The sequence below is a fragment of the Podarcis raffonei genome, chromosome 8 (assembly GCF_027172205.1).
Source record: "Podarcis raffonei isolate rPodRaf1 chromosome 8, rPodRaf1.pri, whole genome shotgun sequence".
NCBI lineage: Eukaryota > Metazoa > Chordata > Lepidosauria > Squamata > Lacertidae > Podarcis > Podarcis raffonei.
This window is the reverse complement of record NC_070609.1, coordinates 3,219,571-3,280,518: the sequence shown is the minus strand read 5'-3', so window position 1 is coordinate 3,280,518 and position 60,948 is coordinate 3,219,571. Positions and strand designations below refer to the sequence as shown.

Here is a 60,948-nt window from a genome sequence, read left to right as displayed (position 1 = left end):
CCCATGTTGGCAGGGAGAGCTGGTCTTGAACCCTTCCTGCTTCCCAGGAGCTCCTTTGGCTTAGCAGCCATTTGGTCCGCTCAGGACGGCGGGGGTGGGGTGGAATCTGCCCTCCCGGCCACCAACAAAAAACAGAATAATGGGAGACCAAGGCAAATTCCAGGAAAAGCAGCCGGAAGCTCAGTGAAGCATGCAGCGTGCTCCGGAGTTGCACAACCCCCCGGCGCGCTCCTGTGCCCTCTTATTTAAAAGAGGAGCACGCACCAGGCACAAGAGGGCTGGGGGCTGATGGGAGTTGTAGTCCAACACATCTGGGTGGCACCACGTGGGCTGGGCCACGGTCCTCCCTCGCCAGAGCAGCCTCGGGTCCCCAGGTGTTGATGCACTACAACTCCCATCATCCTTAGCTAGCAGGGCCAATTGGCCAGGGATGATGGGAGTTGTAGTCCAATAAGACATGGCGACCCAAAGTCGAGAAAGGCTGGGTTAGAGTGCCGGAATGGGAGCTGGGAGAGATCAGGGTGCAAAAAGCTCACCCTGGGTGTGATCCTGGGGGTGGCATTCACTCTGCCCCTCTCAGCCCTAACCTACCCCGCAGGGTTGTTGTTAAGAAGCAGGGAGATTCGAAGGATGTGCGCCACCTTGGAAGTTGCGCTGATGGGAGTTGTAGTCCAACACATCTGGGCGGCACCACCTGGGCTGGGCCACTCCTCCTCCCTCGCCAGAGCAGCCTCGGGTCCCCAGGTGTTGATGGACTACAACTCCCATCATCCTTAGCTAGCAGGGCCACTTGACCGCTTGGGGGAAATGGTGAGAAATTTCAATGCAACAAAGAAGTAAATGACCCGGGACAGCTACGGAGCCTGTTCCTTTGCCCAACGACGCACCCAAGGTCAAGAGGAGTCGCTGGCTCTTGGGGACAAATGTGGTGCTGGCGAGGCCACGATGGCAGGTTCGATCCCCGTATGGGACAGCTGCATATTCTTGCATTGTAGGGGTTGGACTAGATAAATGGTTCCCAACCTTTTTTTTTTTTGCCATGCCCCCCAACATCTCTAAAATCCTGATGCCCCCCCCTATGACATATAATTCTTATTATTCAAAAAGTGAGCTCCTATTCACCTGAAGCCTAAAAAGCACATTAACTGTTAATACCTCATTCTCGAATTGCCCCCCTTAAAAATCAAATTGACCCCCCACGTTGGGAACCACGGGACTAGAGGATACCCAAATCGGTCCCTTCCAAATCGACGATTCTGCTAATCCGGATTACCTGTGCGAGAAACAAAGAAGGGGCGGGGCTTGGCTACGGCCCCGCCCACACAGGGAGGATCCCCTCCCTACTTAAATCCACCTCGCGCTCCCACGCGGCTTTTGGATACCTTCTTCGAGGAGATCCGCGCGCCGGCGCTGGAAGTGGGTTCGTCTTGTTGCCTTTCCCCTTCCCTGCCCCCCCCAGGTCCTGTCCCCCTCCTACCCCCCACCTCCCGCCTTCAGGGGAGGCCAGAGAGCCGCTTTAAGCGCACTTTACGCGGAGACTGGAGACTGGGGAAGGGGCGCGCAGAAGCCGCGGGCGCCTCGGGGTCGGTGCGCAGCGCGCAGCGCGCAATCTTTGAAGCGCCCCGGGGCTTAAGGAGGGGTTTCCTCGTTTCTCCCCCTCTCTTCTTGTTTCAACTTTTTTGTATGTCTTAAAATCATCTCCGATTGTTAGCATAGACTCGTCCAGTCGTCTTTCGCAGAGGTCCTTGGGGGTCCCCAAATTCTGCCGCTTTTCATCGCCAAGATACCCCGTTCTTTGCCAGGACACCCCAGCAAGACCCCTTTCGACCTTGTGCCCTTTGCCCAAATGCGCTCCTCTTGCTGAAGCTTACTAAACCTGTTCCATTGTAAAGGTAAATTGGCACCTCCTTATATACATTAAGTGTATGCCAGTGTCTTCACTGCATATGTTTAGGTGCCGGAAGAAAACATTTCTCTTCAACCGGGTATTTGGTTGATAAACTTTTGATGGCTTTGGAAATGTGTTTGTGGAGATAGTGGTTTGGTTTTATGGCGTATTTTGTTTGCTCGTTTTGTATTTTTCTGTTGTGAAGCACCCTGGGATACTCAGATGAAGGGAGATATACTACTACTAGTAGTATTAGTACAGTGGTACCTCAGGTTACATATGCTTCAGGTTAAGAACTTTGCTTCAGGATGAGAACAGAAATCGTGCTCCGGCGGCGCAGCAGCAGCAGGAGGCCCCATTAGTTAAAGTGGTGCTTCAGGTTAAGAACAGTTTCAGGTGAAGAACGAATTAAGTTCTTAACCAGAGGTACCACTGTACTAGTATGAGATGAGCGCTGCAACCCCAGAGTTGCTTATGACTGGACCTAATGGTCAGGGATCCCTTTACCTTTTTACCTCGGGTTAAGAACTTAATTCGTTCTGGAGGTCCGTTTTCAACCTGAAACTGTTCTTAACCTGAAGCACCACTTTAGCTAATGGGGCCTCCTGCTGCCGCCATGCGATTTCTGTTCTCATCCTGAAGCAAAGTTCTTAACCCGAGGTACTATTTCTGGGTTAGCGGAGTCTGTAACCTGAAGCGTCTGTAACCCAAGGTACCACTGTACTATTATTGGAACTATTAGTATTAGTAGTATTACTAATACTACTACTGGTGGTAGTAATGCGAAGCATCCTCCTGCCTCTTCAGACCCCCCCCCCCCCGCATCTGGGTAGTAAGCAGTGAATTTACTCCCCAAGGTTTGATTTGGAGCCCAGGGAGGGAGCAAAGGTCACCCAGGGAGCTTCACGGCTTAGTGGGGGATTTGAATCCGTGACTCTTCCCTGGTCAGAGTCCATTTCTTCCTCCTCCATCCTTGAGCCATTGATTGGCTTAGCCTGGGGGGGTGTGCACTGTGGTTCTTGCGGCGCAGTGAGACTTGCACCTTGATTGCCGGCTGGAAAATGGGTTTAAGAGCGGCCCTTTTTCGGAGCCCAAGATGCTGCTGCTCCCTGTTGCCTTCTTGCTGACGCTTGAGTTTCCATTCCACCCGGTTAGTCAGTGGGGCTGACTTCTGAGAACTGGAGGAAACGGGGAACTCCTCTGTGGCTAAAACTTGCCCAAGAGGCAGGGCGGTCTTGAGTTCAAAAACATCTTCACTGGAAAATGGCAGGAGTCAGGAGAAATTGTGCATCATCTGGACTGTTCTGTGGAGGCAGAAGAGCGTGGATCAGGCCAGTGGGCCATCTAGGCCAGTATCCTGTTCTCACAGCAACCAGTCAGGTGCCCCAAAGGGCTGCCTGAGAGCAGGATACGAACACAGGTTCACTTTCTGACAGTAAGAGCTGTTCGACAGTGGAGCAGCCTCCCTCGCGGAGTAGTGGGCTCTCCTTCCTTGAAGGCATTTAAGCAGAGGTTGGGTGGCCATCTGTGAGGGACGCTGTATCTGAGATTCCTGCATGGCAGGGGGTTGGACTGGATGACCTTTGGAGGTCCCTTCCAACCCTACACTTCAATGATTCTCTCCTCCTGTGGTTTCCAGAAACTGGTGTTCAGGATGCTGTGGTGGAATGGAGGAGATGGGCTGGTTTCCTGTTCAGGGTGGGGTTGACCTCCCTCTGAAAGGTTCAGAGTTGGGGGGGGCTGGATCTATCTTGGCCTCTGGAGTAGTAGTGGTGTTGTTGTTGTCTAGTCGTGTCCGACTCTTCGTGACCCCCTGGACCAGAGCACGCCAGGCACTCCTGTCTTCGAGAACACTGTCCCACCATCTCGTCCTCTCTCGCCCCCTTCTCCTTGTGCCCTCCATCTTTCCCAACATCAGGGTCTTTTCCAGGGAGTCTTCTCTTCTCATGAGGTGGCCAAAGTCTTGGAGCCTCAGCTTCAGGATTTGTCCTTCCAGGGAGCACTCAGGGCTGATTTCCTTAAGAATGGATTGGTTTGATCTTCTTGCAGTCCATGGGACTCTCAATAGTCTCCTCCAGCACCAGAATTAGTTGTTGTTGTTGTTGTAGTAGTAGTAGTAATTTATTTATTTATACCCTGCCCATCTGGCTGGGTTTCTCCAGCCACTCTGGGCGGCTTGCAACAAAATATTAAAAATGCAACAAAACATCAAACATTAAAAACATTAAGTTGTTTCTTTCCTTGACATCTGCTGGGAGGGCGTTGCACAGGGCGGGCGCCACTACCGAGAAGGCCCTCTGCCTGCTTCCCTGTAACCTCACTTCTCGCAGGGAGGGAACCGCCAAAAGGCCCTCAGAGCTGGACCTCAGTGTCCGGGCTGGACAATGGGCGTGGAGATGCTCCTTCAGGTATTCTGGGCCAAGGATGGTCTGTTCACGGTGATCCATGCATTGGCAGCCTTGATTATTACAACATGCTCTTTTCAGGGCTATCCTTGGGCCTGGTCTGGAGGCTCCATCTGGTGCAAAATGCCACCCCTGGGCGACTGAAGGGGAGAAAGTATTGCCAGCACATAATTCCGGTGCTCAAAAGTTTGCACTGGGCCACGGCTCTTGTTTTATTCAGCAGCACTTTTATCTATTGCTCTAATCAGGGCTGGATTTAGGTTTGATGAGGCCCTCAGCTCCTGAAGGTAATGGGGCCCTTTATATGTCCAGCTGTCCTTTGTCAACAACAAATTGTCACTGTGTAGAAAATTGTTTTCTGTGTAGAATATATGTTATATGGCAGGTGTGTCCAACAGGTAGATCGCGATCTACTGGTAGATCGTGGGGTGTCCGTGGTAGATTGCAGTAGATCATTGGACCCGCCACAAAAAAGCTCAACAACTTTGACTTTCTAAAAAACTCTGAACAACTTTTACCTCCCCCAAAAGAGCTCAACAACTTTTGTAGATCACTGCCAGTTTTTTTATAGTTGGAGTAGATCTCAGTCTCTTGAAAGTTGGACTTGTCTGCTATATGGTAATTTATGGACGTAATAGGAGCCTATACAACACAAAACACTCTTGCTGTATGTAGGTTTTATTTTATTTGTTTTTTTAATTATTTGTTTTTTTCCCTTTAAATTTTTTTGGGGCCCCCAAGAGAGTGGGGCCTTAAGCTATAGCTTGTTTAACTTATATGTAAACCCGGCACTGGCTCTAATGATTAATTGGATCAATGCGGTACCCCTGTCCAGAAACCCATCTCCCAGGGCCCAACACCTTCCTTCCTTCCTTCCTTCCTTCCTTCCTTCCTTCCTTCCTTCCTTCCTTCCTTCCTTCCTTCCTTTATATACCACCGTTATCTTCCAAGCATCTCAAGATGTACATGGTTTGCCTCCTCCCCATTTCACCCTCCCAGCAACCCTGTGAGGTAGGTGACTGGCCCATGGCCACCCAGGGAGTGGGGATTTGAACCCTGCTCTCTCAGGTCCAACACTCTTAAAACCCTTCATGCCCCACTGGCTGTTTTCATTGGCCTTCCTCAGCTGGGTGCCCTCTGCCTGTTTCGGACGTCCGGTCCCTTGGCTGGCGCAGGGTGGAGTAGCCCCGTCCTTGAATGCTGAGTCTGGGTGTTTTTCGGGCATGCAAATATTGATCCGTTCTTTCTCCTCCTCTGCCACAGGGTCCTTGGGTGACCTTTGTCCTTTCCCCTGCTTGCCAGAGCTGATGCTCAAAATGTCCTGCTCTCACGAGAAGACCACGAGAAGCCTCTTCGTCTGCCTGGCTCTCGTCACGCTGGGCGACACCCGACTTTCCTTCCGGAGAAAAGGTAGGCATCGAGCCAGTCGCTGGGTGAGCAATCTTGGCGGTTCCTAGGTAGTCTGTGTGGTTTTTATCCTCTGGCATCAAAGCAGATGGCTGTGATGGGATCTTTGTCTAGACAGAGCAAGGTTTCCCCAGCTTGGGTCCCCAACTGTTTTGGACTACAACTCCCACCATCCCTCATTACCCAGTGGTCAGGGATGATGGGATTTGTAGTCCAAAAACAGACAGACCCAAGCTTTGGGAAACACTGGGATTCCAGACTTTTTCAGATCCCATTCCGTAAACTCATCCTCCTAAACCTGCCTATAAAAAAGCGTTATTCTGAATAGCGGTTTGCCTAACCCACTAAGGAAGCAGATAACACGGTAAAATTCAAAGCAGTAGCAGTTAATTGCACATTGATTCAAGGGTTACTGTACATCTGGGGTGGGTGAAGTCTTTTGCATTTCTGGTAGGCAGTTATACATAAATATGTTATGCTATGAATTTCCTTCATCCTTATGTTTTTGTCAGTAATAAATGTGCAGATATTTTCATGCAATGTTCTCTGCTGTATGTTGTGTTTTTAGCTACAATATTAGGGGTGGACATTCAAAAAGGCTAGAGCATTCAGGGAGATGATATATAATGAACTGAAAAAAATGTTTAAGATAACTTTTGTAAAAAAACAACAACCCAGAAGCCTTTTTAATAGACATTGCAGGAGAAGAAATACCAAAAGACTGTTTATGTATGCAACGACAGCTGCAAGAATGCTTTTTGGCCAAAGATGGAAGGAAGAGGAAAAGTCAGCCAAGGAAGAGTGAAAATGATGGACTACGCAGAAATGGCAAAAATGACTGGGAAGATCAGACAGCAAGATGATAGTAAATTTAAAGAAGAATGGTATAAGTGTTAGGATATTTCCGTTCCACCTTAAAAGGGAGCAGGATGTTTGTATAACAGCCTGCGTAAGTTCCTGTCTCACAGGATGTTTATGTTGTAAGTTCGTTTCGTTTTTGGCTGTTTTGCCTGAGCAGTCGGAGCAGACGGTCATGCCTTCTTTGTTCTGACCAACGCTGAATAAAACTGTAAATATGCATGTCCTGCTCTCATGCTTGTGCAACTTTTGCTGTGTGAATTCTGCTGTTATAGTGTGCACTAAGCCTGAGGCTTAGTGTCGCTGAATTGCTGATATTGCCTGACTACGGGAGGTTGATGGATCGTCCGGCACCGAGCTTGGGGGCTCAGATGGACTTTATCTCCCTGGCAGTATCCCAACAACAGGTTTCGGGCCCAGATTCACGGCACTTGCAGAAGAGTAAGACAGCGACAGACTGCAAAAAGGTATGTGCTGGAAAAGCGAAAGCAGAGGCTTTTCTGAATGCCGGCAAGAGCCTTTGATGTCCGGCAAAACTAATTGGCCTGGGAGCCGAGCCAGAGGCATCGTGATTTATGAGCTGCCGAGATAAGAAGTCTTAGAAGGCAATAAAGGCTAACGGCTCACGTAAAAAGCTGGAATGGAGTTTTTCCAAGCTTCAGAGGCCACTGAGTGCCCAAAGTTAAATCAGCACAACTATCAGACCTGGGCAAAATGGTGTGAGAGTTTGCAGCGTCAGTTTGGAGTCTGGCATACTGTATCTCAAGCCACTCCAGTTCCTCGGACAGAGATATGGCAGGCCCAGGATTCGAGGGCCGTGGATATCATAGTTTTATCCGTCTCTCTGGAGGAAATAAAGACGCTTGCTGGAAATCTCACGGCACGTGACATGTGGGATGCTTTGAAAAAGGCCCACCAGCCAATAATCCCAGCCCAGTGTTTGAATGCATTGGAGGTCCTGGCTGTTTCCCAGAATGCTAGTGAATGCAGGGATGCTGAGGGCACCGGTTGCAAGCTGCAGGGGGAGCAGACTATAACGTCATCCCAGGCAGCATTCCAGCCTCCAGGGGGAGCCAAGGAGTCGGCAGCTGAGAGCTCTGTTTCTCATGAGAACCAAGGTCAGAGCCTTTGCAGAGGCCGGAAGACCAGATGTAAACAGAGCAAGATGCTTGCAGGTGGCCAGGAGCGGGGGGGCAAGTTGCAAAAGCCCACGCCAGTGGAAAACGAGGCTATGTTTGCTGGCACAGCTCCACCAAAGGCTAAAGGCACGTCTGATGGCCAGGAGCAGGGGGGCAAGTTGCAAAAGCCCTCGCCAGTGGAAAACAAGGCTATGTTTGCTGGCACAGCTTCACCAAAGGCTAAAGGCAAGCTGCAAAAGCCCATGCCGGTGGGAAACAAGGCCAAGGCCAGGTTTGTAATTGACTCAGGTTGCACACGCCATCTCAGCAAAGACCGCCATCTGTTTATCTCCTTCACACCTCAAGATGGAGAGGTCCAGCTGGCTGATGGAAGGACTTTGCAAGCTACAGGAGTTGGGACTGTGAAACTTGAAAGTTTGCATACTACCATCAGAGATGTACTTTTTGTTCCAGGAGCTGCGGACAATTTGATTAGTGTACCACAGCTGACTGGGCGTGGTTTTGAGGTTTCCTTCAAGAGGACTGTCTGTGTCATCAGAAAAGGCAAAGAGGACATGTGGCATGCAAAGTTGATGGATGGTTTGTTCTGTCTAACTTATGATGACAATGCTGTTATATCTAATGCTGATACTTGTTGTGTTGCACAAACTAACAAGGTTCTTCATGCAGGATGCATTCATGATGCACATTGAAGATTTTGTCACCTCTCTTGGCAAGCGCTAGCCAAGATGCCTGGGTTGGTTGAAGGTTTGGACATCAAACCTTGCAAATTTCACATGAAATGTGTATCTTGTGCAGAGAACAAGGTGAAGGTTGCTCCAAAAGGCAAGGAGTCTAGCAGGCAGGCTTCCAAACCCTACCAGCTAGTTCACGCAGACCTGGTAGGTCCTCTAGCGCCCTCTTTGGGAAGAGCAAGGTACTTCATGGTTCTAATTGATTCTTTTTCCAGGTACATTCATGTGTTTATGCTCGAGCAGAAATCGCAAGCATTTCCTAAGTTCAAGGCATTCTGTGCTTGGTTGGAGAATGCTCACGGTAAACGTATTGGTTGTCTGTTTACTGATCGAGGCGGGGAATTCACTTCTCAGCAGTTTGAAGCTTTCCTGACTGAGAAGGGAATCCAGCATGACTTGTCAACGCCTAGATCGCCATGGATGAATGGGCTTGTGGAGAGAGCAAATCAAACGTTGCTGCAAGGGATAAAAACCTTGTTGCATGATGCCAATCTCCCTGAGAAGTTTTGGGGGGAGGCTTTGGCAAATTTTGTTTATACTTTTAACAGGAGACTGTCATCACCTATTGGCTGCACTCCCTATGAGAAAATGTTTGGTAAGCAACCTAATGTCAAACACATGAGAATCTTTGGTTCTGACATGTGGGTACACACCCCACAAAGCAACAAGCTTGGGAAGCGTGGGGCACATGGTTTGTTCATGGGGTACGAAAAAGGTGCATACAGGGTATGGATGACTAACTCTAAATCCATAAAGTTCACAAGGAGTGTTGAGTACAATCCTAAGTGGGGGGAAAATGTGGGAATTTTCCAGAGTTACCCAGAGGAGGATGAAGGTGATGTGAAGAAAGCAGATCATGCTGAGAAAGCTGAGGAAACTGAGGATGAGGATGATGATGATGATGATGATCAGAGTTCGGATTCCAGTTCAGTGGGCGGCGCTGCTGCTGCTGTCAGTGACAGTGATGACACAGCAGACTACAAGAGCGCAAAGGCCTCAGTCAGAACATCTGATGAGTCTGACAATGAACTGGAAGAACCACTGTTCACCATTGGTCGTTTTTCTCCTAAAAAGGAGGAGATGAGTCCAGAAGACTTGCGTCTGGTTCGCAGGTCTGAAAGGGCGACCAAAGGCAAACCTCCAAAGAGATTTGCTGATGAGTTTGCTAAGATGGCAACTGCTGTTCTTAGTAGCTCAGAGAAGGTGTGGGAACCTTCAAGCTTCAAAGAGGTCCAGGAGTTAACCTCTAAAGATGCTGAGCCTTGGCTTAATGCCATGAAGGCTGAAGTTGATTCCTTAAACAGGAACCAGACTTGGGAACTGGTACCGGTAGTCCCAGGGATGAGACTGGTTGGCAGCAAATGGGTCTTCAAGGCCAAGACAGACCAGAATGGCAAGGTTGTCAGACACAAAGCCAGATTGGTTGCCAGAGGTTTTTCACAGGTACCAGGGCAGGATTACCACGAGACCTACTCACCCACGGTCAAATATGAGAGCATTCGGCTGATGCTCAAGATCGCTGCGGAGGAGAAACTGCATGTTTCCCATCATGACATTAATACAGCTTTTTTGTACGGGATTTTGGGGGAGGAGCTGTACATGCTTCCACCTGACGGGATGCAGATACAGAAGGGAATGGTCTGTAAACTGCGGAAATCCTTATATGGTCTCAAGCAGAGTGCCAGGTGTTGGAACACAAAACTCACTGAGACGTTGCTTTCTCTAGGTTTTCACCAGGGCAAAGCTGATCCGTGTGTGTTTGTCAAGGAGGAGGGGCAAAACAAACTGTATTGTTTATGTTTTGTTGATGATCTTCTGATGTTTTGGAAGAATCAGGCTTTTTACCAAAGCACCCTAGCTCAGCTGAAGGAGCACTTTGACATGAAGGATCTTGGTGAGGTATCCAACTATCTTTCTCTGCAGGTGGAGAGGGACCAAGCAGGTAATTTTCTGGTACACCAAACACAGAAAATTGCTGATGTATTAACCAGGTTGAATTTGGTTGATGCAAACCCAGCAGACACACCGATGGTGACAGGTTACCAGGTAGATAGTACTGCTGAAGCGTTTTCTGACACAACGCTGTACAGATGCATTCTAGGCAAGTTGAATTTCATTGCTAGATGTTCAAGACCTGACATTGCTGTAAGCACTAACCTGCTGAGCAGACATGCTAACAATCCTACTGTTCAGGATTGGAAGGCTCTGAAGCGCATAGCCCGGTATTTGAAAGGGACTATGCACTACAGGCTGAGGTTCACCAGTCAGAAGACTGGAGGTCTTGAAATCTTTGCAGATGCAAGTTTTGGAAGTGACACCACAGATGGTACCAGCACTTCTGGAGTATGCTACATGTACAACCACTGCCTGTTTGACTGGTTGTGCAAAAAGCAGACGACAGTTAGCCTAAGTTCCTGTGAAGCAGAACTCAATGCTCTGTCATTTTCACTCATGGATTGTGAATGGTTGATGCAACTGTTTAAGGACATTGGGGTTTCTGTGAAATGTCCTATACAAGTGTATCAAGACAATAGATCTTGTTTGGCTTTGCTGAACTCGGAGAGTTGCAAGCAAAGGACCAAGTACTTGCAGATTAAGCTACATCGTGCAAGAGAGTGTATTCAGAAAGGACTCATTCAGGTGTCCTACATGCCAGGAAATGAAATTCCTGCTGATCTGTTGTCTAAGGTTGTTAACAGAGAACAACTGAAGGTTTACGCACAAAGGTTGCAATTGGGTTGAACCACAGGTACTACAGGTTACACGGAAAGGGGGAGGATGTTAGGATATTTCCGTTCCACCTTAAAAGGGAGCAGGATGTTTGTATAACAGCCTGCGTAAGTTCCTGTCTCACAGGATGTTTATGTTGTAAGTTCGTTTCGTTTTTGGCTGTTTTGCCTGAGCAGTCGGAGCAGACGGTCATGCCTTCTTTGTTCTGACCAACGCTGAATAAAACTGTAAATATGCATGTCCTGCTCTCATGCTTGTGCAACTTTTGCTGTGTGAATTCTGCTGTTATAGTGTGCACTAAGCCTGAGGCTTAGTGTCGCTGAATTGCTGATATTGCCTGACTACGGGAGGTTGATGGATCGTCCGGCACCGAGCTTGGGGGCTCAGATGGACTTCATCTCCCTGGCAGTATCCCAACAACAAGTTCATAGAGTACATTAAGGAACAATGTAAAGAATTAAAGAGGTTGGCGACGCTCATTGTCACTAGCCATTGGGCATGCTGGCTGCAGTGACTATCCTGTGCCCCTAAGCTGGTCTGCTGCCCTCTGGAAGATGCTGCCCCACCAAGATGGACAGGCCTGAATGTCGGATGGTCGCCTGTCATGTATGCTTTGGCTGAGGTTCCTGCATTGCTGCGGGTTGGACTGGATGACCCTCGGGGTCCCTTCCGACTCTACAGTTCTGCAATTCTGTGTGCAGAGGAGGGCGACTGAGACGATCAAGGAAACCGAGTCTGATGAGGAATGGTTGAGGAAGCCGGGTCTGTTTCAGCCTGGAGAAGACTGAGAGGCGACCTAGGCATCCAGTGAATGTTGGAAGATTTAGGGCAGATAAAGTGCCGTATTTTTCGCTCCATAAGACACACCTGACCATAAGACGCACCTAGTTTTTAGAGGAGGAAAACAAGGAAAAAAAATATTCTGAATGAAACAGTGGATTTATGATTTTTGTGGTTCATGCTGTGGCCACAGACATGTGATCTGATGGTGAATTTGGGGTGACCCAATGCAAAAATCCTGAGGATCCGTGGGCTTTTACCTCCCCCTCCCAGGCAGCCTCCTTTATCTCTAGCGTCCCTTATCTCCCTCCCGATCGCTTGCTGATCAGCTGCTTCCTTTCAACCCTCCCTTCCCTCTTGTTTGCCTTAATGTCTTTTCCTTAGCTAGAGCAGTTTTTTCCTCCTCCTTTTCTTCTAATTTCTCTCCTTATTGCTTTCGTCTTCCTATTTCCCCCCTTCGCAAGTTTGCTGTCTTTACCTCCCCCCTCCCAGGCAGCCTCCTTTATCTCTAGTGTCCCTTATCCCTCTCCCCTATCAGCAAACTATCAGCGGCTTTGTTCCAACACCCCCTTCCCTCTTCCAAAAATAAAAGCATGATCTGCTTTTCACCCCTGGGCAATTCGGCTCCAGGGACCACGCATTCACTCCATAAGACGGACAGACATTTCCCCTTGCTTTTTAGGAAGAAAAAAGTGTGTCTTATGGAGCGAAAAATACGGTACTTCTTCACATTGTTAAACTATGGAACTCTCACCCACAGGAGGCAATGATGATCACCAATCTAGCTTTTAAAAGGGGGTTAGGCCATTTAGGGCTTTCAAGGTCAGCACCAACACTTTGAATTGTGCTCAGAATCATAGAATCCTAGAGTTGGAAGAGACCACAAGGGCCATCGAGTCCAACCCCCTGCCAAGCAGGAAACACCATCAGAGCACTCCTGACATATGGTTGTCAAGCCTCTGCTTAAAGACCTCCAAAGAAGGAGACTCCACCACACTCCTTGGCAGCAAATTCCACTGTCGACAGCTCTTACTGTCAGGAAGTTCTTCCTAATGTTTAGGTGGAATCTTCTTTCTTGTAGTTTGGATCCATTGCTCCCTGTCCGCTTCTCTGGAGCAGCAGAAAACAACCTTTCTCCCTCCTCTATGTGACATCCTTTTATATATTTGAACATGGCTATCATATCACCCCTTAGCCTCCTCTTCTCCAGGCAAGAGGAGAGCCAACATAACTGGGAGCCAGTTCTCTCAGGACTGGTGTTATGTGGTCTTGGCGGCCGCCCCCAGTCACCAGTCTAGCTGCCACATTCTGGATTAGTTGTAGTTTCCGGGTCACCTTCAAAGGTAGCCCCACATAGAGCGCATTGCAGTAGTCCAAGCGGGAGATAACTAGATAACATTGTTGCAGATGGCTTCCCTGGGGAAACCCCTGGCCCCCTCCCCCCTCTTAGGAACGGGACTCAGGTGGAAACTGAGGTCTTTCCTCGTTGCACGTCTTGGAGCTCAAAACCTCAAGCGGCCAGTCCTGGGGGTGGTTGGAGCGGAGTCGCCAGTCGGAAGCCGTCAAATGAGGCCATTCGTCATCTGCATTCCCAGGACTACATGGCCTTGCCTCATGCCAGCACAACGGCTGCCAGAAACGTTCGCAGAATGGGGTTGTTGCAAGTTTCTTGAAAAACAGGTGTGTTGCAAGCTGAATCTGGAGACTGCTTTGGTCACAGGAGTTGGGTCGTAGACTTCCTGTGAGCAACAGCGCTGAGGCTGAAGTGCAAAACCGGGAAGAGATTCGGCGAAGGCGGCGCCTCCTTTTTTTATCCTGAATTTGTGGATTCCCTGTTTTGCAATGTGTCTGTCTGCATGTTGCCACATCGAGCCATTACGCGGAATGAGGAAGAGCAGCAAGCTCTGACGTATCGTTGTGCTACGTAATTCTTTATTTTGTCGCTCTGTGCTCCAGCTTCTGTGACCTGCTGGGCATTGCCCACTCTCTCTGCCAATTGTTTTTCTCTCCTCCCCCCCCCCCCGTAAAGGTTTTTTTTTATTTCATTGTTAAAGGTAAAGGGACCCCTGACCATTAGGTCCAGTTGTGGACGACTCTGGGGTTGCGGTGCTCATCTCGCTTTATTGGCCGAGGGAGCCGGGGTACAGCTTCCGGGTCATGTGGCCAGCATGACTAAGCTGCTTCTGGAGAACCAGAGCAGCGCACGAAAACGCCGTTTACCTTCCTGCCAGAGCGGTACCTATTCACTTGCATTTCATGCTTTTGAACTGCTAGGTTGGCAGGAGCAGGGACCGAGCAACGGGAGCTCACCCTGTCGCGGGGATTTGAACCGCCGACCTTCTGATCAGAAAGCCCTAGGCTCTGTGGTTTAACCCACAGCGCCACCCGTGTCCTCCCAGGTCATAGTCAGTCCATCACTACAACCATTACACCACCCTGGCTCTCAATACGATACTGGAAACATTGCAGGGGTTGGACTTGTTTTATACACATTGTTAAATGTGTATAAAACAGGGAACAATTATAGGAGCAGAGGAAAACGGAAAGTTGAGAAACAAGACTATAGAATGAGGCACGTAGAATGAGTAAAGCAGTTGCACATGGCATGGCTTAAAATAACACACAAAAAAACTCCCGTGTAAATAATATCATCATTATCTGATTATCAAGTCTACTTCCAGATTTGCCAAGCGTGTGACAAGGGAAGTTTTGAAAATGATGATTTCGTTGTATAGGAGGGTCTGCCAAGTCGTTTAAAAAGCGTCTGGAGGTTCTAGTCCCTGTTGAAATCTCAAATGATGGCTCATTTTCTCCAGCGTGGCTACATTCCAGAATGTAGTACCCAAGCATCTGGTGCAAGATTTTGGGCTGTTTTCCACCGAATAGCAATTACTATCTCTTGAGCTGCCAAGATCATATATAATGCTCTGCCAATTGTGATCTTTGCAATGATGAGTGTTTGATATATTTTGGCTCGATCGGCAGAGCGTGAGATCATTGTGGGTTTGAACCTCACTTTGGATGAAAGATTTCTGCCTTGCGGGGGGTTGGACTGGATGACCCTCGGTGTCCCTTCCAACTCTACAATTCCACAGTGGTTAATAATAATAATAATAATAATAATAATAATAATAATAATAATTTATTTGTATCCTGCCCTCCCTGGCCAAGAGCTGCTAACATCATAAAAACAACGCAATATGCATAAAAACAGACATCAGTTGGTTAAAATACATCTTTAAATTAATTCAGACGAGTTAAAAACTGGGCAGGTGGTAATTATCAGGTTGGAGTTGAGAGTGGTTAATAATTGCCATGACCAACTGTTTCCACTGAGCATACAAGGACCGGTGAGTGAGTTGGGGGCCTCCTTTGGGCTTGTTTTATACAAAGGAAAGTACTTAAGTCAAACTGCATCCTGCCCAAAGGCTTAGCGGAACAGCTCCATCTTGCAGGCCCTGCGGAAAGATGTCAGATCCCGCAGGGCTCTAGTCTCTTGTGGCAGAGTGTTCCACCAGGCCAGGGCCACGACCGAAAAGGTTAGAGTCTTGGACTTGGGCCTGGGAGAGACCAGGGTTCGAATCCCTCCTCAGCCATGAATTTCACCTTGGACTGCCCCTCAGCCTGAATTATAGGGAGATATGATCTTCCCAGCATCTTAAAAAGCAGAAACATCACCTTGCCAACAAAGGTCCGTATAGTTCAAGCTCTGGTTTTCCCAGTAGTGATGTATGGAAGTGAGAGCTGGACCATCAAGAAGGCTGATCGCCGAAGAATGGATGCTTTTGAATTCTGGTGCTGGAGGAGACTCTTGAGAGTCCCATGGACTGCAAGAAGATCCAACCTCTCCATTCTGAAGGAAATCAGCCCTGAGCGCTCACTGGAAGGACAGATCCTGAAGCTGAGGCTCCAAGACTTTGGCCACCTCAGGAGAAGAGAAGACTCCCTGGAAAAGACCCTGATGCTGGGAAAGATGGAGGGCACAAGGAGAAGGGGACGACAGAGGACGAGATAGTGGGACAGTGTTCTCGAAGCGACCAGCATGAGTTTGACCAAACTGCGGGAGGCAGTGGAAGACAGGAGTGCCTGGCGTGCTCTTGTCCAGGGGGTCACGAAGAGTCGGACACGACTAAACGACTAAACAACAATGATCTTCCCAGTAGCCTGGACCTAATCTATATGTGGCAGTGGCTCCCAAAGTGGGGGGGGGGCAGTAGTGTTACTCAGGGGGACATTGAGAGGTAAGGGGGGTGGGGGGTGGGATCCTGGAGGGGTACACAACTTTCAGGCTTTGAAAAGCTGCTATCATTGGATCAAGTTCATCTATTTTGTTGAATTCGTTAAACTAAGTGGTTTTAATTGACTTTTTGCATAAAATGGGCAGAAATTGGTATTGTTCTGAATTTTATTGTGTGATTATCTTCCTTAGTGAGTTCTGCTAACTGCTAGTCTTTGTAGATTTAGGGTGAGGGGTGATAGGGATGAGTTTATAGAACCAAGGCGGGGGAAAGTCTGGGAAGCACTGGACTAGGGTTTTATAGGTCATAACCAGCATTTTGAAATTGTCATAGAAGTTACAGAATCATAGTGTTGTTAGGGGACCCCAAGGGTCATCTAGCCCAACCCCCTTCAATGCAGGAATCTCCCCCCCAGTGTAGGACTCGAACCCACAACTCTGAGATTAAGAGCCTCATACTCTACCGACTGAGTTGTCCCAGCTTGTCTGGATGATTCTCTCGGCTTCTTAGATGCCTTAAGCAAGCTATTTTGAATAATAATAATAATAATTTATTATACCCTGCCCATCTGGCTGAGCTTATCCAGCCACTCTGGGCTGCTTTCAACAGAATATTAAAATACAATAGTCTATTAAACATTAAAAGCTTCCCTGAACAGGGCTGACTTCAGGTGTCTTCTAAAAGTCTGGTAGTTGTTGTTCTCTTTGACATCTGGTGGGAGGGAGTTCCACACGGCGGGTGCCACTACCGAAAAGGCCCTCTGCCTGGTTCCCTGTAACCTCACTTCTTGCAGTGAGGGAACCGCCACAAGGCCCTTGGCGCTGGACCTCAGTGGTCCAGGCTGAGTGATGGAGGTGGAGACGCTCTTTTAGGTATACTGGGCCTTTGAGGCCCTTTAGGACTTTCAAGGTCAGCACCAACACTTTGAATTGTGCTTGGAAACGTACTTTGATATCCTTTTAGAGCCTGTTGCAAGGTTTCTGTTTCTGATGGCTCAGGAACTGGGCCACCAAACACACTTGGGGATTTTGGGTTCGCCCATTTCCTTTGCGCTTCTTTACATCCCTCCCCTCTGATTTTCCCTCTGACCTCAGGGTGTAGACCACCAGAGCCGCCCGCTCACAGTGCCTACCGATGCCAGGCCCCCCTGTGCCAGGAGCCTCTTCCAGGCTCAGACCTGTTCGGACCCGAAACGGTGCTGGAATTCTACTGCCTGCCTGGATACGTCACGACCAGCCTGCCAGCCCTTGCCTTCTGCCGAGGAGGGCAGTGGAATATGCTGAGAGACCTCGCTTGCATGCCCCCAGGAAGTAAGTGTTGTGACCCCCCCTCTCTCTCTGCCCCCTACCCAGAATAAAAATGCAAAGAGAAGAATAATTTGTGTATCCGGTTTGCCAAATCAGAGATGACCCAACTGCATGAACAGCCCCTTGAGGCTTCGACTGACTCTCCTGCAAAGGAAGATTGTGGCATCTTGTTCTTTTTTTAAAGAAAAAAGTTTAGTCCAGAGTTTCCCAAACCTTGGGTCCCCAGTTGTTTTTGGACTACAGTTCCCATCATCCTTGGGGATTTTGGGTTCGCCCATTTCCTTTGCGCTTCTTTACATCCCTCCCCTCTGATTTCCCCTCTGACCCCAGCGTGGTGTAGTGGTTAAGAGCGGTAGTCTCGTAATCTGGGGAACCGGGTTCGCGTCTCCGCTCCTCCACATGCAGCTGCTTGGGCCAGTCACACTTCTCTGAAGTCTCTCAGCCCCACTCACCTCACAGAGTGTTTGTTGTGGGGGAGGAAGGGAAAGGAGAATGTTAGCCGCTTTGAGACTCCTTAAAGGGAGTGAAAGGCGGGATATCAAATCCAAACTCCTCCTCTTCTTCCTTGATCACTGGTTCTGTTAGCTAGGAATGATGGGAGTTGTAGTCCAAAAAGAACAGCTGGAGACCCAAGGTTTGGGGAACCCTGGTTTAGAGAAGAGGCGAGGAAGAGTGGACAGGATGGGAGTTTATAAAATGATGCGTGGTGTTTGAGAAAGAGGGGAGGAGATAACACCCAGTAGGCACCCAGTGAAGTTGATCGTTGGAAAATTCAGGGCAGACAAAAGCAAGTCTTTCTTCGTCCAGCACCTAGTTAAACTGCGGAACTCACTGCTGCAGGATTCGTGGAGGAGGAGAGGGCTATTGATGGCTCCTAACCAGAATGGTCCGTATAGTTAAAGCTCTGGTTTTCCCAGTAGTGATGTATGGAAGTGAGAGCTGGCCCATCAAGAAGGCTGATCGCCGAAGAATGGATGCTTTTGAATTCTGGTGCTGGAGGAGACTCTTGAGAGTCCCATGGACTGCAAAAAGATCAAACCTCTCCATTCTGAAGGAAATCAGCCCTGAGTGCTCACTGGAAGGACAGATTGTGAAGCTGAGGCTCCAAGACTTTGGCCACCTCAGGAGAAGAGAAGACTCCCTGGAAAAGACCCTGATGCTGGGAAAGATGGAGGGCACAAGGAGAAGGGGACGACAGAGGACGAGATGGTGGGACAGTGTTCTCGAAGCTACCAGCATGAGTTTGACCAAACTGCGGGAGGCAGTGGAAGACAGGAGTGCCTGGCGTGCTCTGGTCCAGGGGGTCACGAAGAGGCGGACACGACTAAACGACTAAACAACAACAACAACAGCCAGAATGGCTGTGCTTCTGCATCCTAATTGCTGGAAACTCCAGGAAGGAAGAGGGCTCTTGTGCTGGATTCTTGCTCGTGTTTCCCACTGGGACATCTCCTTTTTTTAAAAAAATGCTTTTTATTGGTGTTTCATTTAATACAAACAAACAAAATACAGTAAAATTCAGCAATCATTTACCCACATTTCCCCCCCCACACTCTGCTGAGCATTGACTTCCTTCCCTCCCTTCAACAGGTTTTCTTATGTCAGTTACTTTTCCACAGTTCCTTATTTTATCCAGTCCTATCTACATCGTAAGATTTATTTCAGTCCTACCAGAGTCTTCAAATTTCTACAGTTATTATTTATGTACTCCATAAATTTACTCCAATCTTTTTGGAATTTTGCTTCTTCCTGATTCTGGATTCTACAGGTCAGTTTTGCTAGTTCTGCATAATCTTCGTCTGCCACTCCTCTATTGTTGGTAATTCTGGTACTTTCCAATTTTGGGCTAACAAGTTCTGGCAGCAGTTGTAGCATACATAAGTAACTTTTGATCTGCTTTTTCTATTTCCTTTCCCATCAGACCTAGCAAGAAAGCTTCCGGCTTTTTTGGGAAAGTGTATTTAAATATCTTTTTCAATTCATTATAAATCTGTTCCCAAGACTGTTTCGTTTTCTCACATGTCCACCCCAATCGGGCATTTCCTTGGCCACTGCAAGAATAGCATGCTGGACTTGGTGGGCCGCTGGCTTAACCCAGCAGGCTGTTCTCATCATAGCTGTCAACTTACAGATTTGAAAATAAGGGACCAGCAGCCTCGGAAATAAGGGATCAGCAGCCAAAATAAGGGATTTTCCAAGGGGCACAGGTATGCTCGACTTCTGAGCCCCTCCCAGCCAAAGGCAGAAAGCCCAGCCAGCAGCCAAACGAAGCCTCAAGCGGTGGTTCCCACAGCGCAGCAACCCGGCAAAGGGGATGCAGCAAGGAAAACCACCGTCACCTCTCCGCTGGGAAGCGCTGAGCAAAGGCGAGTCCCCAGGCAATGCGGCCGATTTGATGGGCACAGGGCATGCAAGCTCCACCCCCAGTCATTCTTAGACTCCTTATTGGGTGAGCAATACAGTTGGAGCCTCCCTCCTCCCTGGCCGGCAGGGAGGGAGGGAGAGGAGCTGCTTCCTTTGAAACCCGGGAAATTTAAGGGACATCATCAATAAGGGACAGCAGCGGGACACGGCGCTGGGATAAGGGACTTTCCCACCAAATAAGGGACGGTTGACAGCTATGGTTCTCAGGCAATATTTCAAGTGCTGCGCGATCCATGGTGCCGTGCGCACTCCTAGCATTGCACCCCACACCCTCCGATGTTGCAAGGGGGGGCTCTCCTTGTGTTGCACAGTCAGTGTGTCATGGCCCAATCCTGAGCGTCATTCATGCAAGATGCAAAATTCGGATTCCCTGGGCTCAGAATTCAAGCCTCTCCACCGGTTTGGTTGCCACCTTGTGGACATAACCGCAACAACAGTTCACTCTGTCACCCACCGTTTTGCAGGCAGCTGCCAGTAGCTGCCAAGGAGAAGAAGAATCTGACTTTGCAGATGATTGTTGGGCTCAGGGATGATGAGGCAACTTGCAGTCCAGCGACATTTGCAGGGCACCAGATTGGCTTTTCCTGCAGCCACCGAAAAGGAGCGTTCAAATTTCAATCCCGGGGATATGAATTCAGACTCATTCTGATTCGCATTTATTTGGGTCCAGTTTATTTGAGAGGCTTGTCTGCTACGCAGAGTTGCTTAGGATTGGGTTGGGGGCCTTAGCGAGCCAACTTTCAAGTATGCAAGCTTTTGAGTCCAACAGAGATCTTGGCCTATTGACAACAGTGGGTAACGGTTGTGCTGCTATAGCGATGGTAGCTGCTGACCTTGTGTGTTATCATCCTGCCAGGGCACTCAGGGTGGTCTAAGACAGGGGTCAGCAAACTTTTTCAGCAGGGGGCCGGTCCACTGTCCCTCAGACCTTGTGGGGGGCCGGACTATATTTTGAAAATAAAAAAAAAGAACGAATTCCTATGCCCAACAAATAACCCAGAGATGCATTTTAAATAAATGCACACATTCTACTCATGTAAAAACATGCTGATTCCCGGACTGTCCGTGGGCCGGATTTAGAAGACAATTGGGCCGGATCCGACCCCCAGGCCTTAGTTTGCCTACCCATGGCCTAAGATTTAAGATATTCTAGCAGTGAAATGAATCTCAGTGTTTGGGTGGCAGAATGCTTGCAGGCTTCTCAAACACACCGCCCCTGTTCGGATGGGCAGCTGGCCTGGATGGGCCAGTTTGGGTCATTCCTGCCACCACAGACATTTTTGACACCTCTTGCCCTAACCTTGATTGACCCACCAAGAAGCATCTTGACTTTTTCTTCCATCTGTGTAGGTCTTCCCTCCCTGTTTAATTTTGGGCACTGATACCCGCAGTCCTTAACCAACGATTTCCCACCTTCCTAAGGGTCTCCATTAAATCTCTTCTTCCTCTCCACGCAACCCTTACAGCTCCACGTCCCGACGCCTTCCTCTCCGTGGCCTCCGTCCCCATGGTGCTGGCTGCCGCCGTGATCTTTTCCGCCATCCTGGTGACGGTTGTGGCTTGTGTCCTCCTGAAGTCGAGACTCCACTTCTGCCGCTGCCTCAGGTGAGCCTGGGCAAACTCCAAGAGTGGATCCTGTTTGTAGTCTGCTACCTTCCACTGTTGAAGTGTATTTATTATACAGTATGTTTACTGTATTAGGGATGCGGGTGGTGCGGTGGGTTAAACCACAGAGCCTAGGACTTGCCGATCAGAAGGTCGGCGGTTCGAATCCCTGCGACGGGGTGAGCTCCTGTTGCTCCGTCCCTGCTCCTGCCAACCTAGCAATTCAAAAGCATGTCGAAGTGCAAGTAGATAAATAGGTACTGCTCCGGCGGGAAGGTAAACGGCGTTTCCGTGCGCTGCTCTGGTTCGCCAGAAGTGGCTTAGTCATGCTGGTCACATGACCCAGAAGCTGTACGCCGGCTCCCTCGGCAATAAAGCGAGATAAGCGCCGCAACCCCAGAGTCGGTCACGACTGGACCTAATGGTCAGGGGTCCCTTTACATTTATGTTTGCTGTATTACGTGTTATAAGAAAAAACAACTGCTCCCTTTCTCTTACGGGGTATCCAAGGCCCGTATAGAGTCCTCAAGTGGGTTCCCTATCGGTAGGAGAAAATAACAAGAGGCCAACCAGAGAATATTGAGAAGCAAAGCAGCTAGTAAGCCTGATCTTTATTCAACTGTTGCAACAGGGTTCCCACTCACCACATGCAGGAGGGAGGAGGAACCCAGAACATCGGTGTGTAAGATCTTATGTAGACTTTTGAAATTGCCCACCCTGTAGCCCAAGACCACCCCCCAAAACATCATACATACATCACAGAAGGCGGCAGTCTACAGCAGAAAACCTGTCTCCCAGGATACTGACAATGGTCACTGATTGCTTTACCTGGGCAGCCTGGCCATTCTTTTGTGATGGTTAATAGTTTAGTTCCTGAACTCAGATCACAGGCTCACCCTATTCATACACAAATATGCCCTTAAGGCAGGATTTGCAAGCAAAAAGACAATGGGAAGACTTTCCCCATTTGCCTCCCTTCTTGCAGAGGAATATCTGATGTCATTGGGAGAGTCAAAATGGCTTCAGGATTGCTCTCCCCTATGATTTCAGACACATGGCTCATATATTTAGATATGTGTGCATTTATGAATACAGTGGTACCTCAGGTTACATACACTTCAGGTTACAAACTCCACTAACCCAGAAATATTACCTCAGGTTAAGAACTTTGCTTCAGGATGAGAACAGAAATTGCGCAGCAGCAGCTGGAGGCCCCATTAGCTAAAGTGGTGCTTCAGGTTAAGAACAGTTTCAGGTTAAGAACGGACCTCCGGAACAAATTAAGTTCTTAACCTGAGGTACCACTGTATTTGACACCTTAAAAATCTTATAACATACTCTATACTTTTTTTTTTAATGAATAGCTGTATAGAGATATTTTTAAAAAACGAATAGATTGGTCCTCCTTACACACCCTTCCCCCCTTTTGCAAGCTGCGAGGGGGGGTCACACTTTGCTTGGGCTTGTACAGAGCTTTGGTTTCAAAGACCCTCACGGTGCTGTTTCTCCCCCCCACCCCAGTTCCTACGAACCCCTGGACGACCCGTTGGAGCAAGTGGAAGAGCTCGACGTGCCCGGACTGGACTGCAGCGGAGGCCCCCTCCCCTCATACGAAGAGGCTGTCTACGGTCACACGGGGTGCCCCTCGCCACCGGCGGCGCAGGGCCCGACCCCTCTGGTCCTTTCCCAGGAAGCCTGGGCCCCCCCAGATCTCTGCAGCCTTGGAGAGGAGCCACCTTCGTACGAGGACTCCTTGGTGGCAGCTTCTGCCGAATCGGGACCCGCCCCAGGAAGAGAGTCATCCTCCCGGCTCCCCACATCGCTCTTGCCCCCAGGTGCTGGAAAGAAGGACGGTCCTTAGCCCACGTTGCAGCGCTTTTGTTGATCCGCCTTGGAGCCACAATTTCCTTCCTTCCTTTCCCCTCCACCCTTTTCCAAGTGGCTCCCTGTACAATCTTGGAGGGGGGGCAAGAATTACGGGGGTGCCCTAAGGAAGCCCTGCCCCTCCCTGATCAAACGCTGCTATTGGAGGGCAGTGGTGGGCGGAGTGATGCATCCGCCAATGAGGGACTGACTTAATACCCCCGGCCAATCGTCCTGCGGCAGTGGAGCCATATTGCAGATTCAATGGGCTGGTTGGTTTTCCGTGTCAGGACACAAGTAGGAATTCTGTCCTGAGAATTTTGGTTGTTGTTTTTCTTAATTTACGTTTTAATTTTATTTTAAAGCCTTTTTCTTAATTCATTTTATTTCCCAAAGCAAAACGTGAGTGTGTGGATATGGGTGAAACTCATAATTCCTTCTCTCCTAAGCCTTCCTTGCCTGCTGAGCTCAGAAATCTCGCAGCTTGGAGGCTGCACTGGGTGCCTCCAGGGGACCAGTTTGGATCTGCCGCTGACTGCTCCCTTGCCCCAGTAACGGATGGAAGTCTTGGCCCAAATGGACCGGGGGAACTGTTCATATATTGACTCCCTCCGCTGAATTTGGTTCTGCAGGAACAGACTCGTGACTTTGCTGAAGAGGCCAGCCTGAAAGCAGTATTGACATTTGCAAGAACTCTGGGTTAATCGCCCCACGTTGTCTCAATGTACACTCTCCGATATACTTTTGAATGCTCTTTGTCATGTTCAGAGATTTATTTTTAAAAAAACAATTAAAACTTCGTTCATTCTACACTTGTGGATTATTTTTTACATCTGTGTGGACTTTTTGGAAAAAAAATCTGGACCGGGATGAGTTTTGGGGGTGTAGAAAGTCCCCCCTAATGTACCGATTACAAATTGTGTCTGAATGGCCGGTTATCTAGATGTCGACCCCGTGTGCAGCAGCCGGGAAAAAGGCAAATTCCATGTGAGGGATCATTAGGAAAGGAAGTGAAAAATAAAACCGCTGGTGTCCTAATGCCATTGTACAAATCTAGGGTGCAGCCTCATTTGGAATACTGCAGACAGTTCTGGTCGCCTCAACTCAAAAGGGATATCGCAGAGTTGGAAAAGTTTTTGGGAAAAGGCAGTCAAAGTGATCGAGGGGCTGGAGCGACACTCCTGTGAAGAAAAGGTTGCAGTGTTGGGGGCTTTCTAGTTTAGAGAAAAGGCGAGGAAGAGGCGATGTTTATAAAATACTGTATTTCAAGGAGAAAGCGGAGAGAAGCTTTTCTCCCTCTCTCATAACACACACATATGAAAAGTAACTTCTTCAGTTTTATTTTCCTTTCCTAATGATGGAATAGGGACGCGGGTGGCGCTGTGGGTTAAACCACAGAGCCTAGGACTTGCTGATCAGAAGGTCGGTGGTTCGAATCCCTGTGACGGGGTGAGCTCCCGGTGCTCGGTCCCTGCTCCTGCCAACCTAGCAGTTCAAAAGCACGTCAAAGTGCAAGTAGATCAATAGGTACCGCTCCGGCGGGAAGGTAAACGGCGTTTCCGTGCGCTGCTCTGGTTCGCCAGAAGCGGCTTAGTCATGCTGGCCACATGACCCGGAAGCTGTACGCCGGCTCCCTCGGCCAATAAAGCGAGATGAGCGCCGCAACCCCAGAGTCGGCCACGACTGGACCTAATGGTCAGGGGTCCCTTTGCCTTTACTAATGATGGAATTTTCCTTTTTCACAGTCGCCGCACACAGAGTTGGCGACTTCACTGAGCTCTCCGCTGTGACCCCAAGGTCTCGTTCCCGCCCCACCACTTCCAGTTCAGACTCCATAAGGGTATATGTCAAATTAACATTATTGTATTTTTGCTCCAACGGGCATCACTTTGCCCTCGCTTATGTTGAATTGCCTTGGCCATTTTGCTGCCCATTGGCTTGGTTTGGAGAGGTCCTTTTGGAGCTCTTCACAATCTCGTTCCGTTCCGATAATTTAGTGCCGTCAGCAAAGCTGGTCACCTCACACTGCTCCACTCGAAATCGTCTATGAACAAGTTTCAAAGCACATGCCCCAATCCTGGTTCTTGGGGGAGGCTCAACCCTAACCCTAACCCAGCCACATGGGAGGGGTATATATAAAATTATTATCGTCATCAGGAAGAACTTTCTAACAGCAGGAGCTGTTTGACAGCGGAATAGACTCCCTTGTGGACCCTCCTTACTTAGAGGTTTCTAAGCAGAGGTTGGATGATTTAGAGATGATTTAGCTGAAATTCCTGCATTGCAGGGGGTTGGACTAGATGATCGCATAGGGCCCCTTCCAACTCCACAATTACATGAGCCTATTGGGCTCAATAATAATACAATATATTTATTTTTTATATCCCACCCATCTTGCTGGGTTTCCCCAGCCACTCTGGGCAGCTTACAACATATAGTAGTACCTCTGGATACGAATGGGATCCGTTCCGGAGCCCCATTCGCATCCTGAAGCGAATGCAACCCGTGTCTGCGGGTCGCAATTCACCGCTTCTGCACATGCGTATGACGTCATTTTGAGCACCTGCGCGTGCGCAAGCGGCGAAACCAGGAAGTAAGGCGTTCCATTACTTCCGGGTCGCCGCGGAGCGCAACCCAAAAACGCTCAACCTGAAGCAATTTCAACCCGAGGTATGACTACCAGTATATAAAAGCACAACAAAGCATCAAACATTTAAAGAACAAAATATCCTATATGAGCAACAAACCAGCCAACAAATCAATAGAAACCAATAACAATATTAACAATAATAAACAGTTTGCAGCTATACCCAGATTAAAATAACCGCCAAAGCCAACTAAACATTTAACCAACACCAACCCGACGAAAGCAAAACAGAGGAACCAAAATTAGAACCATTTAAAATATTTTAGAAAGTAAGGTGGGGGATTTCTAGATCTGAATAGCGAATGACCTGACTTCTAGCTTTGTTGGTGCTGCATCCTGATGGCACATGCTTTGGTGATCCTCTGATACAACAACACTTGCCTCTCGCACCAGGTCCTGGGCACCAATCAGGATCAAGTCCAGGGTCGCCTCTTGCGCTCTGGTTGGTTCCAGCACTAACTGTTCTAGTGCACAGTCATTTTAGGGTGTCTAGAAATTGCACCACTTTGGTATGTCAGGAACACAGATGTAGCCAGTCAAATTCATCTGTTAATGCAATGTTTCTCCTTTTAGATGCTCCCTTGAGTGCTTCCTCGTCTCGAGGTCTCCTTGAGGATCTTGATCGGGGGAAGATAGCATGTCCCCAGTACAAGTGGACACTTGGGTTAAGAACTTAATTCGTTCTGGAGGTCTGTTCTTAACCTGAAACTGTTCTTAACCTGAAGCACCACTTTAGCTAATGGGGCCTCCTGATGCCGCCGCGCTGCCGGAGCACGATTTCTGTTCTCATCCTGAAGCAAAGTTCTTAACCCGAGGTACTATTTCTGGGTTAGCGGAGTCTGTAACCTGAAGCGTATGTAACCTGAAGCATCTGTAACCCGATGTTCCACTGTACTAAGCTGCTCTTGGGCCCTTGAATCGCCCCCGGCAATGATTCTGTGGAGACCAGGGTCGGATTTCGGTTTGATGAGGCCCTCAGCTCCTGAAGGTAATGGGGCCCTTTCTATGTCCAGCTGCCCTTTGTCAACAACAAAATGCCGCTGTTTTTTGTGTTGAATATATGCTAGATGGTCATTTATGGACCTAACGGGTATCTCAAGCCATTTGCACATCACAAAAGATGTATTTTATCAAAGTAATTGTGGAGCTGAAATACAATTAAGAAGAAGTATATCAATAGTGAAATACAATTAAGAAGTATATTATTAGTGAAATAATTATTAAGCTCTAATTTAAAATGATTTTTTTATTCATAACAAACTTAATAATGCAAACACATTGGCATTTGGCAATGTTCCTTTAGAAACACAGTTTAGAAGGACTCATAATCTAGTCTCTAGAAACTTGCTATAACATGAAATAATAATAATAGGTGTAAATATTTGATGCAAGCTACTAATAATGATAAATGGCTTTATTAATACGAAAGTAAGTATTATAACCTGTACAATGCAATTGTAGTTAATACAATGCATTTTTTAGTGTAATATCAGTATCACCATAGTAATCCACACTGTTCATTGGAACAGCAGACCTTTGTACCTTGTACTAAGTGTGAGTGTAAAGGTAAAGGGACCCCTGACCATTCGGTCCAGTCGTGGCCGACTCTGGGGTTGCGGCGCTCATCTCGCTTTATTGGCCGAGGGAGCCGGCGTGCAGCTTCCGGGTCACGTGGCCAGCATGACAAAGCCGCTTCTGGCGAACCAGAGCAGCGCACAGAAACTCCGTTTACCTTCCCCCCAGAGTGGTACCTATTTATCTACTTGCACTTGGACGTGCTTTTGAACTGCTAGGTTGGCAGGAGCAGGGACCGAGCAACAGGAGCTCACCCCGTCGTGGGGATTTGAACCACCGACCTTCCGATCAGCAAGCCCTAGGCTCTGTGGATTAACCTACAGCGCCACCCGCGTCCCTTTAAGTGTGAGTGTAAAAGACAGTATTTCTTTCTTTCAGTATAAATTGGGGAGGGGGAGAGAATGGGTCCCTAAGCTATAGCTTGTTTAGCTTATCTGTAAATCCGGCACTGGCAGAGACATGTGCCCCTTTGCAGATCTCTGGCTTGCTGGACTGAGCCCTGCCTTTGACATACATGATGACACATCTCTGCCGGCGCACTGTTGAGTTCTGCAGGACAAGGCTGTCGTTCTAAAGCAATGCGAGGTGGGGTTTGCTTGATGTGGGAGATTTGACAGCCTAAGCTCACCCATTGATCATGGAAGGTAAACACTGCTCTGGGTGCGCCCCTAGACAGATGCACCTGTATGGATCCACTTCCTTTTGCACTGGGTGGGATCAGCTAACCGCTTGCTGAACCTGTTTCGTAGGCAGGTCTCCTTCATGCAGCTTTACCCTGGAATGCAAAAGACAACAACGGTGGCATTGAGGGTGCAGAGAGATCTTCTGTTGCAAGTGGTTCTTGTTATAGACCAACTGTCCGGGACACCTAGGCTTTCAGAGTGGGGGCATTTTGGCAGGTGCAAATTCTATCAAGTCTGCTTCACACAGAGTCATCGGACGGCTGGTCCACCTGGTTCAGTGTTGCATACAGTGGTACCTCGGGTTAAGAACTTAATTTGTTCTGGAGGTCCATTCTTAACCTGAAATTGCTCTTAACCTGAAGCACCACTTTAGCTAATGGGGCCTTCTGCTGCTGCCGCGCCACCGGAGCACGATTTCTGTTCTCATCCTGAAGCAAAGTTCTTAACCCGAGGTACTATTTCTGGGTTAACTGAGTGTGTAACCTGAAGCGTCTGTAACCTGAGGTACCACTGTACACTGGTTTGCAAACTAATGCCAGTGTACCGGAAGAAGCAAAGATCACCAGTGTCAAAGCAATGATTCTTCAACATCAACTTCGCTGGACTGGTCATGCTATGCAGATGCCTGATGATTGTCTTCCAAAGCAACTACTCTATTCCGAACTTAAAAATGGAAAGTGTAATGCTGGTGGTCAACAAAAGAAATTTAAAGACTCTTTCAAGGCAAATCTAAAAAAATGTAGTATAAATACTGACAACTGGGAAACACTAGCCTGCGAGCGCTCCAGTTGGAGAACAGCCTTGACCAAAGGTGTCATGGGCTTTGAAGACACTCGAACTCAGGACGCAAGGGAGAAACGTGCTAAGAGGAAGGCACGCTTGGCAAATCCACACCATGATCAACTCCCACCCAGAAATCAATGTCCCCACTGTGGAAGGACGTGTGGATCCAGAATTGGCCTCCACAGTCACTTACAGACTCACTGTTAAAACTGTGTTTATGGAAGACAATCTTACTTTGCTACGAGGGATCGCCAAAAAAGACGTTTGCAGCAATGGCTATTTTAAGTCAGTGGTTCTCAAAGGAGAGAATGGCAACTGCAGCAAGAAGATTCAAGGACAAAGAAACATTTCAGTGTCGTATAACATCAAAATAATTCATTCATATATATATATACACACCGTATATGCACAAACAGAAGCAGTATCCATGCCTCTCCTCAAGAACATTGACTATTTCCCCCCTAAGCCTCAGTTTTCCCTCTCTATAAAATGGGAAGGGGAAACCCACCTTCTGTGATTGTTGAGAAGATGAAATCCAGGGACGACGGGAGGACGCTGCCAATTTTCTTTGTCTTTTTCTAAACCCCAAACCATCTTGTGCCACAGCTAGAGTCGCCTGCTGTGCATGTGCAGAGTGCTTTTACCTCCCTGCAAGTTTAGTCAGCCGTGTGTATCTAGAGTTGGGGAGGAGGGCGCCCCAATATTTGATTTTGGAAAAAGAGAGGCACTGTGGTGTGGTGCTTAGTGTGTCGGACCTGGACCTGAGTTCAAATCCCCCCACTCACTGATCCATAATAAAGATCGCTGACTGTGGCCTTGGGGACTACTGGTTACCGCCTCTCAGCCTGACCTCCCTCACAGGAAGATAAAAGACAGGGGAAAGGAGACCCGTCATGCGCGCCAGCTTGCGCTCCTTGGAGACAAAAGTCAAATATATAACAAACAGGATAGAAATAGACGGGTGGAGGTGAGGCAGGTTGCTGGGCGGGTCTCCTCGGCTGCAGAAGGCCGTTTTGCATCGCTTTCCGCCTTCCCTCCGGGAGTTTCTGTGGCCACTGGCCCGCCTCTCCCCTCCCTCCAGCTTCCAAGGTAGGACAGCCTTGCGCAAGCCGCCCGCCGGCAGTTTGCAAAACTTCCCCTCCGACGACTGCCGCTTGGCTTGCCCTTCAGCTCCTGCCGTTGTCCCGATGGCTTCGGAGGAGCAGCAGCTACAGAGGAAGCGAGCCCCGAAGCAGCCGCCTCCGGGGGGCTCCGTCGCCCCCGACCCCGCGCTGAAGCCCTTCGAGAGAAACCTGCTGCGGAACCCCAACCCCGAAGGTACCACGCGGCTCCCCCTGGCGCACGCTTCTCCTTCAGCCCCTGCGAAGGGACCGGTGGGGGCGATGGGGGGAAGGGGCGCCTGCTTTGCAAAAGAGGGGGGTTGACCACCCCCAATGGCCTTTCTAAGGGTCAACATTGCAAGAACTGGTCCCCCAGCCCCGGAGCAAAGCGTTTTTGGCAAGCCCCCTTTGGCACTTCTTAGTGGCGATTGCTTCCTCGAACGGGGTTGGGCTGGATGACCTTTGGGGATCCCGCACAACTCTATAAGTCTGTGGTTCTAGGAATCAATGAAATATCAAATATTTCTTTCTCCCAAGCCTCTACATCAGGGGTCCCCAAACTAAGGCCCGGGGGCCGGATAAGGCCCGAGGGACTTGTTTATCCAGCCCATGGCAACCACTGCCGCTGCCCGCTCTTACCAGCGCTGCGCTGCACGGCTACCCACTTAGCTTGTGCGGAAGCAGGACTAAGATGTGGAGATATGCTCCAGAGATCCAGACCGTGGGGAGCCCCAAGTAATTAATAAATACAATTTGGACTATAATTTGATCTTTTTTATTTTAGTTTTTTGGTTTTTTAATTGAAGTATTATGATTGGATATTTAATTGGATGTTCTTTATTGGAAAATCAATAAAAATGATTTTAAAAAAACCAGAAATAGCTTGTGCGCATGAGCAATAGTTATTTGTGCATGCGCAAGCGTTATTTCTGGTGCACATCTGGGTCTGAGGAGGCCCGTGCACATGCGCACAAGCTATTTCAGTGCTCCTCCGACCTGGAAGTGCGCAGGAAATAGTGTGTGCACACACGTATGGGCACGCGCTCCCTTGCCCTCCAGCCCACCGTGCGATCGGCGCTGGAGACACCGGCCCAAGGCGCGGTAAGTTTGCTGACCCCTGCTCTACATGTTAAAAAGGTAAAGGTAAAGGGACCGCTGACCATTAGGTCCAGTCGTGGCCGACTCTGGGGTTGCGGTGCTCATCTTGCTTTACTGGCCGAGGGAGCCAGCATACAGCTTCCGGGTCATAGAATCATAGAATCCTAGAGTTGGAAGAGACCACAAGGGCCATCGAGTCCAACCCCCTGCCAAGCAGGAAACACCATCAGAGCACTCCTGACATATGGCTGTCAAGCCTCTGCTTAAAGACCTCCAAAGAAGGAGACTCCGCCACACTCCTTGGCAGCAAATTCCACTGTCGAACAGCTCTTACTGTCAGGAAGTTCTTCCTAATGTTTAGGTGGAATCTTCTTTCTTGTAGTTTGGATCCATTGCTCCGGGTCCGCTTCTCTGGAGCAGCAGAAAACAACCTTTCTCCCTCCTCTATGTGACATCCTTTTATATATTAAACTGACAGACTTGGAGAAACTAGCAATCCAAAACAAACAAACACCTTAAGAGCTCTGCAGAGGAGATGGAGCCAGACGGTGCTCTGTGTGGTGTCTTTCTGGCGCGCCTCTGTGTTTACACGGAGTGTGTTCTGGAGCTAAGATGCATCCCTTTGTAGATTTAGCTTCCCAAGACCCCGAGAAGAGAACTGAACTCTGAAGAATGACAATGCTGGCAAGAAAGGCGCGAGAGGAATTCTAATAAGGCATTCGTCCGCCAGACGGTGCTTTATCAGAGACTAGAAAGCAGGGACACGTTTGCCCATTAAAAGATACCTCTAACTGAAGTGGATTTTCTCCCAGCAGGGATCACTGTTCAATGGCTATTTGCTAGACTTGCCCTTGCAGGAGTCTGAGATAGGAAGACGGCTTGACTTGCCAGCCAGCCAGCCAGCTCCTCACTCAGAGCTACAGCATTGAGCAGCTGGCTTATCGGGTGACAGGCATGTCCAGTTTTGCATTGATTCAATTTTGCGTTTTGCTACTAGGAGTTAGCATCTGAGCTAGCTTGTTTTCCTCCTCCCTCCCCTCCCCTTTTCCTCTTGTGCCATGTCTCTCATTTGTAAGCCTGGAGGCAAACAGGCTCTTCTTACTGATTTTGTAAGTTGCTCTTTGAGCCGTTATATATATATACCGTCTTTTTTGCTCTATAAGACTCACTTTTTCCCTCCTAAAAAGTAAGGGGAAATGTGTGTGCGTCTTATGGAGCGAATACAGACTGCGCAGCTATCCCAGAAGCCAGAACAGCAAGAGGGATTGCTGCTTTCACTGCGCAGCGATCCCTCTTGCTGTTCTGGCTTCTGGGATTCAGAATATTTTTTTTCTTGTTTTCCTCCTCCAAAAACTAGGTGCGTCTTGTGGTCTGGTGCGTCTTATAGAGCGAAAAATACAGTATATATATTTACAGTGGCACAGGGAGAAAATCTTTAGATGATTCAAAACGTATCTGGATGTGGAGGCCGAGGGAAAAATAACGGGGATATGGAATGCAGGATTTAGGAGGGATGTTTGCAGGAATTAGCTGTGCTTGTCGCACCGAAGGTTGGGTAGATATTGCAAGAGCTGAGTGATGAGCAACTGAGAGGACTTAGCATTCTGCTGGGGTTGCGAGTCTACGATAACTTCCATATTTGAGTTAGAGCATCTGCCGGAACATAGAAGAGGCTCATCTCTTGCAGGCAGAGAAGTTTCCACCTTCAGCCACCTTAAAGGTAAAGGGACCCCTGATCGTTAGGTCCAGTCGTGACTGACTCTGGGGTGGCGGCGCTCATCTCGCTTTATTGGCCGAGGGAGCCGGCATACAGCTTCCGGGTCATGTGGCCAGCATGACTAAGCCGCTTCTGGCGAACCAGAGCAGCGCACGGAAACGCCGTTTACCTTCCCACCGGAGTGGTACCTATTTATCTACTTGCACTTTGACATGCTTTTGAACTGCTAGGTTACATTACCAACTGCTAGCCACATTACCAAGGCCACAAATACTTGAGCTTGTTCTAAGAGTCTTAGCTGAGTTTAGGACAGCTGCCTGTCCCTTACAGGCTTACCTGCAAGTAGCTCAGCCGATACCATTGGCAGCAACTGCTGTGATGTCACGGAACACTCTGGAATATTCTCTTCCTTCTACTCTCTTCTTTTCATCCTTCTCCGGATCAGCGCACCCCACCCCACCCCATTGCACACATATGAAGGAAGGGTACACACACACATACCCCAATTTACATTTCCAAGGGCTCAGGGTAAAAGTTGGATCCGGCAGAATCAATCTGAGACTGAAATAATAATAATAATTTATTATATATACACCCCACCCATCTGGCTGGGTTTCCCCAGCCACTCTGGGTGGTTTCCAGCAAAATATTAAAATGCAATAATTCACCAAATATTAAAAGCTTCCCTAAGGAGGGCTGCCTTCAGATGTCTTCTAAAAATCTGGTAGTTGTTTTTCTCTTTGACATCTGATGGGAGGATGTTCCACAGGGCGGGTGCCACTACTGAGAAGGCCCTCTGCCTGGTTCCCTGTAGCTTTGCTTCTCGCAGGGAGGGAACCACCAGAAGGCCCTCGGCACTGGACCTCAGCATCCAGACAGAATGATGGGTGTGGAGACGCTCCTTCAGGTATTCTGGGCCTTTGAGGCCGTTTAGGGCTTTAAAGGTCAGCTCCAACACTTTGAATTGTGCTCGGAAACGTACTGGGAGCCAATGTAGGTCTTTCAGGACCGGTGTTATGTGTCTCGGCGGCCCCTCCCAGTCAGCAGTCTAGCTGCCGCATTCTGGATTAATTGCAGTTTCCAGGTCACCTTCAAACGTAGCCCCACATAGAGCTCATTGCAGTAGTCCAAGCGAAAGATAATCAGAGCATGCACCACTCTGGTGAGACAGTCTGCGGGCAGGGAGGGTCTCATCCTGTGTACCAGATGGAGCTGATAAACAGCTGTCCTGGACACAGAATTGACCTGCGCCTCCATGGACAGCTGTGAGTCCAAAATGACTCCCAGGCTGCACACCTGGTCCTTCAGGGACACAGTTACCCCATTCAGGACCAGAGAGCACATAGATCTGAAAGAGGAGGGAAATACTTTCACTATTCCAACTTTCTCCTTTAGCCAAACATTGTGGGTCAGGTGGGTGAGCGCAGAGGCTTGTTATCGCCACGTTGGCAACCTCTATCCCAGCTGCTTAAATGCCTCTTCTTGACCGTTCGCCACTGAGAAGTTGGAATGTGCATAGTCATTCTGTTACATCCCAGCCAGGAAGGTTGGTGATCAGCTGGCAGATCTGCACGGTATTTATGAATGGGTTGATTTTCTCTCTGGGTCCGCCTCTAGAATCCTTCCAGCCAACAGACATGCAAATGAACGTGGTGGGGAAGAGCAAGGAGGTCGCTTGCGAGATCTGACAGAGTCAGCCTTTAATGAAAGGTCCTTTGCCTGTTTCCCTTCCAGAAAATAGCAAACGGCTTTTTCTGATGTTGAGCCAAGAAGAGTTTTAACAGTTCTGGCTAGTCAGGGTTCCAGGCCGCTGCAAGGCAAGGCGGATGCCTAAACATGTTAAAACTTGTTGGTGCAGGAGATTAACTCCCAGAGCTCTGAAACAGCTTGTCTTTGGCCTTGCTGGTGCTGCCTGCCTGGGGGTGCGGGAAGATCTCTGCAATTACCGTAATTAATTGGCAGTCATAATCCTTGCGCGCTTGCAAGGAGGCCTTGTAGCTTCCAGGCCTCCTCTCGTCACTCCCAATTAACACGGCCCTTTCTTAAGAACGCAGTAAGTGTCTGCTGGATAAAGCCCAAAGGGGCCCATGTAGTCCAGCATCCTGATTTTACGGGGCAAACGAGATACCTATAAAGAACTGTTTAGTTAGAAGGGAACCGCCCATCCCCTTGCAATGCAGGAATCGCCTATGTATGTGAGAGAGGTTCAGGGCAGAGCAGTGGCGTAGTGAGGATTGCTGGCTCCCGGGGCAAGGAAAGTATTCTGCCCTGTAACCGGCACCTCCATACGGCGCTGCTGCCAGACAGAGCTGCAGATCAGCTGCAAGACATGGATGGGGATCTCCTGTTAAGGTGGCAGCTGCAGAGGTGCACCCGTAATTTTTTTTTTTGCAGTTGCCCTGGGGTCCCCACCCCCATGCTATGCCACTGGCTGGGCTTGGTGCTAAAAGCAATCCTTACAGGGTCCTTGCTGCGGGATCACATTCACCCAGTGTTATACCAGCTGCACTGGCTCCCGGTGGAGTACAGGATCGGGTTTAAGGTGCTGGTTTTAACCTTTAAAGCCCTATACGGTCTAGGATCCTCGTACCTACGGGACCGCCTCTCCTGGTATGTCCCATGGAGGACCTTACGGTCTTCAGACAAAAACATCTTGGAGATCCTGGGCCACGGGGAGGTTAGGCTGGCCTCGACCAGAGCCAGGGCCTTTTCAGTACTGGCCCCGATGTGGTAGAACGCTCTGTCACAAGACACTAGGGCCCTGCGGGACTTGATATCTTTCCACAGGGCCTGCAAGACAGAGCTGTTTCGCCTGACCTTTGGCCAAGGCACAGTCTGACCCCGTCCTTTGGTAATTCTTCACAGAATTCTTGCCCAACAGTTGCCATCAATTTGATTTGAACTGATTTTATAATGAATTGATTTTAGAATGCTGAATTATTTTACTGTTGTTAGCCACTCTGAGCCCGGCTTCGGCTGGGGAGGGCAGGATATAAATAAAATTTTATTATTATTATTATTTATTATCAAGGTTCAATGCATTTTCCTCTTCCCCCGTTTATTTTACAGGTGTGAATATTTCTGAGCCTGCGCCCCCCCTGACGCTGCCCAGGGCAGCTTGGAATCCCCTGGACCCCAAAGGTGACGTAATGCGCGACAGCGGGAGGCGACTGGGGTTGTGGCAACCGGATGTGGGCCTCTCCTTGCAAGCCCAGATCTGGCTGGCATGTGCAGCTTGTTAATTTCCTCCTGAGTGGAAGTTATCGATAGAAGCCGAAAACTCGCTCCTTTGGAATAAAAACACACAGCGAGCGTAAAAATCAGTTTATTGATAAATAAAAGTCAAACCAGAAACCACAAAATCATATTCTGGGAAGCTTCGGAACAGCAGTACTCTGACCCAGGTCACCTGACGGCCATAATCCTTTAAGCGTGACAACAACATAGCAGGACCTGTCAGGGATCCGTCAAAGGGGACGGATTATGGTTTTACAATGGGAGGAAGAGTATAAATCGAGCCATCAGTAGAGAGATGTTTGAACAAGCGATCAGATGACTCAAGCCAGACTAAACAGATCAGAATGTCAAAAGGAAATGGAAATGAGGGGCCCAAGGTGGGCGACAAAGACTTATTCACAAGATGACTTGATGGACAGGTGTCAAGTCACAGGTTCAGATTTCTGACTGATACCTGTGATGTTTCTGTCTTGCGCATAAATGTTGGGTTTTCAAGGAGGTGTTTCTGTGATGGGGGAAATGGAACTTTTAAAAGATGCCGTAAAGCAGGGGTCAGCAAACTTTTTCAGCAGGGGGCAGGTCCACTGTCCCTCAGACCTTGTGGGGGGCCAGACTATATTTTTTTGGCCTGTGGACGGTCTGGGAATCAGTGTGTTTTTACATGAGTAGAATGTGTCCTTTGATTTAAAATGTATTTCTGGGTTATTTGTGGGGCATAGGAATTCGTTCTTTTTTTTCTTTTCAAAATATAGTCCGCCCCCCCTCACAAGGTCTGAGGGACGGTGGACCAGCCCATGGCTGAAAAAGGTTGCTGACCCCTACATTAGTATATAAATCCCCTGAACAACTTGGGATCAGTTTACCTGTGAGATGGCCTGACCCCACACGCGCCCACTTGACCGCTTCATTCGGCAGAACTGGCCCTGTTGCAGCTGCCTCAAAATTGCAATTCCGCATTTGTAATAACTTGATCTTTGGAACTCCCTGCCCCTTGCCTGTATTTTTGCCTTCACTGTACTTTTTTCTGTACATGTTAAAAGCATTCTTGTTCAAACAAGCCTTCCAATATATTTACAAAGCTGATGCGAGTTTTGTTTTTATTGCTGTTTTACCTTTTGAATGTTTTAAATAGATCTTTTTATTGTTTTGTAAGCCACTTTGAGGCTTTCTTTTCTTTTGCAACCAAGCAGTGTATAAATTTTATGAAATCAATACATATATTTTTATCCGGAAGCTGCACAAGCTCAGGGACACTGTGCTCTTGTGTTTATATTTTTTGGGGGGGACCCACGTCTTCCATCTAGAGGGGGGGAGCGTTCTGTGTATGCTCAGGGGCACCTGGCTCGAGATTCCAGAATGCAGGGACACAGGAAAATGGCAATCTACTAAAACCATTTCCCCCTCCTCTTGGGGGTCTCCTTTCCATCTCTCCCCACAGGTATTTTCAAAGGCTGGCAAGTCAGCATCGAGCCCTTGGAGGCAGACAAGGCAGAGGTCACCCCAAAGTCCGTCTTGCCACGCTATAGGTGAGTCAGGGACTATGTCTCTGGCAGGGCCGGATTTAGGTTTGATGAGGCCCTCAGCTCCTGAAGGTAATGGGGCCCTTTATATGTCCAGCTGCCCTTTGTCAACAACAAATGGCCGCTGTTTTTTGTGTTGAATATATGCTATATGATAATTGATGCACCTAATAGGTATCTCAAGCCATTTGCACATGTTGCCGTGCAACCAGTCCATGCAGAATGTCGGCACCCTATATATAAAAGGTACAGTCCAGTCATGGCCGACTCTGGGGTTGCAGCGCTCATCTCGCTGAACTGGCCGAGGGAGCCGGCGTACAGCTTCTGGGTCATGTGGCCATGTGGCGAACCAGAGCAGCACACGGAAACGCCGTTTACCTTCCCGCCGGAGCGGTACCTATTATCTACTTGCACTTTGACGTGCTTTCAAACTGCTAGGTTGGCAGGAGCAGGGACCGAGCAACGGGAGTTCACCTCGTCGCGGGGATTCGAACCGCCGACCTTCTGAACAGCAAGTCCTAGGCTCTGTGGTTTAACCCACAGCGCCACCCGCGTCCCTACCCTATATATAGAAAGGAGCAAATCAGTGATATTTTAGGGAGCAGGCTAGCAGGTGGGGTCCATGTCTTACATCACAGGAGCCTACACAACACAAAACACTGTTGCTGTATATAAGTTTTATTTTATTTGTTGTTTATCTTATATTTTGGAAATGTGCATCCAGGTTTTTTTGCTTTAAATTTTTTTTGGCCCCCCTAAGAGAGCGGGGCCCTAAGCTATATCTTGTTTAGCTTATACACAAATCCGGCACTGGAGTCCCTGTGAGCTGCTCTTGTCTCTTTGAGTCTCATTGGAACAGCTGACCTGCTTCCTTCTCTCCCTTTTGCCCTTTCTAGCTGGTGCGTTAAGCAGCAATACATAGACTTGGTGGCCGAAGGATTTTGGGAGGAGCTGCTGGATTCATACCAGCCAAACTTCACCGTCATGGACTGGTAAGTGTGTGTGGTTAGTTCCCCCTGCATTCCTGCATTGCAGCGGGTTGGACTGGATGACCCTGGATATCAGGAGCCCGTCCTGCACTCGAGTAGAGACGCATGCCCGACTGGCATGTTCTCTCCCTCCTGGCCAATCGTTCGGGAGCTTCAAAAGTTTCCTTCTGCCCGAACATCACAGCGACCGATGCCAACAGACATCGGCACAGTTAGGGATCCGCAGAGTGTTCGCAGTTTGCGTGACAGACCTCAGGAACTCAGCATTTTGGCTAATCTACTTTATTTACATATAAACACACACGGAGCACTGCAACATGGCTCCGTCTCTCTCTAGCATCAGACAGCAAAGAGAGAAAGAACAAAGGACAATAGACCCACTTCACAAAACACAGGAACACAAACATCCTGTCTCCGTCACTTCCCACTCCGTGGAGTCAAAACATACACCGTCATGTGATAGACAACAATCCCATGACTGCAATCACGGAGCAGGAATTCTAACACCTTGGGGGTCCCTTGCAAGTCTACAGTTTTATGATTCTACGACCATGGCTCTTTCTTGGCCTTGTTTGGCACAATGAGCAAGAAGCATACTGAGAGCGTCACTGGGTCTCTAAACATAAGTGCTGGGGCTTGATGCTACCTAAAAAGTTATGCTGTTTGAACTGGAAGCCCATCCTTCAACTCCAAAACAACTTGGGCTCTGCTTCCTGAAATAAGTGATTTGCGCAAGGGTCGTGCAGACGGTCTGTGGCAGAACCCTTCCCATCAGTCCCATAGTTTAGGGAATTTTTAATGTCTGATGTTTTATTGTACTTTTAATATTTTGATGATGATGATGGTGATCTTTTACCTCCCCTGTCCTGGTCTCTGACCTGATCCCTTACCCCTGGCTCTCTGTCAAAGATTCTCCCTGACTGATGAGTAGCCTATTTTTAGGGGCAAGATCCCCAAGACTGGCAGTTCCACAGGAGTGAGGGAAATAAACTTTGTACATGCTCAGATGCATTCACCCCTTGCTTATAATATATTCCAGGCATGTCCAAGAGGTGGATCGCGATCTACTGGTAGATCGCGGGGTGTTCCTGGTAGATCCTGGTTGATCTCCAGCCCCTCAGCAATTTCCTTACAGAAAAGCAGAAATGGAAAAAACCCCAAATCTCCACAACTTTGGCTTCCTAAAATCACTGCCAGTTTTTTTACACTGTGAGTAGATCGCAGTCTGTTGGGACTTGGACATCCCTGATATATTCTGATAGCAAAATGCCAGGCTAAGCCTTGGAGAGCCCTGGTTCAAATTGTTGTTGTTCTTGTTTAGTTGTTTAGTCGTGTCCGCCTCTTCGTGACCCCCTGGACCAGAGCACGCCCGGCCCTCCTGTCTTCCACTGCCTCCCGCAGTTGGGTCAAACTCATGCTGGTAGCTTCGAGAACACTGTCCCACCATCTGTCGTCCCCTTCTCCTTGTGCCCTCCATCTTTCCCAACATCAGGGTCTTTTCCAGGGAGTCTTCTCTTCTCATGAGGGGGCCAAAGTCTTGGAGCCTCAGCTTCAGGATCTGGCCATCCAGTGAGCACTCAGGGCTGGTTTCCTTCAGAATGGAGAGGTTTGATCTTCTTGCAGTCCATGGGACTCTCAAGAGTCTCCTCCAGCACCAGAATTCAAAAGCATCCATTCTTCGGCGATCAGCCTTCTTTATGGTCCAGCTCTCACTTCCATACATCACTACAATGTGGGGTTTTTTTGGGTGGGGGCGTGATGAATGGGAGGGGCACATCTTGCACAATTTCATTCAGCTTGCCTTCAGCCACATATGTTTGAAATTGCAGAGGTTAAATGCATGTAAGATGCAATTGCACCGTCACTAAATACCATATTTTTCGCTCTATAAGACGCACCAGACCACAAAATGCACCTAGTTTTTGGAGGAGGAAAACAAGAAAAAAAATATTCTCAATCTCAGAAGCCAGAACAGCAAGAGGGATTGCTGCGCAGCGAAAGCAGCAATCCCTCTTGCTGTTCTGGCTTCTGGGATAGCTGCGCAGCCTGCATTCACTCAAGTGACTCTTATAGAGCAAAAAATACGGTATATCTAGTAAATCAGTGCAAAAGTGTCTTCACACATGCTTTATTTCGGGCCACCAGAGGGCAGCAGTTCTGCAGTGATAAAGCCAGTTTTGTGGGGACAAAACCATCAGCCTCAACACGACTGCTTTCTCCCTACAGGTACGAAAACAGCAAACTGGCCGACTCTGTCTATGAACTCCACGTCCGGCTCCTGGGAGCAGACAGAGCCACGGTGATGGGTGAATTTCACCACGTGGCGCACGAGGGCGAGCAGGACGGGCAGGAAAACAAGAACTGGCATCACGTAAGAGCTGGGTTGGGTGGGCAATCAGGATTCGAACACAAGACACACTCCACTCCCACAGTTTCCAGCAACTGGTGTTCAGGAGCATTGCTGCCTCTGACTGTGGAGGGCAGAGCATAGCCATCGATAACCTTGTCCTGCCCCATGAATTTTTCTAACCCTCCTTTAAAGCCATCCCAGTTGGGGGCCATGGCTGCTTCTTGTGGCAGGGAGTTCCAAAGTTTAACCACACGCTGTTTAAAGAAGGACTTCATTTTCCCTTTCCTGAATCTTTCAGCGTTCAGTTTCTTGGATGCCCATAACTTCTAGCACTACGAGAGAGGGGAAATCTTTTCTCTATCGGCTAATAATAATAATAATAATAATAATAATAATTTATACCCCGCCCATCTGGCTGTGCTTCCCCAGCCACTCTGGGCGGCTTCCAACAAAAGATTAAAATACTGTAATGCATCAAACATTAAAAGCTTCCCTAAACAGGGCTGCCTTCAGATGTCTTCTAAAAGTCTGGTAGTTGTTCTTCTCTTTGACATCTGGTGGGAGGGTGTTCCACAGGGAAGGCGCCACTACCGAGAAGGCCCTCTGCCTGGTTCCCTGTAACTTGGCTTCTCTCAGTGAGGGAACCGCCAGAAGGCCCCCAGCGCTGGACCTCAGTGTCCGGGCAGAATGATGGGGGTGGAGACGCTCCTTCAAGGTATACTGGACCAAGGCCATTTAGGGCTTTAAAGGTCAGCATCAACACTTTGAATTGTGCTCGGAAACGTACTGGAGCCAATGTAGGTCTTTCAAGACCGGTGTTATGTGGTCTTGGCAGCCTCTCCCAGTTACCAGTCTAGCTGCCGCGTTCTGGATTAGTTGTAGTTTCCAGGTCACCTTCAAAGGTAGCCCCACGTAGAGCTCATTGCAGTAGTCCAAGCAGGAGATAACCAGAGCATGCACCACTCTGGCCAGACAGTCTGTGGGCAGGGAGGGTCTCATCCTGCGTACCAGATGGAGCTGGTAGACAGCTGCCCTGGACACAGAATGGACCTGCACCTCCATGGACAGCCGTGAGTCCAAAATGACTCCCAGGCTGCGCACCTGGTCCTTCAGGGGCACAGTTGCCCCATTCAAGACCTGGGAGTCCTGCATGGCATGGGGCTGAACTCTTTCATCCAGCATCCTGTTCTCATGGTGGCCAACCAGATGCCTGTGGGAAACTTGCAATCAGGATTCGAACACAAGACACACTCCACTCCCACAGTTTCCAGCAGCTGGTGTTCAGGAGCATTGCTGCCTCTGACTGTGGAGGGCACAGCATAGCCATCGATAACCTTGTCTTCCCCCATGAATTTTTCTAATCCTCCTTTAAAGCCATCCCAGTTGGGGGCCATGTGGCAGGGAGTTCCACAGTTTAACCGCACACTGTTTAAAGAAGGACTTCATTTTACCAGAGAGGGGAAATCTTTTCTCTATCTGCTTCCTTTGTGCTCTTCGTAATATAAAGCACCGTGTCTCCTCAGTTGGCTGGAGCGCTGTGCTGATAAGGCCAAGGTTGCAGGTTCGATCCCCCCACGGGAAAGCTGCATATTCCTACATTGCAGGGGGTTGGACTGGATGACCTCTGGGTCCTTTCCAGCTCTGTAATTCTATGATTCAAAACTTTAAAATTCATAGGGGAGTTCCTCAATCTTGTTTTGCAAACTCCTGGATGTCCACAAGTTCTCGTGGACATCCACGAGGGAAGGAGAAAAGCTTTTTCCTACCCACTTCCCCTGCGACACATGCAGTTTCATAAAGTTCCATCATGTCGCCACTTCCTCACTTTTCCTCTAAACTAAAAAGCCCCAAACTCTGACTGATCTGGGTCTAATTGGGTTGGCTGAGCCGCACTGCCTGCTGAAAAAACAAACAAACCCTAAGGACTCAGTTTGCCTGTCCGAGAAATGGGTACATATGTGTGCGTTAAGCTGGAGGAACTTTGGGGTCTCCACCCCTGTGGTTGTAGCCTTGTGGACTGAGACCGTCCCCCCCTCCCTGATCTCTTTCAAGGTCTCCCACGTATTCCAGCGCTACGGAGCAGGACTGCGCTACGTCCACTTCCTCCACAAGGCCAAAGAGGTTGAGACGCCGGCTGGATTCCTCCGGACGAGAGTGACGGACAGCAGCGTCTCTGCCCAGCTGCGGGACTGATGGCGTTTGGGGGAGCAGTGGAGTCGTCAGGCATTGTGTGGGGCATCAAAGGGGGGGTTCAGGGGGTTCCCTGAGCTGCCCAGATCCTATAGGAAGACCAACCCACGAATGACGTTTTCTTGCATATTGATTAAAAGCAGATGTGAAACTACAAACAGCATCTTTGTAGTATATAGAGGAAGACACTCTGCCCATGTTCAGAGGCACCGTTGTTCTTCCTGACGCCATTTTATTCCAGGTCAGGGATATGGCATGCTGGGAAAAGGTTTGGGGGCTAATCCCTGGTTCCTCGCTTTCTCAGATCAACCTTTCCCTGTAGACCTGACACCCCCCCAGCTAAACTGGGGGCTTCCTAGCAGGTGACGCCTACCCTTTGCACTCCTCATAACGCAGTCCTGCGCAGGCTTACTCGGAAGCAAGTCGGTGAGGCTTCTTCCCTACTGAATGCAATTTAGCGCTGCAACCTCAACGCCCAGTTTCCCATCTGTGCCATGGCAGAAAATGGAGATTTTCAATTTCGTTGTTTTGTATGGGACAATGACAATAAAGATTATCGGATCATAACGCTGGCCTACCTTGCAGGGGTGGTCGTTTGGGGAGACAAGACGGGGTCCAGTGCTCCATAGCTTAGGTCCCAACTTTGACTGGCAGCATCTTCAGGTAGAGCTGCTGCCATTCAGTGTCTCCAATACTGATCTAGATGGACCACTATCCTGATTCAATATAAGGAAATTTTCTATGTTTCTGTCTTCAAGGAGATGCACAGCGGCCCTCCTGACTCTGAATATATTGGAGCTGGCTGGGGTTCCGTAGCAGCGAGGGAAGAGCAGAGAGGGTCTGGAAACTGAGAAGAGAATCACAGAATTTTAGGAATGGGACCCCCAAAGGACATCTAGTCCAACCCGCTGGAATGCAGGAATCTCAGTTGAAGCATCCATGACAGATGGCCACCCAACCTCTGCTTAGAAACCTCCAAGGAAGGAGAGTCCACAACCCCCCAAGGGAGACTCTTCGACTGTCAAGGGAGCTGGGAATATTTAGCCTGGAGAAGATATGATGGAACCACAGCCGGCTCCAAAATATTCAGAGTCTGGAGTGCCGCTGTGCATCTCCTTGAAGCCAGAAACATAGAAATGTTCCGTATATCCCTGAAACAAGAGGTATTATCTTCTAGAATTAAACAAAATAACAAAAATCAAAAAGTTTAAGGGAAAAATTAGAAAAACCTAGACTTGAACAAAGCCTTAAAAATGAGAAAAACCTAGAATTGAGCAAAGCCTTGACGGGATGCCAGCTACAAACCTCGTTTCACTGGACTATTCAGTTTCCTCAGAAGGAAATAGAGGAATCATAAACCTTAAATGATTTTAAACAAACTCAAGAACAGGGCTGGAACGCTCCCCTGAGTGTACAAAAAAGGTTTGAAAACCTCAGTGGCAAGTTTTAGACGTAGCCCTATTTAAAGAAAGCCAAACAGTAGTAATAAGGAGTTGAGGACTCGGCTGTAAAAACTCTAGTATTGCCTTTACAAAAAGCTTTTAAAAAACTTACAAAGAAATACGAGATAAGCTGTTTTAGATTTTAAACAAACTCAAGAACAGGGCTGAAACGCTCCTTTGGTCTAGATGTAACTGCTGGTGTTAAAGAAATTGAAAATCTACATTTACTGCCATGGCACAGATGGGAAACTGGGCGTTGAGGTTGCAGTGCTAAATGCATTTAGTAGGGAAGAGGTGATTGCATAGCCATCTTCCAATATACCTGAAGGACTCTCCCCTGGAAGACGATGCCTGCATTTATTTATTTATTGCTGCTACGGAGGGCAGGACCAGAACCACAGGTTTCAAGTACCAACGAAAGGAGATTCTGATGAAAAATTCGGTAAACCTTTCTGAAGGTAAAGGCCGTTCAGCAGTGGACAGTGGTGGGTTCTCCTTTCTTGGACCTTTTTAAGCAGAGCTTGGGTGGCCACCTGCCAGCGATCCTTTATCTGTGATTCCTGCATTGCAGGGGGTTGGTCTGGATGACCTTTGGGGGTCCCCACACCTCGCTAGAATTCTATGATCCTTTGGTTCCAGGCGGGGACAAAAAGCTCAGGGCATGAAATAGGACCAGTGGAGGATGTGGTCTCTGCTCCCCACCCCTGGATGAAGGCTAAGGCGGCTTTTTGGCCTGATTCTATGACATTTTCATAGGATCATAGAGTTTGAAGGGACCCTGAGGGTCATCTAGTCCAACCCCCCTGCGATGCAGGAATCTTTTGTCCGATGTGGGGCTCGAACCCGCGACCTTGAGATTCAGAGTCTCAGCTATCCCATCTAAGTCGGGGGATTTCATCAGTCAGAAATCCTGCGATTCCTGCATCGCGGTGCTTAGATTTGTTGACCTCGGGGACTCCTCCCAGCTATAAAGTTCTGTGGCACTCTGCTGGTGCTCAGAGGCAGCCTCCCCATTAATAATATTAATAATAATAATTAATAATTATTAATAAATAATATTAATAATAATAATTAATAATTATTAATAATTGTTAGCCGCTCAGGGCGGCTAACAACAATAATACAACATTCTAAAATCATTTCAATTATAAAATTAATTCAAATCAAATTGATGGCAACCATTGGGCTAGAGTTCTGTGAGGATTGCCAAAGGAGGGAGTCAGGCTGTGCCCTGACCAAAGGCCTGGTGGAACAGCTCTGTCTTGCAGGCCCTGAGGAAAGATGTCAAGTCCCGCAGGGCCCCAGTCTCTTGTGACAGAGCGTTCCACCAAGTCGGGGCCAGTACTGAAAACGCCCTGGCTCTGGTTGAGGCCAGCCTAACCTCTCTGTGGCCTGGGACCTTCAAGATGTTTTGGTTTGAAGACCGTAAGGTCCTCCATGGGACATACCAGGAGAGGCGGTCCCGTAGGTACGAGGGTCCTAGGCCATATAGGGCTTTAAAGGTTCAAACCAGCACCTTAAACCTGATCCTGTACTCCACCGGGAGCCAGTGCAGCTGATATAGCACCGGATGAATGTGGTCTCGCAGCGAAGACCCCATAAGGAGTCTCGCCGCGGCATTCTGCACCTGCTGGAGTTTCTGGGTCAGTCTCGAGGGCAGCCCCACGTAGAGCGAGTTACAATAATCCAGTCTGGAGGTGACCGTCGTGTGGATCACAGTGGCTAGGTCAGGGCGAGAGAGGTAAGGAGCCAACTGCTTAGCCTGGCGGAGATGGAAAAATGCCGCCTTTGTTATAGCTGCAATCTGCGCCTCCATGGGAAGGGAGGTGTCGAAGATTACACCCAAACTCTTAACGGACGGTGCTGGCACTGATTGTGCCCCCCACAAGAGATGGGAGTTGCCCCCCAATCCCACATCGTCCCGCCCCAGCCAGAGGACCTCTGTCTTCGAAGGATTTAGCTTCAACCGGCTCCCACATAACCATCCAGCCACAGCTTCCAAACTTCTGATCCAGTGCGTCTGGGGCCGAGTCAGGATGGCCATCCATCAACAGATAGAGTTGGGTGTCATCGGCATACTGATGGCAGCCCAGCCCAAAACTCCGGACAAGCTGGGCGAGGGGGCGCATAAAGATGTTGAAAAGCATCGGGGAGAGAATCGCACCCTGGGGCACTCCACACACCAAGGAGTGGAGCGATGACAATTCCCCCCCCCCAGCGCCACAATTAGTTTCCCCTCCCCCCACCCAAACTTCAAGCGTTGATCTCTCTGGCATTGAAATTGGCAAAGTTGCAAGCCCTGGATCAAACTCCTCATCTCGCACCCCGTCCTCTTTTGGAGGCGCCCAGTTTGGAGATCCCTCGAAGGAAGGGAGTTAAATTGAAAACAATTTGGTGGGGATTATTGTATTCTGCTCTCGGCTCCCTGAAAGCTCTTTCCAATTAAATGTTTACAAGAGGCGAGAAAAGAGTCGAAGCTACCCATCATTTGCTGACCTTGAGCTACAAAAGAGAGAGAGAGACGGAACGTGTTCCGAAAGCCGTGTTCTTTCGCTTTTAATTATGTTTATCGTGGCGATGCAGAGGAATAGTGGCCTAGATGAGGCAGAAGGAGCGCTTGCTGCAAAGCGGGTCTCTGGGGAAGCAGTTGTGAGGGGGGAGAGAGAGAGAGAAAGAGAGACACAATGGCTTTGAAGATGGAACGCCTGTCTTAAAAACCCAGAACACTACACCCAGAACAAAGTGGGGAATGTGGGAAAGATCTTAAAAGCACCAGAAGCTACATATATTTCGAGCGAGGTGTCCAGCTTGGAGATCGTCAAAGCTCAGGGAGAAACCCCCTTCTCTGCTGCGGTTGTGAAAAATAAATTCAATTGCCGGTTTCTGCTTTTTCGTGGCGTCTTTCCTGCTCCCTGTAGGTGAATTGCTTGCTATCAGACGATGAATTTTTTTCCTAGAGGTTCACATTTTGTTTGGGTGCAGAAATCCCCCAGTTGGGCAGACCTTTTGCCATGGGCAACACAGAGGATTCTGGGAGGGAAATCTTCCAGTTGACCAGAGAATTTGCCCTGGAGACGTGATGAGAGCGGAGGATTCTGGGAAAGACTTCTCCCAGTTGGCTAGAGATTTTCTCATGGGCAGCGCAGAGGATTCTGGGAGGGAAATCTTCCAGTTGACCAGAGAATTTGCCCCGGAGACGTGACGAGAGCGGAGGATTCTGGGAGAGACTTCTCCCAGTTGGCTAGAGATTTTCCCATGGGCAACGCAGAGGATTCTGGGATGGAGATCTTCCAGTTGACCAGAGAATTTGCCCTAGAGACGTGACGAGAGCGGAGGATTCTGGGAGAGACTTCTCCCAGTTGGCTAGAGATTTTGCCATGGGCAATGCAGAGGATTCTGGGATGGAGATCTTCCAGTTGACCAGAGAATTTGCCCTAGAGACGTGACGAGGGCGGAGGATTCTGGGAAAGACGTCTCCCAGTTGGCTAGAGATTTTGCCATGGGCAACGCAGAGGATTCTGGGAAGAAGATCTTCCAGTTGACCAGAGTTTTTGCCATGGCAAGAGCAGGGGATTCTGGGAGGGAGCTATCCCAGAATCCTTAGTGGCAACAGAGTGGCGCATTGCGGTGCAAGACCTGTGGGAACATCGCTTGGGGTGCTGCGGGATCAGGCTGGCAAGAGCTGCTTGTGGCCACGGGGTCCTATCTCGCACGGCTCTGGCGTGGTCTCCTCAACTGCACTTGCAATAGTAGGCGGAGATGGCATTGGCCCAGTCGCCGAAGATGCCCTTCCGGATTTCCTGGAGACGCGGGAAGGCGCCGGCTTTGAACTTGCGGGTCTTGCCCCCTTTGCCCTTGCTGGACCAGACAGTCAGCTCACATCTCTGCCCCACCACCAGCGAGGTCACCTTGTTGTTGAAGGCAGATGGCATGTAAGGCTGGTCCTCGTCCGGCGGCACCACCAGGACGCTGCCAGCACAGCACTGGTCATAGTAGGGGCTGTTCTTGGTGTAGAGCTGGGCGCAGATCTTGGTGCCGTTGGCCGTCTTCAGATCGGCTGGCGCCGGGCATTGGGCCCAGGCCATGACGAAGAGCAGCGGGACGAGGAGGAAGGTTGGCGAGGTCTTCATCGTTGCAGCGGTTGAGGGAGAAGGAAGGTTGCAGCCTGAGACGAAGAGGCTCGCTTTTATAGAGCGCTGCCAAGGGCCGAGGCGGGCACAGAGATAGCAGGAGGGAGATATGGGTGGGAAGGTGGCAAGCTGGGCTGCCCTGTGCCAACCCAGGTGACTGGCAAATCAAGGCGCCCACCCAGAACCGCCTGTTTTTTGGGGGTGGACATTCTGGGAGCTGGGCAGAAAAACACAGAAGAAAATAAATATTAAGAGGAACTGGGGAACGTACAGCGATATACAGTCATACCTCGGGTTGAATACGCTTCGAGTTGAGCGTGTTCGAGTTGCGCTCTGCGGCAACTTGGAAGTAACGGAGCGCAGACGCTCAAAATGCCATCATGCGCAGAAGTGGCGAAAAGCGATGCATGCGCAGACGTGCCATCGCTAGTTACGTTTACCTCTAGATGCGAACGGGGCTCCGGAATGGATCCCGTTCGTATCTAGAGGTACCACTGCATTCAGCTTTTCTGAAAGTGCTTTTAAACTTAATACAGTGGTACCTCGGGTTAAGTACTTAATTCGTTCCGGAGGTCCGTTCTTAACCTGAAACTGTTCTTAACCTGAAGCACCACTTTAGCTAATGGGGCCTCCTACTGCCGCCGCGCCGCAGGAGCCCGATTTCTGTTCTTATCCTGAAGCAAAGTTCTTAACCTGAAGCACTATTTCTGGGTTAGCGGAGTCTGTAACCTGAAGCGTATGTAATCTGAAGCATATGTAACCCAAGGTACCACTGTAAACAAGAAGAGATCCAAGAATGGAGTTCTGTTTTGTTTCAGCATCGTCAGGTAAATGATAGATAGATAGATAGATAGATAGATAGATAGATAGATAGATAGATGATAGATAGATAGATAGATAGATAGATAGATAGATAGATAGATGATAGATAGATAGATGATTAGATAGATAGATAGATAGATAGATAGATAGATAGATAGATAATTTATTACGGTCGGAGACCAGCTTATAAAACACACTTGGGTGTACAGTCACAGAAGAAAAACAAACAATTAAAACAATGTACAACAATAAATTTAAAAACAATGTACAACAATAAACTACCCCAGGGAGTTAACTCAGAGTCACCCATGGAACTGAGTTTGGGGATTTTCATAACGAACTAGTTTGAGTCAGGGGGTGGTCTGTGCCTGCAGATCTGTCCACAGAATCTGGCGACCATCCAGGTCATCTTCTGATCTTTGCCTAACAGGAAAAGGTCACCTTTTTGCTTTTCTGGGAGGTCAGCAAGCCTCACCAGCAGGGGATCAATGGTCTCACAATGTTCCTCTTCATAAAAGGGACATCTAAAGAACAAGTGCTCTGGGCTTCCTATCTCCCCCAGTGAACAGGCGCAAAGTCTCTGAGCATATGGGAGTTTTTAAAAGGCTCCTTCCAGGACCGGCGAGGGCAGAGCCGAGCTTCTGGCGAGTGTAAAGGCCCTTCTAGCATTTTTGGATACGAGAAAGAAGAGATATGCTGCCAGTGCATCTATAGATCTCTTGATTTCTCCAATTTTATAGTCGGGGCACCTTGAGCAGTCCTGTTGTCTCTTGGTGTCTATGATTCTTTGCCTGACCGTAGCTTTTGCCTGGCCCAAGCCTAGACTTAGAAGGGCTTGAGGGGCAAAACCCAGTTTGTGAAGGGTGTTCAGGACTGCAGTCTGCCAGCCTGACTGGAATTGGTCATAGAGGATCAGATCAAAACCCTAAGGGGAGGGAAGCATAAGAGTCAGACTGAGTCCAAACCAAAGGCCAGGCGGAACAGCTCTGTCTTGCAGGCCCTGCGGAAAGATGTCAAGTCCTGCACGGCCCTGGTCTCTTGTTACAGAGCGTTCCACCACATCGGGGCCAGTACTGAAAAGGCCCTGGCCCTAGTTGAAACCAATCTAACCACATTGCGACCTGGGACCTCCAAAATGTTGCCATTTGTGGACCTTAAGGTCCTCTGCGGGGCATACCAGGAGAGGCAGAGATGTTTTCCTCCGAAAAGTTCAACATTTCCCGCACGATCACGTTTATACAATCCAAATGTTTTCTCCCCAAACTTCAGAAGTGCAGGATGTTGTAAAGCCGTGAAGCTAATGGGACGCGGGTGGCGCTGTGGGTTAAACCACAGAGCCTAGGGCTTGCCGATCAGAAGGTCGGCGGTTCGAATCCCTGCGATGGGGTGAGCTCCCGTTGCTCGGTCCCTGCTCCTGCCAACCTAGCAGTTCCAAAGCACGTCAAAGTGCAAGGAGATAAATAGGTGCCGCTCCGGCGGGAAGGTAAACGGCGTTTCCATGTGCTGCTCTGGTTCGCCAGAAGCGGCTTAGTCATGCTGGGCACATGACCCGGAAGCTGTACGCCAGCTCCCTCGGCCAGTAAAGCGAGATGAGCGCCGCAACCCCAGAGTCGGCCACGACTGAACTTAACGGTCAGGGGTCCCTTTACCTTTACACTCACACTTAGTACAGGGTACAAAAGGTCTGCTGTTCCAATGAACAGTGTGGACTACTATGGTGATACTGATATTACACTAAAAAATGCATTGTATTAACTACAATTGCCCAGTAAAGCGAGATGAGCGCCGCAACCCCAGAGTCGGCCACGACTGGACCTGATGGTCAGGGGTCCCTTTACCTTAATGGGTGAGCTTGGACTAGATTACCCTGGTGGAGAGGGTCCCTCTCAGCTCTAACCCTGACCCAAATGGGGGTCCTAACTTGGCCACAATGTGGAGACATTTCTTTCCCCTTCCTTTCTCCCCCCTCCCCAACTTCCAGCAGGTAAACAGCAGGAACACCACCTTTCTCCGAAAGAACACCTGCAGTGACTATCGTCTGTCTAATCTTTCCACATTGGAACATTTCTATTTTTGTTTCCCTCCGCCCTCCACCTGCTGCCTCTCCCAAGGCCCAGGTGCAGATTTCCCCTGGGTGGGGGCACCCTGCCTCCCTCTTCTCTGCACCCACCCACCTGCGTCACCCTCAAGGTTGCCCTGATGGATAAGCTGCAGCTGCCAAGCCCTGGTGCTCTTATTCCAGATGCCTTTTCATCTTGATAGCAAGGTCAGGGTGGAGAGGTCAAGGCGGCTTCAGAGTCAGACCCTGCCTTCATTTCTCTCCATGTTGCCCTACACTGACCGGCAAGATGAACAAGTTAAATCTGTGATGATAGATTCGGCAAGAGATGTAGGACATAAAATAATGTTTGAGGATTGGGAAAGATTGTGGAAGAAAGGGGTCAAGTTCACCGCATGTACTTTGCTAAAGGAAAATGATGTACGGATGGTATTTGACTCCTGTAAAATTCGCAAAGATATATCATAATTGCGACAATCTATGTTGGAAATGTAAAGAAAAGGAAGGAACCTTTTATCATATGTGGTGGACCTGTCCCAAGGCAAAAGACTTCTGGGAAAAGATTTATAATGAATTGAAAAAAATGTTGAAATATACATTTATAAAGAAACCAGAGGCCTTTCTTCTTGGAATAACTGGTTTGGAATTGCCCAAGAAAGATGTTAAATTATTTTTGTATGCCACAACTGCTGCTTGTATTTTGTTAGCTAAAAAGTGGAAAACCCAAGAATTACCAACAATAGAAGAATGGCAGATGAAGATGATGGATTTTTCGGAGCTAGCCGACCTAACCGGAAGAGTCTGCGACCAGAAGGAGGAGGAGTATCAGGAAGAATGGAATAAATTTAATGATTATTTAGTTAAATTTGCTAAGTTAAACTAACTGGAAATAGCTTGCAGATACTTAATGGGCTTAGGACTTTATTTATGTTAAGTGATGAATTAATATGTTTAATTCTATAAGATGAAGATTTAAGGATGTTAATGTTTAAGTTAAATTTCATAAAAATTGGAATTTGGAAAACTGTTAAAAGGACATGCAATGAAATTCAACCAAGGGGATGCGAGGAAGTCACTTAACAAAGTTAACAACTGTAATTTTTAATACGGCTATGATTTATGTTTGTTTTGTTTGTTTGTCTTGTGTGTTTGATTGTTTGTTTATAATATTGTGAAAACCAATAAAAAAAATTTTTTGGGGAAAAAATACACTGACCGGCAGCAGCTGTCTGGCGGTTTGAGCAGGAAGTCTTTTCTGCAGCAGAAGTTTTGCTCGGGATTTGAACCCAGCACCCTGAGCGAGGCACGGGCTCTGGTTGCCACTGACCTGTGAGCCTGAAAATAAGGATTCCAGTCCTCATGACTTTCAACACAGAGCTGATTTTAAATAGGAACGGGAGAAGTGGCCTTATATTGGTTCCTTGGTCCTTCTAGTTCAGTATTGTCTGCACTGACTGGCAGCATCTCTCTGGGGTTTCAGGCAGGGGACATTCCCAGTTCTACCTGGAGAGGCAACCAGAGACTGAGCCCAGGTCCTTCTACTCCTGAGCTGCCACCCTTCCCCAAATTATTGTGATTTGAATCCCTAGCCGGAATTAAGATTGCTGAAAGAAATATCAACAGCCTCAGATATGCAGATGACACAACCTTGATGGCAGAAAGTGAGGAGGAATTAAAGAGCCTTTTAATGAGGGTGAAAGAGGAGAGCGCAAAATATGGTCTGAAGCTCAACATCAAAAAAACGAAGATCATGGCCACTGGGCCCATCACCTCCTGGCAAATAGAAGGGGAAGAAATGGAGGCAGTGAGAGATTTTACTTTCTTGGGCTCCATGATCACTGCAGTCACGAAATTAAAAGACGCCTGCTCCTTGGGAGAAAAGCGACGACAAACCTAGACAGCATCTTAAAAAGCAGAGACAGCACCTTGCCAACAAAGGTCCATCTAGTTAAAGCCGTGGTTTTCCCAGTAGTGATGTATGGAAGTGAGAGCTGGACCATAAAGAAGGCTGATCACTGAAGAATGGATGCTTTTGAATTCTGGTGCTGGAGGAGACTCTTGAGAGTCCCATGGACTGCAAGAAGATCCAACCTCTCCATTCTGAAGGAAATCAGCCCTGAGTGCTCACTGGAAGGACAGATCCTGAAACTGAGGCTCCAAGACTTTGGCCACCTCATGAGAAGAGAAGACTCCCTGGAAAAGACCCTGATGTTGGGAAAGATGGAGGGCACAAGGAGAAGGGGACGACAGAGGACGAGATGGTGGGACAGTGTTCTCGAAGCTACTGGCATGAGTTTGATCAATCTGTGGGAGGCAGTGGAAGACAGGAGTGCCTGGCGTGCTCTGGTCCAGGGGGTCACGAAGAGTCGGACACGACTAAACGACTAAACAACAACAACATTAAATTTGTATACCGCCCGTCATCTGCAGCACTCAGGGCAGTTGGCAACGTAGACATGACGAGATAAAAACACAAAATGCTTAATAGAAACAAGAGTAATCTTATAAGAAAAACTGCTCCCTTTCCCTTATGGGGTATTCTAGAGCCTGTATAGAGTCCTTAAGTGTGTTACCTATTGGTAGGAGAAAACAACAGAGCCCAAACAGAGTATACTGAGAAGCAAAGTGGCTAGTAAGTCTGGTCTTTATTCAAGGAACTGTTGCAACAGGGTCCTCACTCACCACACGCAGGCGGGAGGAGAACCCCGAACAATGGTGTGCAAGCCCTTATATAGGCTCTTGAAATTTCCCACCTTGTAGCCCAAGACACCCCACCGAAACATCATACATACATCACAGAAGGAGGCGATCTACAGCAGAAATCTTGCTTTGCCAGGATACCCGATAATGGTCACTGATTGCTTTACCTGGGTAGCCTGGCCATTCTTTTGTGATGGTAAATATTTTCAGTTCTTGAATGCAGGTCACAGGCTCACCCTATTCATACACAAATACGCCCTTAAGAAAGGATTTGCAAGCAAAAAGACAATGGGAAGACTTTCCCCATTTTCCTCCCTTTACTGCAGAAGAATATCTGATGTCATTGGGAGAGTAAAAATGGCTTCAGGATTGCTCTCCTGTACTATTTCAGACACATGGTTCATATATTTAGATATGTGTGCATTTGTGAATATTTGTTCTATATTCGAGACCTTGAAATTCTTATAACAATAACGCCCCTCCCCCCTCCCACAAACACATTTAAAAGGGTATCGGATGCCAATCTGCCCAAGGCCTGGTCAAAGAGGAACGTTTTCGCCTGGTGCCTCCAGGTGAATAATGAATGCGCCAGCCAAAATTACAGTCTCACCCTCCTGAAGCCAGTTTATAGGAAGAATGGTTGCCGCATGAAGTCTTTGTTCCTGCCCACAAATTGCTCCCCTCTCCTGGTTATAAAAAGGGGGTTGTCAGTAGCCCCACATCTCGTGCCAAAGGGGCTGGCACGAAAGTGACCCAGTAGGGCAGAAGCGTAAATTTTCAGTACTGAAATCAGCCATACATTGGATCTGTACTGTTCCACTTTTGTTTTACACAAGAAGGAAGGACTATCAAAGGGGGGAGACTTGACACAAGGCAACCATAACCCCCCAAGCGTGAGCCCTACCCAGTTGGCATGCCAACCTTGATGGTCCTAGACAGAAGATCATTGCACTCACAAAGGACCTGCATATGGAAGTGGATTCAGAACGGACTGAAACAAAGGACAGAGATCAGCCCTTCCCTCTGGGGGCAGGAAACAGTGAACTCCTCTTTGTCCTCAGGAATGTAACCATGGGGAGGGGGAAAGGAGGAACCGGACAGGTGACAAGACACTCAGGTTACCACCACAACTCCTCCCTCAACCCCTCCTCTCTGTGATGTGTCAGTGATGTAGTCATGATGTAGTCTTAGAGGTGTAGCATGGGGGATTAAGGTAAAGGTAAAGGTACCCCTGCCCGTACGGGCCAGTCTTGACAGACTCTAGGGTTGTGTGCCCATCTCACTCAAGAGGCCAGGGGCCAGCGCTGTCCGGAGACACTTCCGGGTCACGTGGCCAGCATGAAATCGCTGCTCTGGCGAGCCAGAGCCGCACACGGAAACGCCGTTTACCTTCCCGCCAGTAAGCGGTCCCTATTTATCTACTTGCACCTGGGAGTGCTTTCGAACTGTTAGGTTGGCAGGCGCTGGGACTGAGCAACGGGAGCGCACCCCGCCGCGGGGATTCAAACCGCCGACCTTTCGATCGGCAAGCCCTAGGTGCTGAGGCTTTTACCCACAGCGCCACCCGCGTCCCATGCATGGGGGATTAGTAGCTAATAAAAGTTGGGGTCTTCTTTTGTTCTGGGCTTCCATCTTGTTCCACCTTGTGGCAGGTGGGAGTCCTGTCGCGACAGTCTTCAATCAAGACCAAGCCTACTGGCTGCTGTTTTGCTCTGACTATTCCTGGCTGGTGTCCTTGTTTTTTGTCCAAGGAGCCCTCAGATTTCTCCCCAGAGAATATTGAGAAGCAAAGCAGCTAGTAAGCCTGATCTCTATTGAACTGTTGCAACAGGGTGCTCCCCTCACACGCAGGAAAGGAGGAGGACCCAGAACCTAGGTGTGCCGGCCCTTATATAGACATTTAAAATTCCCTGCCCTGGAGCTCAAGACTGCTACCCCTATACATCATATATACATCACAAAGGGGTGTAACCTAAGACCACTCCCCAGAAACATCATACCTACATCACAGAAAAGGCGGTCTACAGCAGAAATCTGAGTGCGTTATCTCCTGTCTGGCAGGTGACCTATTAATGCTCACTTGATTGGATATCCTGGGGAGCCTGGGCAGTCTTTTGTAATGATAAATACTAAGTTCCTGAGCCAGGTCACAGGCTCACCCTATTCATACACATCCTTAAGACAGGATTTGTGAAGGAAAAGACAATGGGGAGGCTCCCCCACCTCCTCCCTCCTTGCAGAGAAAACGTTTGGTCAGTTTGGGAGTCAAAATGGTTTCAGGGCGGTCCTCCTGTGCTGCTCCAGACATGTGGTCCACACAGCTATGTATGCGCTTGGTTGGTACATTTATGAATATTTACTATATATATATATATGACCTTAAATTTTTTATTTCAGGCGGATGTTGGCCTTTGTTGGGACGCGGGTGACGTTGTGGGTTAAACCACAGAGCCTAGGGCTTGCCGATCAGAAGGTCGGCGGTTCGAATCCCCGCGACGGGGTGAGCTCCCGTTGCTCAGTCCCTGCTCCTGCCAACCTATCAGTTCGAAAGCACGTCAAAGTTCTAGTAGATAAATAGGTACCGCTCTGGTGGGAAGGTAAACCGTATTTCTGTGCACTGCTCTGGTTCGCCAGAAGCGGCTTAGTCTTGCTGGCCACATGACCCGGAAGCTGTACGCCGGCTACCTCGGCCAGTAAAGCGAGATGAGCGCCACAACCCCAGAGTCAGTCACTAGACCTAATGGTCAGGGGTCCCTTTACCTTTATGTTGGCCTTTAACTCCCACCCAGTTTACAGCTTGAGATTATTATTATTTTTTGGGGGGGACATGTTTGCCCGGAGAGGAAAAAATAAGAACTCAGAGACATGGAATGGGGTGCTATGGTGTGGTGGTGGGCAGAGAGGCAAGCCCCTCCCAAACAAGGAAATTTCTCCCATAACCCCCCCCCCCCAGGTCTGGAGCGAGACATAGCCTAATTGTACCTATAAGCAAAAGACATTAACTTTTTTAAAAATACTCTGATTACATGTTGACTGACAGTGTTGAGGTCACTCGTGCGTCTCAAACCGAGACATATACACGAAATATTGGTGCAAAATGTTAAGTGCAGCTATTTCTCTGGGTGGGCTGGTTAATAGCTTCTCAAAATATCCTCGGCAAATGGAGCAATACTTTTGTTCCCATATTAAAAAAAAAAGGGCAATGTGGCCTAGTGGTTAGATGGCATTGGACTTCGTCCAAGGAGATCCGAGGGCACATCGGGGTGACCTTGACCCAGCACCAACTCTCCCTGGATAGTCTACCTCGGAGGAGCGTCGTCCGGAAGTCTGAGCTCGCTGCAATGCAAGCTTATGACTGTTTGTTCACTGAGTGATCCCAGCCGCCACAATAATACCTCTTTGGAAGCCTGGATGCGGTTTTTCGTGACTGCGGCAAATTAAGACCTACTTGAGGAGCAGAATGGGTGATGAATCACTAAGTAACATTGCTGTTGGATTGGCAATTGAAAAGAAATGATCAAAAGCCCTCGACCTTGAAGCTGTTGTCAATCATTTTGCAGAAGTGCAAGAGAATCGGTGTGTTCAGCTTCTCCCCCCTGGATCTACATCCTCTTCCATTGCCTCTCGGTGATTGACAATCTAATCAGCCAGAACTGATGCAAAACTTTAGGTGTATCCAGATGTCTCAGTTGGCTCTTGCCGGGAGTCTGCGTTCCTGGTTCTGCCTGCGCTGGTTCAAAAAGAACTCTTTCCTTACAGGGAGCCTGTTGTGTGTCTAATAATAATAATAATAATAATAATAATAATAATAATAATAATAATTTATTTATACCCCGCCCATCTGGCTGGGCTTCCCCAGCCACTCTGGGCGGCTTCCAACAAAATATTAAAATACTGTAATACATCAAACATTAAAAGCTTCCCTAAACAAGGCTGCCTTCAGATGTCTTCTAAAAGTCTGGTAGTTGTTGTTCTCTTTGACATCTGATGGGAGGGTGTTCCACAGGGCGGGTGTTAAGTTGTGGGGTGACATAGCAGATGACACAGCGATTTCTCCAAAGCAGCTCTTTATTTTGTAAGCTGGAACAGAACTAAGCTGAGGAGCTCAGTCAGCCTGCTCATATAGAGCTCCAGAACAATGTAACTGTTGCCGTTTTCTAAAACTATCCAATCACTGAACGTCACTTTCGATCCTTCATTTGCATAACTATCTACAGTATCCCCCTGCTGGCCCAGGGTGAGAACTTCAGTACATAACAGCGGGTGCCACTACCGAGAAGGCCCTCTGCCTGGTTCCCTGTAACTTGGCTTCTCGCAGTGAGGGAACCTCCAGAAGGCCCTCGGAGCTGGACCTCAGTGTCCGGGCAGAATGATGGGGGTGGAGACACTCCTTCAGGTATACTGGACTGAGGCTGTTTAGGGCTTTCAAGGTCAGCACCAACACTTTGAATTGTGCTCGGAAATGTACTGGGAGCCAATGTAGGTCTTTCAAGACCAGTGTTATATGGTCTCGGCGACCGCTCCCAGTCACCAGTCTAGCTGCCGTGTTCTGGATTAGTTGTAGTTTCCGGGTCACCTTCAAAGGTAGCCCCACGTAGAGCTCATTGCAGTAGTCCAAGTGGGAGATAACTAGAGCATGCACCACTCTGGCCAGACAGTCTGTGGGCAGGGAGGGTCTCATCCTGCGTACCAGATGGAGCTGGGAGACAGCCGCCCTGGACACAGAACTGACCTGTGCCTCCATGGACACCCGTGAGTCCAAAATGACTCCCAGGCTGCACACCTGGTCCTTCAGGGGCACAGTTACCCCATTCAGGACCAGCAACCCGCCTCCTGTCCCCCCAAAACAGTCCTTCTGTCTTGTCAAGATTCAACCTCAACCTGCTAGCCGCCATCCATCCTCCAACTGCCTCCAGACACTCACACAGGACCTTCACCGCCTTCGCTGGTTCTGATTTCAAAGAGGTAGAGGTAGGTAATTTGTAGATCGGTGAAACCCTGTGTGGTGTGATGGTTACGAGTTTTAGGACTAGGATCTGGCAGAGACCCGGGTTCGAATTCCCGGTCAGCTATGGAGCTCAGTGGATGCCAGTCACCATCTCTCAGTCAAACCAACCTTCCAGGGCTGTTGTGAGGAGAACCATGTACACCACTGTGCACTTCTTACAAGTGTAAAAATTAAATAAATGCTTGTGGAGTAACTCTGCCGTGTTTGAAAGCCCCATTCCCTTTCTGCAATTTGGATTTGCTTAATGTATGCTATATGAAAAATATTATTATCTAAATTAATCAATGTATGATGTATTTTTTTTGGGGGGGGGAGAATGTTTAGAATGGCAGTTTTAGCATCAAATATCTGGTTATTTCTCTTTCTGGGGGACAGTCACACAACTGGAAATATACTTTGCCACTTCCAGGTAAAGGGACCCCTGACCATTAGGTCCAGTCGCGGACAACTCTGGGGTTGCAATATCAAAAGCAACACGATGTCCAGAAACAATAACAATGTGAAAAACTTTATGGAATAATTCAAAACATCAAAACTAACAAACTGAAGTCTCTGAAAGTCCTTAAATGAATCACAGTGCCAGACTTTAACTGGCCGAGAGTAAGCTGTGAAGCTTTGTATAATCAGCAAATTAGTTCAACACTTGTTAAGTCGAAAGATATGTAATTTCTTCATTAAATGAGTATTTTTCATTATATCTATTCAAAAAAAGATTGGGTATGTAACTTTTTTATGTTACAGTATGTAATTTCTATGCTATTTGAAGTTGTTGTTATGCATGTGCAGGTCATCGTTTGAATATTTTATTTTCAGTTAATGAAGAAATTACATATCTTTCTACATACAAGTGTTGAATTAATTGGCTGATGAAGAATTCAATGAAACAGTAGTGGTTATCCGGAAACACTGTTCAACAGAGTTCAGAGCTGGACGTCATAATTGGACGTTTGCTGATTATACAAAGCTTCACAGATTGCTTTCTGCAGGGTAAAGTCTGGCACTGTGATTCATTTAAGGACTTTCAGAGACTTCAGTTTGTTAGTTTTGATGTTTTGAATTATTCCATAAAGTTTTTCACATTGTTATTGTTTCTGGCCATCGTGTTGCTTTTGATATCGCTGACTCATATTTTGCAACAGGGGTTGGATTGTTGACTCTGGGGTTGCGGCGCTCATCTCGCTTTATTGGCCCAGGGAGCCGGTGTACAGCTTCCGGGTCATGTGGCCAGCAGGACTAAGCCACTTCTGGCGAACCAGAGCAGCACACAAAAACGCCGTTTACCTTCCCGCGGGAGCAGTACCTATTTATCTACTTGCACTTTGACGTGCTTTCGAACTGCTAGGTTGGCAGGAGCAGGGACTGAGCAACAGGAGCTCACCCCGTCGCGGGGATTCGAACCGCCAACCTTCTGATCGGCAAGTCCTAGGCTCTGTGGTTTAACCCACAGCGCCACCCACGTCCCTTGCCACTTCCAAGCCCCCCCTGTTGTAAACAAAAATTGCCCTTTTCCCTTATGGGGT

The 60,948-nt window shown here is 48.5% G+C and overlaps 3 protein-coding genes across 5 annotated transcripts; 2 read left to right on the top strand and 1 right to left on the bottom strand.

The window, feature by feature from the left end:
- The first annotated feature begins 1,213 nt into the window (after positions 1 to 1,213).
- LOC128418210 (sushi domain-containing protein 4-like) lies at positions 1,214 to 24,149 on the top strand. 3 transcript variants are annotated; one of them, XM_053397674.1, is made up of 5 exons: positions 1,214 to 1,416; positions 5,557 to 5,703; positions 17,274 to 17,489; positions 21,377 to 21,515; positions 23,037 to 24,149. In XM_053397674.1, the coding sequence occupies exons 2-5, from the start codon at positions 5,601 to 5,603 to the stop codon at positions 23,374 to 23,376; spliced, it is 798 nt and encodes a 265-aa protein (XP_053253649.1). In that variant the 5' UTR covers positions 1,214 to 1,416; positions 5,557 to 5,600; the 3' UTR covers positions 23,377 to 24,149. The 3 variants fall into 3 exon arrangements, with proteins under 3 accessions (XP_053253649.1, XP_053253648.1, XP_053253646.1); XM_053397673.1 differs by having other exon boundaries at positions 1,214 to 1,420; XM_053397671.1 differs by lacking the exon at positions 1,214 to 1,416 and having other exon boundaries at positions 5,037 to 5,703.
- Positions 24,150 to 30,034: 5,885 nt separating this feature from the next.
- NCCRP1 (NCCRP1, F-box associated domain containing) lies at positions 30,035 to 43,425 on the top strand. The gene is made up of 6 exons (XM_053397679.1): positions 30,035 to 30,383; positions 36,051 to 36,122; positions 37,657 to 37,744; positions 38,635 to 38,730; positions 40,954 to 41,098; positions 43,130 to 43,425. Exons 1-6 carry the CDS (start codon positions 30,254 to 30,256, stop codon positions 43,268 to 43,270), a joined length of 672 nt encoding a protein of 223 aa, XP_053253654.1. The 5' UTR covers positions 30,035 to 30,253; the 3' UTR covers positions 43,271 to 43,425.
- Positions 43,426 to 47,427: 4,002 nt separating this feature from the next.
- On the bottom strand, positions 47,428 to 49,066 carry SYCN (syncollin). Its single transcript, XM_053397680.1, has one exon. The coding sequence runs from the start codon at positions 48,837 to 48,839 to the stop codon at positions 48,441 to 48,443; it is 399 nt and encodes a 132-aa protein (XP_053253655.1). The 5' UTR covers positions 48,840 to 49,066; the 3' UTR covers positions 47,428 to 48,440.
- Between the last annotated feature and the right edge of the window lie 11,882 nt (positions 49,067 to 60,948).

Bases quoted from the DNA above. Each gene is read 5' to 3' on its own strand.
- LOC128418210 (XM_053397671.1), top strand. From the start codon at position 5,385: ATGCCCCACTGGCTGTTTTCATTGGCCTTCCTCAGCTGGGTGCCCTCT. The intron at 5,704-17,273 runs GTAGGCATCGAG...CTCTGACCTCAG, and splicing joins ACTTTCCTTCCGGAGAAAAG to GGTGTAGACCACCAGAGCCG. The intron at 17,490-21,376 runs GTAAGTGTTGTG...CAACCCTTACAG, and splicing joins CGCTTGCATGCCCCCAGGAA to CTCCACGTCCCGACGCCTTC.
- NCCRP1 (XM_053397679.1), top strand. From the start codon at position 30,254: ATGGCTTCGGAGGAGCAGCAGCTACAGAGGAAGCGAGCCCCGAAGCAG. The intron at 36,123-37,656 runs GTGACGTAATGC...CTCTCCCCACAG, and splicing joins GAATCCCCTGGACCCCAAAG to GTATTTTCAAAGGCTGGCAA. The intron at 41,099-43,129 runs GTAAGAGCTGGG...ATCTCTTTCAAG, and splicing joins AAAACAAGAACTGGCATCAC to GTCTCCCACGTATTCCAGCG.
- SYCN (XM_053397680.1), bottom strand. From the start codon at position 48,839: ATGAAGACCTCGCCAACCTTCCTCCTCGTCCCGCTGCTCTTCGTCATG.